This window comes from Lepisma saccharinum, chromosome 3 (assembly GCF_977018435.1).
Source record: "Lepisma saccharinum chromosome 3, izLepSacc3.1, whole genome shotgun sequence".
In the NCBI taxonomy this organism is placed as follows: domain Eukaryota; kingdom Metazoa; phylum Arthropoda; class Insecta; order Zygentoma; family Lepismatidae; genus Lepisma; species Lepisma saccharinum.
Genome location: NC_139231.1, coordinates 86,963,240 through 87,024,581, shown reverse-complemented (window position 1 = coordinate 87,024,581; position 61,342 = coordinate 86,963,240). Strand labels below are relative to the sequence as shown.

Here is a 61,342-nt window from a genome sequence, read left to right as displayed (position 1 = left end):
ATTTCATCTTGTAACAGAAAGAGTGACAAAATCAGGATAACATTAATCTCTCATATCATGACAGCAAGAAGTAACATAGATCTAGACAAATCTCTTCATGTCCTCCCAGTCCCTACCGCCAATGGAAACTGCAGCAAAGCAGAACAACAGGTTTCCAATTAAGATGGAAAGACAACAGGCTAAATAAAAAAAAAACTGTCTTGATATTCCAATGTACTTTACTGCATTACATGATGAATAACAGATGACCTAATAAAAATTCACAGAGAGAAAAATCAAACATTTCCTTGGAAAATAAAAGTTGTGCTTGTGGCCATGTAAATATTGTAAAAGAATAAGTTGAACATCAATTCTTACAGTTACTTCAGGATTCTAAACACGGTATGAGTAGTACTTTTTATTGTAATCCTTATCACTCTCATGAATATGTTGTTTTTATTAAAGCAAAACCTTATATTTAAATAGCTTAAGGCAAACATATAAATTGTGCATGCTTTTACATTTTGTATTTGATCACTTCATTTTTAGACATTTTCATTTATATATTATTTTCAAACTTATGGGAATAAATTGAGGAAATTTATATAAAAAATGGGAATGTTCCATGGAGATTTATGCTGCACTACTTAACATATTTACTCCTCATACAAATAGCTTTTTATGTATGCTGTGTTCCTGCTCTCTGACAGTTAAGTCAAACATATTTACTCCTTTAATGGAATATAAGAAACTTGAAATACATTTTTATTGATATCTTATGTAACATAAACAATTACACTTGGATAGTTAAATCTTACATTAAGCATTTTATACAAAACATTTATAAAATACATTAATCTATTTTTCAATCAATCTTATAGTCTAGAATGTTTCTCATTACATCATTTTTCGCTTAAAATCTGAAATTTATATATTTCATGATAAATGACAATATATAATACAGTTTTTTTAAAAAAATGAGTTGCACAACAATACATTTCATAATCCACAAACCTTGCATATTATGCCATACTGCATTGCAGTTCATTCTTGGAACCTGCATCTTACAATCATACATGAAACATCGTCCTTAGTCTTATCTCAACTGCACAGCATCTCTACAAATATCCTCTTTGGAGAAAAAATGAATGCTCATAATTTAATTACCCTTGTACATAATATAAAAGTTACAATCACAGCTTGATAGAAGAGATTATATATTTTTTTCGTTGATATCACACAGAATGGGGAGCCAGATACTCCTCCTGGTGAGGCTCTCCCTTACCACCTGACCCTTGAGGATCTCTTGGTTCTACATCATTTGCCTTGTCAGGACCACCACCATTCAGTAGCCTTTGTCGCTCTCGGTACATGCTGACGCGGATATTCTCCAGCTGGTGATAACGGCAGAGCTTTAAGATGGCAAAGACTGAGAGGCCAACCCAGCAGGCCCATGAAGACCATGCTCCAAACTTTGAAAAAATAAATAAATAAAATCAACAGTTTTCAGGGGAAAAAAGCAAGTACAGAACTATTTGCATTTTGGTACCTTTTTGAGGAAATAAATTCCAGCAAAACTATAAAATGTACTGTAATGTCATAAACTTAACAAGTCGCAACACATACCTTAATATATGTAGAAACATGCAACAATACTTGGTATCATCCTTGAAGAAGGATGTATGTAGATCCAGAAATTTGGACAACTGAGGTATGTGTTGTGACTTATGTCACAGTTCAAGCCTACGATGTTGATGACATGTGTGAAATATCAAGTTCTGCATCTAAGTTGATTTGGCACTTCAATCCAAATAATTATTTGTTAACTTTTTCTGAGAAGAGTTTTATATATATATATATATATATACATAAAAACTTTTCCATTACTGACTTTAGGACACTGGCTACAGTCCATTCTTGGTGGTCAGAATCAGATCTGCTTCAAACCTAAGTTTATGTTGCAGGAAATGCTTTACCTTCAAAATTACTGGATGATTCAATATGCTATTTATATATTTGCACCAATTTCGAAAGCCAGTGAGCATGCTGTATGGAACCACTAATACATTTCCTATGTCCTCATACTGCTCTTACAAGATGTGTAAAACTATGTAACTTACCATGCAGTTAATGTTTATCTTCCATAGTTTATTATTTAGTATAACATATTTTCAGTTTAATGTATGTTACTACTTGTATAATAAGGCTTTAATTTTACTCTATGATCAGTCTGTCTGTCTGTAAATGTGAATGTTGTTTTTCTTTAGTCATTCAGTGAAGGAGTTTTAACATTGGCATCTCTTGAGCACAAACCATGATCTGAAAAAACATGCTTATCTTTTGGTCAATTTTTTAAAATATTGATAATTAAATAGTATAATGCCCCTTGTTAGACCCCTATCTTAGGGGTAAAACATTTTGTGTCTCAATGTTATTAAGACAAATTATGACATGCAATCTTAATTGGACATTATTTACTGGCTTATAGCTAGAACAGCTCATGATGCTTCATCTGGGTAATATATCTTCTCCATTTGCATAGGAGTGAGTCAACTTTCAAATTATCCGAACGGTATTTGCTGATAGAGCATATCTTGCACACATGCCAACATTTTCCCATAAGTAGCATTCACTTTTGGTATGGTGTGCATGTATTTTCACCTCCAGCTTTCACATCATGTGGCTTCATCCAGAGGATGGACAATTTTCAAAAATTAAATTGAAGGTAAAAAAGCTAAAATAGGTAGTCAAGACGTTCACTCCATGCCTGGTTGGTGCAAGTGCTAATGCTAGTTTTCTAATCTGGCACTGAAAGCTAAACTGACTTTCTTGTTGACAGAGATATTAGAACCTTGCTACTAACCTGGCCAAAAAGACTTGACTTCTGATGCTCTGATGAGTGGATGGGAGTATAGTCATAATTAAGACCATTCCCATACAAGTAAAATAGCCCAAATGAAAACTCAGATGAAGCCAGGGCTAGTTCAGTTAGTAAAACAATGACAGAATGCTGTGAGCCTGCACATTTCAACTTTTATTCCTACATAGTATGTAAGGCCCTTGAGCATTACCCTTCAGTTTACTGTTTTATATTCTTAATTTGTTAAATAATTTCACCATCTTCTACTAAGAAAAAATATTAATCACGTCAAAGGCCTTTTTTAGAATGAAAATATGTTATTTTAACAATTTTGACCTTATTCTTCATATGTGTCATACTTGTAACTTGCTATACAGAGTGTCCACAAAGTCCTGTCCCTTGAACTTTGAATAGCTGTAAGTTGGTAACAAAATGTTGGAGATGAATACGACTTTAACACAAGAGAGTATGGTCCTTTGGCATGTTTTTGCGGTTGAAAGAAATACACCATGTACCTGAAGAAATGTAGGAGGGGGAGGGGTATCCTGCAGGGTGGAGAAAAAAATATGAACAAAATCATATTTTTGCCCCAAAACTTCTCTCTATTCCTGGTTTATGACAACTTTCTCTGAATTTTTAGTCTTTACATACACAGAAATGTCGAAAGAGGCAAATTGTTTTGGTTGCAATGTGTAGGGTGACAGAAAAATGAAATTTTATGACGTCAGCAGGAAAACTACTTTTTGCACATTTTCATGGCAGTTTGCAACGGTCGACAAATTGGTCCTGTGTATCTTTTTACGACATTATTGGGAAAAAAAAGTAGTGAAAGCTGCGAGAGAAATTTGTGTTTTGGAAGGTGAGGGCACAGTGAACATTAGGACAGCACAGAAAGGGTTCAAGTGGTTCTCGTCCTGGGACATGAGTGTGGAAGACATGCCCCAATGTGGGAGACCAGGTGCCATGGATGCAGATGCTCTGCTACAGCACATGACAGCCGATGCAAGCATCAGTACACGGCAATTGGCATGACAGGTTGGATCATCCCAAAGCACCATGGTTCACTCTCTTCACCAAATGGGTTTTGTCTCTCGACATCCTCGACTTATTCCCCACGAGTTGACACCACAACAGGCTGAACGACTAGTCTCTATCTGTCAACAATTGCTTCAAAATCCATGGGACGACAGGTTTTCGTGTTGAATTGTCACAGGTGACGAAAAGTGGTTCTTTCTAGGATATTCTGGCAGTGGTAAGCAGTGTTGTGGCCACAGCAAAAAGCAATGCCACTTGTCCAAAGGGGACAATTTGAAAATTGATTGATTGATTTGGTGTTTTAAGTCCACTTTGTGCACAGTAAGGCTAATCAGGACTGGACCTACAGTTTAAACTGGGATCTAAACCACTATGCACCTCCACCAGGGGACGGTATGAAAAGAAGGTCATGTTGTGCATATGGGAACTCGTACTAGACGGTTGCGCTGTCGATGGGAACCTTTACACCAGTGGTTGTCAAACTGTAGTATGCATACCCCCAGGGGTACATGAATGACTTGAAAGGGGTACGTGAAATGAAGAGAAATGTAGAGAATACCCACATGACAATATGTTTGCTGCAGGTGTGTAGAGCAGACTTTGTTGTTTTAGACTTCATAGCTTTAATACTCAACAGGAAAATAAGGCTGATTTTGCCACTGACACTCTCATCTTTGCTTCATATGTTTTGAAATTAAATACTCTTTTGAAATCTCTACCCATTTCATTCTTCAACTCAAAACCCACAAACATTAGTTAAAGTGTAAAAACGTCACGAGTACGACTGGTAACAGTACCAAAGTAGATTCAATTTTGGGAACTTTGAAGTGCACAACCAGACTTCAAGAAACTGTGTCAGGCTATGCAGGCACACCCTTCTCACTAGAAAGTCTGAGGTTTACAATAAAAACTCCAAAATCGTACTTAACAGTTTCTTTACAAACTTATTTTTGTTGTTCTGTTCAATAACTCTGTGTAAAAAAATATATGAAAATTAAATTTTTTGTACGATGGTTAGCATACATGTGGTTTAAAATTTTAATGTTGTAACTAATTGTTAAGATTGTAAAGGTAGGAACACCCAATAAAATAATAAACTTAGTATTCTAATGTTTATTTGTTTACTATCTTTCCACATATAGCCCGAATGCGATTTTGCTCTATTGCAAATACATGCCTCGAACATATCAAAATGCCCCACCAATCAGGCAGCGAAAAAAAATCCCCAAAACCCACTATTCGGAGAAACCAGTAGAGGGAGGGTGGTACATTACATTTTTACTTACAACTAAAGGGTACAATGAGAAAGCAGTTTGAGAACTTCTGCTTTACAATATACAATTGCAGCGGATTTATGATGCTATGCTCCAGAAGTACCCAACATTGATGCATCGGAAGAGAGCCTTGTTGCAGGTCGATAATGCCCCATGTCAGAGGTCACGAATTGCTACCGAGAAACTGCAGGACTTGGAGGGAATTGAACTGTTGCCTCATCCCCGTACAGCCCTGATCTCTTGCCATTCGATTAACCATTTGTTTCGCTCTCTCGTGCATTTCCTGCAAGGACGACAATTCAACACATTGGATGCTGTGGAAACAGGGGTGTGCAAGTTTTTGGCCTTGAAACCAGCCGAATGGTATCATCAAGGGATCATGGCTCTCACGGAACGTTGATAGAAGACCATACAACAGAATGGCCTATACTTTGCTGAACAAGTCCAATGTCACACCTTGTGTCTCCAGTCTCAATTTCAATGTGCAAAAACGAACAAACTTTTGACTCATCCTGATATATTGTAGCCTCATGACACAGTACAAAATAATCAAAATGGCAACAATACTACGATCTCTCAGACAATAAATCAACATGTGTCATCAGTTGGAAAATAGTAATAACAACCCATATACAGAAATAGGGCTTTTTCATGTTTTCCTACCTTTAAGTGCCTTAACAAAAGGAAACAAAGAAACCTGCATGACACTTGTAAGCCTATATAGTAAAAATAAATCCATAGTAGGGGTTTATATAAGCATTCTAATCATTACCAGACTTAAGAAAACTTCGGGTATCTTATTCCAGTGCTCTTGCTTTCTGTAGGACCAAAGAGTGACATAGATGCATCACAAGAACATTCCCTGTCTATGCCAGGGACCAGAAGGTAAGATGATACAAACATAAAAATCCATGGCTTACCTAGGGCTCCTAGTTTTGTAGCATGCTATGCAAACCACTCTGCCAGAGAGGTTGGTAAATGAGACGATCATGAAATGTCACCAGTTTAAGTGTGTTGTTTACAAATTATTATTATTCACAACTCAAGATTCGAGCCTCTGTAACCGGCCCCCATGGAGGAGTGGTTAGCACATTGTGCTACGACATCAGGGGTCCCAGGTTTGAAAACTCGGCTTGGGCATGGATGTTTGTGAGTGTCCATTCATCAATTTCATCACTGATCCCCATCTTCGCAAATTAGCCAAAAGTGGCACAAAAATCGAAGTAAAATAAAGCAAATCAATCAATCGAGCCACTATGGTGGAGTGGTCAGCATAACATGCTATGTAGCCAGAGGTCCCAGATTTGTACCCTGGTCAAGCATAACATTGTGTTTGTCCCATTACCCATTTTGTCAGTTCATCACTCTCCCTCATTGTTGCAATTAATTCAAGAGGTAGGAAAGTGATGTATAGTTTAATCACAATAGAACCAACACAAGACATATGATATTATCCTGTCTGTAATATAAAATTCAATTTACACACAATCATTAATAATTAATATTATTTTATTAATTAACTTTTTCCTTACCTGAGCTGTTCCCATTTGAATATAAAACCCAGTTGTATCAATTCCATCCTTCTTATCTATTGGATTTCCTGCTGCATCTTCACAGCTGCAAGTAGAACAACACGATAGTTTTAAAATGCACTTGAACCAATATTTGAAAGCTATCTATTTATACATTAAATAAACTCTATGGCTGAGCAGGTATTGATTGATATCATCATCCTTCGCCGTTTCCTGCCTCTTGCTGGGTTGGCATAGAAGTCAAGCCTCGCCATTTTTTCCTGGTCTTCCACCATTCCTCTCTTTCCATGGTGTTCCAATCCTGTCCTCTTCTAACACTCTCCACTTTCTGCTCTTTCAACCGACATCTTAGTCTCCCCTTGACTTATTCCCACTCCTTGTGCATTGTAAGCTCTTACTGGTATGGTAGTCTTTCAGAATCCATCCTCTTCATGTGCCCAAACCATCTCATCTGTGCCTGATCTATCCTGTCCTGAATCTCCACCACCCGACTGTCTGTTGGATCTTCTCATTCCTTATTCTATCCCTTCTAGTCTTACCCATTATACTCCTTAAAAATTTCATCTCCACTGTCTGCATCTTTCTTTTGTCTCTCTCTGTCATTGTCCAAGTCTGTGCTCCGTACATAATTATTGGCACATAGTATGTGCTATGTATTACCTTCTTGCATTTCTTAGGTACATCCCTGTTCCATATTAATCTTCGAATGCTTTGATATAGTCTACATACCCATCTATCTATCTATCCATTTACCCCCTTCTGTTTACCTCCTCATCTATTCTTCCATTTCTCTCAATTATGCTTCCTAGATATTTGAAGCTATCCACTACCCTCAACTCTTCTGTGTCCATCTTTATTCTTGGTTCATTTCTGGCTCTATTTCTTGTTGTTATTAGCACCTCACTCTTTTCTGCATTGAATTTCATTCCAGCTCTTCTGATTTCCTCATTCCAACTATCAAGCTGTCTCTGTACTACTTCTTCTCTGTTTCCCCATATTACTAATTTATTAGCGAACAACAGGGCCTTCATCTCTTCCTCTCCTATCTTCTTCCCCACCTCTTCGTTAATTGCATCCATTGTAATTATGAAGAGCAGTAGGGAAAGAGCACTTCCCTGTTTTAGTCCATTACTTATGCTGAACCACTCTGTTCTTCCCACACTGGTGTCTTCACACAGCTGTGGTTGGCCTTGTATGTGCTCTGCACTCTACACACTACCTCTTCCTCGACTCCTTTGTACTCTTAGAGCCTTCCAAATCTTTGTTCTGTCCATGCTATCTCTATCTAGGAATGCCATAATCAAATCATTTCCATACTCATAGTGCCTTTCCTGTAATTGCCTTATGGTGAATATCAGATCCACTGGTGATCTGCTTCTTCTAAATCCATACTGTTCCTCTCTCATGTTCAGCTCTGTTACATCCCTTATTCTATTTCTCTTAATATTTTCTCATACACCTTTGCTGAGTGCCACATTAGTGTTATTCCTCTGTAGTTTTTAGATTCCTTTCTGTTACCCTTCTTGAATATGGGAACCAGTAATCCCTTTGTCCAATCTCTTGGTACTTCTCTCTCTTGCCACACTGTTTTCAACACACTGTACAGCCACTGCACACCACTAATCCACACAATACTTTCTTGTTCCCATCTACATCTTCTAGCACTTTGACCCATTCTTCCATCTTGTATTCATATATATACGATAAGCTACAATAATTGAACTGAGCGAAAGGGTCAATCTCAGAGGTTTCATCCTATAGGCTTCTCTGTCAGAATGATTCTCTTTCCAGGGTTTTATCCAGAATTTTCCATCAGGGAAGAGGTCAAATTGAGCCATTGTGAATAATTTTAGTGGGGTGCAAGAGAAGGGTGATGGGTGTGTGTGGATAAATCACCGGCCCTTCGATAGAGAACTAATGTCTTTAGTATGTTATCTGACAAAAAAAATGTCAGTGGCAATGATAAATCTTTAGTGCATGGCTAAAAACATACACAGCATAAAATGTGCTTTCATGGTCTGATAGAACCAAAATATGGCCTAAAGTAACAAAAAATTAATAAGAAATTTTTTTGGCTTGATGTCCTCTATGGTGACTTGTATGGCCGAGTTGCTAACACAGCATGCTTTGCTATATGCTCGGGGCCTCACGTCCAGGAGTAGACAAAACTAAAAATAATTCAGGTGCCAGCCTCTTTTTCTCAGGATCCAGTACATTTATTTATTTAATTTTGTAATTAGAGGCTAAGAAAGCCATGAATCCAACTAAGACAATCTATGAAATGTGATCTTAAAACACTTAATTTACTAATTAATACAAGAGTGAATTGATATTATTTAATTCTTGCACTGGTGTGGCTTTCCTGAAGAAGGCTCAACTGGTAACATCATAAATAACTATGCAATACATTATAATATATGCCCGATGGTACCATATCACTTCAGATTTTAAAATTGAGCTAGCAAGAATGCAAAAATTTATAATGGCATGCTAATTATTCTCATTTAATGATGCACGTGATACAGAAAACACACAAACAAACATTAAAAAACACATACTATACTCGTTATTTTTAAATAAAAGGTAATGGAAATTTCCGTAACCAAACTTGAAATACTAAAAAAAGTAATTAAACTTCAGGTGTCGGGCCAGGCAAGACTTTTCAGGCATCATGGCGACCGGGCACCTTCAATTTTAATACCCCTGCTCACGTCTATAGTTTACACATTTCCTAACAACAGCCCTGGAGTGGAGCATCTAATTCAATAAATAAATTTTGAGATCCATTTAAAAGGTCTGAAAACCAGAGATTTTCTGTTTATAAGTGTGACCTAAATAGTCACAATATGGTTGCACTAATACCATGTTATAGCATGACCTACACTGAACACAATGAGGTGGTGTGGGCCGTCACTAACATTGCTTTTACATTTAGTGGACAGGATCCTCACATGCTTCTCAAGGATGTGCTTTTGAGATGTGAAACTTTAGAACCTCATTCCCAACTGTCACAGTTAGAAGATGAAATGTTGACATTTTCACAAATATACCTATCCGGAGAATCCCTTTGGCCCCAACAATGGCCTGAAGTGGTTAAAAAGTTCCAAAACTTGGTAGAGTTATGATTCTATATTGGGTCATTCCATGACAAATCAACACAGTCCTCAACCTTACATTCTTTTATGCTTTTGAAATTTGACATACCGGAAGGGCCACATGAGGTAGGAAAATATGCAAAGTTGCAGATCCATATCTTTTATATTTGTGTTAGTCTGCTCATCCTTCGCGTACAATATATATTCAGTGTGAAGTATCGTTGCAAGTCTAACAGAAACGAAATACAATATTGCTTGAATTAACGTACATGAAGCTGATGTTTACATTCGGAGTTATTCTAAATACAGGGTGATTCAGAAGTCCAGTCCCATAGGTAACTTCATTATTAGTGCACATATCAAAAAATGGAAAGTTGTTGAAATAGGTGAGTTTCAATCCAAAGTGCTTCAATTTTCAATGCAGCATGTGCCATTCAGGCTGTGCACTGGCACGAGCCTTGTTGGTAGCCGAAAATGCCACACCATACAGTACTGGGTAATTTAAGAATTGATGATGATAATTACAGGCAAAGTAAACAAGTAAGAAATGTGAATATGTGACATATGCAGCAGCACAGTGTGATGCATGTATTGTAGCCCGATTCTCATTCGTACGTTTTTAGCCTTTTGTAGTGGTCAGGGGAAGAGAAGAGTGTGTGCGTAACTTTCATTTTCGGATACCTATGCTTCCTCCATTTCTTTCCATGTGAGATTCATTTTTCCTTCCTTTTTTCACGTTCAGCAATTTCTCGAAATATCATCTCCACATTCTCCTTATTTCTTCATCCTCTTCTACAGCATTTCCCCTTTCATCCCTTAGCTTACAGCTGTCTCCTCTTTCTCTTCTCCTTTCTCTCACTAATCCACACAATACTTTCTTCTTCCCATCTACATCTTCTAGCACTTTGACCCATTCTTCCATCTTGTATTCATATATATACGATAAGCTACAATAATTGAACTGAGCGAAAGGGTCAATCTCAGAGGTTTCATCCTATAGGCTTCTCTGTCAAAAAGATATATGCCAGCGGTTCTTCAACTGTGGCCCGGGTCCACGAAACTCTCCCAGTGTTCCACAAAGGTTCGGAAAAATACTAAGACGAGCATTTACTCTTTAATGTAAAGAATGAATTATGAGAGAACGAAAATTATACAAATTTACAGTGTCTATTTACTGAGAAAAGAAATGGAAGTAGATAAGCCGAAAACGTAGACATGACTAAGCATCGCCAGTTCCCACAGCAACAGGATGCATGTTTTGGCTGAGAACTGCCTGGGCTGGTGCTTGGGGGGGGGGGGGGGCAGGGGGGATGCTTCATTGTTTGCCTCGGATTGCTTCGTGTGTGACTTTGTTCCATAGTGCGAACAAACAAAAGCTGCCTTTGCAGCTGTTCAGAATCTTGTGATGTTTGCATCCTCGGAAAGTCTTGTATTACTTCTAAGGATTTCTCTAGTCTTTTGGAGTATGTTCTCGAAGAAAGCCACGTATAAAAGGATTGCGGCGTTCGCATCTGAGTCTGTCTACGGGCCTTTGCATATTGTCAGGTAACGGTAAAGTTACTTATCGATATTTCTGCAGTGAATTTTATGCTTGTGACTTCTGACCTAAGATGGACCGCTGGCTGAATTTGAAACAAAAAAGTTCAGATTCCGATGATGAGGGTGTGTCAAGTTCAAAGTACTGTGAACCTACCAGTCTTCTTAGAAAGCACTGTGAACCTACCAGTCTTCTTAGAAAGTGCTGCCATTATAGCAAGGATTTCACGCGTTCAGGCCCAGAAGACAAGCAACTTCCACAGTATGTGTTATGTTATGATGTATTGTCCAATGAAGCCATAAAACCATCGAAACTGCGAAGGCATCTTGAAACTAATCACAAAGAGCATTGACTTTTTTAGAAGTAAGGGGCAGGAGCTTCGCGAAAGCAAGAAAATTGTGAAAAGGTCTATAAGTGGGTGAAATAACAAGAATGCCGTGAGGGAAGTTCTTTCACCTGATAGCAAAAACTGGAAAACCTCACACAATTGCGTCAAAAATCATGGTATCTGCATTGATCAGTGAAAACGCTGCCAAAGATCTCTCCTTGATACCGTTAAGAAGCGAATCGTCAGTTTGTCCGAAAATATTAAGGAGCAGTTATTAGAAAGAGTTTGAATGTCACCCTATTTTGCTTTGCAACTGGATGGAAGCACAGACATTACAAACAAAGCAACACTGATGTGCTACATTAGGTATGAACATCTCAAAAGTGTTTACGAGGACTTACTCTTCATCTCCTATTTGACCCACACTACAACTGAAGAAGTATTTGCCAGCTTAAACGCGTTTATATCATTTCATAATATGGACTGGTTGAAATGCGTTGGAGTTAGCACATGGAGTACGAGCAATGTCGGGAAGGCTTATTGGACTTGCAGCACAAATAAAAGAAATTGCCCCGTCGGCAACATGGTTCCATTGCTGCTTACACAGGGATGCACTAGTGGCCAAGAAGATACCAGAAGAGCTTCAACAGAACTTAAATGAATCAGTGAAAATTGTCAATTTCATACAAAGCAAGTCACTGAATTCAAGACTTTTTGATCAGCTCTGCAAAGAAATGGACAGTGAATATCATCAACTTTTGCTTCACTGCGGAGTTCGCTGGCTGTCACGAGGTAAAGTTTTGTCTCGATTCTGGGAGTTGAGAGACGAAATAAGAATACTTCTCTTGGATGAGCAATTTCACCTCAGCGATCCTTTGAATGATTTTTCCTGGTTAGTCAAGTTAGCATACTTATCAGATATCATCATCTATTTACATAATCTGAACTTAAGTCTTCAAGGAGAATAAGTAACTGTCTTTTTAGTTGAAAACAAGATCGAAGCAATGATCAAAAAGTTCAAGTTGTGGCGTCAGCATATACTGAATGGAAAATATGAGCAGACTTTCTTCGCACAACATTTGAAACACTTGCAGCAGTCATTCAGAGAATATTTTCCTGTGCCTGATGCAAGCAAAAATTGGATCAGGGATCAATTTTAAGTTAGCGTGCATGAAGTAGAAGGGCTTACAGAAGCAGAAGAAGACCAACTTATGGAGGTAACAACGGACGGTGCTCTGAAATGCAGTTCAAAGAAAAGACACTTGCAAACTTTTGGGCTTACTTACAGGATGATTTTCCTGGACTATCAAAGAAGGCCATGAAAGTATTAATGCCTTTTGTAACAACCTACTTATGTGAAAAATCATTCTCTGCTAATCTATCTTACAAACAAGTACAGAGATTATTTGGAAAATGTAGAATCAGAACTTAGGATTAAAGTTTCTACCATTAAGACCAATATATCACGACTTGTCAGTGAAATGCATCATCATCCCTCTCACAGGAAATAAGATTAACAAGTAGGGTTGTGTCATCTCTTGTTAGTATTCATTATTAATACAAAAATAGTATTTTATATACTTTTGATTAATTGAATGTGATTGCTACAATTAATATTACAATAAAATGCAAATAAAAATAAAATGTGTACGTTCATTTAATTCTTCCTTCCTTAACTGGTGAAAATCAGTGATGAAACACTAGAAATAAATATGTATGATGCAAATTCCGGGCTTTAAACTTTGAGTTACTTCCTGAGGGTCCGCGAGGGCGTGTGTTCTCTGAAGGGGGTCCACGGTCTAGGATAGGAAGTTCAAGAACTGCTGATATATGCTGTTTGGCACCTTGAAGTGCAGGGTCTTGGGTGAAGAAAGACTGTTATACCTCCTTACAGCTAGGTCTGCTAGATTGCACTTCATGTCTTCAAAATTGAGATTTGGAAATCGACACTGTTTGTTACTGGAAATATATGTGACTGACATAAATGGAATACTTACGACTGAAATCTTTTTGTAATATCCTTGCACCAAACAATAAATCCTAATGTAATCATCAGAGCTGCAACAACGGTCATCATGCACAAAATGATACTTCCAACTACATCAACAAATGCTGAAAGAAAAGAGCTGCGGAAAAAGAAATTATTAAAAATTAGTTTACTTATTCTGCTTTACCCCATAGGTTGATAATAGCTACAAACATATATTAATTCTACAGCAAGAATCACACTAAGTCGGCCGGTTTAACAAAAGTCCGGAGTAAATGAAATAACCTAAAAGAACAGTACAAAGTGCATTAAAACTCAGTTTATAGCAACAAAACACTTTTATTATGGTGTATTTAAAGGGCAGTACAAAGTGAATATGACTTTTGTGAATATGCCATATTTAAGCCCATAAATTGTCTGTAATGCATAAAATGCATAAGGGAGATTTCACACCAAAGCGACAAGCTGGAAACAACACTTGTTTCTTTCCTCAGTTCCCATGATGATACCGATATAATTGAACTAATCAATTTATTAGTCACCCGTAAAAACATAAGAAGAGACATTCATGTCGTAAAATTTGTGCCAGTTATTTAAACTTAGGGGAGGCATGTTGTGCATGAGAAGACGGAGAAATCATATGCACTGATCTCAAACTGCATACACTACTTTTTCCAGCCTGGATAAAGTGAAGACCTAAACATTAGAGATATGGTTCTCAACCATCGTGATACCATGGCTTGGTAAATTCTATATTCAAAAGTCAATGCCTGGATCCCAAGAATTTTCCTCTTTTATACATGAATTAACATATACCCATGAAATTAATTCTGGTATAATCATAAAGAGTAATAATAGTTTGATTACATGGAGGCATGTTGACAAATATAAAAATATGGATGACGAAGCAGTTGCACATAGTGGTGCGGAAAAAATGTAGGTCCAGTCTTGATTGTGTATAAAATGGAATTAAAAGAGAAAAACCTCACAACTCAAATATGACATTAGGATTACGTTATTTGTCAAGCACTTTAAGCAGAACCTGTTGCAGTACAGTTGATACGAGGGCCTAGTACCAGGCTGCGGCCCGGAAGTTGAGAAACAATACACTAGAGTACCTTACCACGTTGATGGATCAATTTTGGACTAATGTGCCTCCATGCGCTGGCTGTACCAAACAAAAGCAGTCACTTACTAAATGAACAAAACAAGACTTTTTACATGATGTTGAAGGCAAATTACAGCCAATAACTGTACCAAGAAACTTGATAATGCCAAAAGAACTTTGTGTTTAAATCTTAAACATTGTACATGTCCATTCTTTATTATATCAACAAATTAGAGGTCCAAACATATTGCAAGGCTTCCGGTTGGACTCTCTTCTAGACTTTAAATATGGCTCGTTGGGGTGAAGCCTTCACTGCGCATATGCGAACAAACTAAGGCAACACGGTGGATGGTATTGAGAAAATTTGCTAAATCCGATTGACACATGAGCGACGAGCGACATATGCAGCTTGTCATGTCGCTTCAGTTTGAAAGGTTCACTTGATTACTAATAGTTTGCTTCACATTCGCTTACACGTGTCACTTACAGCTTGTCACTTCGGTGTGAAATCTCCCTAAAAGTTTATCGTTCTTTCATCAATTCGATAAATACCCACATAGACCATCGATACACATAAAAAAAATTGGCAAGCAACTCAACAGCTGTCTCCTATCTATGCTTGTTTTTACTTTGTACAAAAACTTTTTTACACCTTAGTAACTTTTTCTGCATGCTGAACATTCATGTAGAGCATGGTTTTATTGTTTGATCATTGAAAAATATCCACATAAACCAAATACCCAGTGTAAGTTTCATGTCTCTATCGCTTTTTGTACAAAAGTTACGTACGTTCAAATTCTTGGTTGGGTGACTTTTTGGACACCCTGTAGAAGATATGGCAAATATGTGTCTTCTGGCTGCTACACCATGTAAAATTATTTAGATAATTCCAAAGTATGACATTACAAACCTCTAAACTGTTAACGGAGACTGCAAGTGTAGAGTGCGCGTCATATCTCCTGCATATGGCGATAGCCAATAGCAGTGCACTGCAGCGGTGCCATGTCGAAATCTCACACGGAAAAGAGACAGCGTGGTTGAGCGAAATGCCTTGTCACGGAACTAGGCAACGCCGCAAGTCTGTGATTCACTGGTGCTGTTCAGCCGTTCAAGGCCATATGAAGGAGATTTGACGCGCACTCTAATAGGTTAGCTGCAATTGGAAAAAAGCCAAAATTCCCATTTTTTAATCGAAAAAAAGAACTCCATTCAAAAAAGCCAGCATTTTTGCAACTCTAGGAACAACTAAGCACTTCTATGAGTATTTTTATTATTTTACAGTGCTTTATTATCATGATTATATTTTATTTTTAAGTGCTGGACACTGAATAAAATCATAAATCAACCAAACACAAACACATTAGTATACCAAACACACACTAAAACATTAGAAATGGAATAGGCATAAGCTCTGTAAAGGGTGGATGATAATGAAAGCACAAAATGGTGAAGCAGACCAGGACTCAAACCTAAAACCTTCCTGGAGGGATCATACATGAGTGGATCACTCGACGTGTTCTGCCACAGAGGTGACCATGACTAAAACATCGGCTTATCAAATTCCATTGCCAATTCCATAGGGTTTTCTAGAACATACCGACTCGTTACGTTTCAAAGTACCTTCATCTGCTACATGTGAAATGGAGAATGTATTATTTAATTAGGTAGGAATTTGAAAACACTAACACAGCAGTGTCTGATTACTGGCTACACTACATCTTATTTGTGAATGCTATAACTGACATTAATTGCTACTCAATCACATATTTTACGTACAACCACAAAACAATTGGTAAATAAATCGTATATTTTTAATCATCTACTATCCAAGATTATCACCTTCTGTAAATGGAGAAATTAAGAGAAACAATTCACTTACACACAAGCATTGCAACAATATCCTACATACCTGTCAGTCCCTTTGTAAAGAAACACAGACATCCGATATATCTGCACTACACATGTGATGAAAAGAATAACCCCAACAAATATAGTGTAGTTGCAATATGCCTGGGAGGCCCAACTAACAACAAACTGACCATCGCTTTCTCGCCACATGCCAGTTGAAAAAAGTAGACAATGTCCTCTGAAAAAATCAAATGCATGTTGTAAATCAAAAGGGAATAAATATAGGAAAAATCTACATAATAAACAAGCATTTCAAGAATGTGTAAATATATATGCAAACCCATTAAGAAGTAAACAAACACACTGCATAGTATTGAGAGCTTGGCATGGTAGAGAACCACATTATCATATCGTAATTTTCTTAATGTTCTTGAAATAGACTTTTAACAGAAATAATACGAACATATATTCAAGAAACAAAAAATCAAAATATATTCAAGAAATAAAAAATCGAAAGGGTCTGAAATACTTAGATAAAACATTGAACGAACAAAGCTTATAATTTTGAAATGTGGTAGCACTTTAGATATCAGTCACTTCTGTACATGGGTAAGCCACATAGTTTCGTGACGATCAACTTTTACAACAAATTTTTTCATGTATAAAACATTGCAAAGGACAATTGAGTACCTTTTATTGAAATGTCGTGAAAGTAGAATAAAGTTAACTGTGGTACAATTAAATTAAACACTTTTCAAATGATTAATTTCATTTCTTAAAATTTAGTAAGTGTGCAAATGTTGTTTTCTTCCCAATGCCTTACACTGAGGATCCCTCCCTCCCTCCATGTCAGTGCATTCATTGAACGTAATAGGTTGCTTGCCCATGTAGGATAAATGCTATTTGTGATTAGGAGCTCTATACCCAAGAAGTCAGGCACTCTCATAATCTACCACAATATCATTTTTTCTTAAAAATAGGGGGTGTGGGGTACTCAAGTAAATACAATGCATACGTATACTTTCATATTCTGACCATTTTTGACATTTTCAAACCTTTTTAGAGACTACAATTTCGAGCTTTGTACATAAAACTTTCACGAGTTTTGTGACATTATTTGCACTGTAAATTCACAAATAAAATTATCAAAACATAATGCACGACTTAGGAGTATGGGTACTTAATACCCATCTTTGGATGGGCAAAGAAAGACAAGTCACCTATTTAGTGACCATGATAACTTGTTTCTGCAGCTAGAAAACTTGACAGACTGCAATGGTATTACATGTGAGTGAAATTGAACAATGTGTTTCAAGATGGTGAATGAAAAACTGATTTTCCTCATGTTGCACACACGCTCTATACCATGCTCTCTTTTTCCGCAAAACTATCTACAATGCATTTTCGGAGTTCACATAGCAATACTTGCTCCTATTTTTTGCAGCATCTTCAACAGGTCTCTATCAAGTGGTACATACCCTAAAATGTGGAAAGAAGTAACAATTATTCCTATCCCAAAATCGAGAGGAACCAAACATTGAGGTATCTAATTTTAGACCTATTTCAATTATTAATATTTTTAGTAAGTTGTTTGAACAATTTGTTTTCAAATCTTTCTATTTTAATTTTAAGAATAAGATTAGTATCAACCAACATGAATTTATGGCTGGGAGATCAATAAGTACAAATCATTCAGTATTCTTAACTGACATCTCTCAAGCTTTTAGAAACAGACACCAATTAGATGATATTTACCTAGATCTGTCTATGGCTTGGTTGCTAAACTTAGCAACTATGGTTGTACACCAATTTATTGTAACTGGTTTAGTAATTATCTTAGGCACAGATTATTTAAAGTCAGGTTTCAAAATGCTCTTTCGAAACCTGGTTTTATCAACAAAGGTGTACCTCAAGGGTCTCCCCTGGGTCCCCTTTTGTTTATTTTATTTCTAAATGATATAGAAGATGTTGTAAAGTATTCAAAATGTCTTTTTTATGCAGAGGATTAATGATGTAAATGACCATTATAAACTACAAACGGATATTAATGCAATTAAGAAGTGGTTAGATGGTAATCAACTCTCGATCAACTTGTCTAAGTCAGTTGCAATGACCTTCTCACGCAAGAGACAGCACTCCTACTACAATTATAACATAGACAATGTGAATCTTAGTCTTGTAGAAGATGATAAGGCTCTTGGAGTTTTTCTTGACAGGAAATTTAGCTTTAAGATGCATCTTAATCATATGGTGTCAACAAGTAGAAAACTGACAGGTTGGGTCATAAACAAATGGCAAGTTCTGAACAACCTCCACCTTCTCTTAGTTATGTACATGGCATTTGTCAGACCCATTCTGGAATTCAGTTCTGTGACATGGAATTTTTCCAGTGGTGTTGAAAAATGTGACATCATTGAGAATATACAAAATAAATGTCTTTCCTATTTATATTTTAGATTTAAACTGTTTAAATTATTTTATAGTTATGACAACCTATTGAACAAGATAAAAGTTGAATACCTTTCAGCTAGAAGAAACAGAAATAAAATAAAAATTTGTTGAGAAAATTTTAGAAGGTTACCACTCTGTCCCTACGCTTTTATCGAGGATATCTATACGAGCTACGCCGTATCGAGTACGCACTAAAGGGTCGTTATTGACATCACCTACAGATTATAAATATAATAAGTTTCTTAACTCCATAGTCAGTAGTTTTAATGATGTCCAACGTGCCTAAACATCAATTGTATTTTAATCATTCACCAGGTCTATTTTAATGAGTTATCATGTATACTTTAATATATATATAACATTCATATTTTATTGTACCTCTTATTGTATTTCTTTTGTACAGTCACATTTTTATCATTCAATCTTGTATTATAAATTTATGACTTTTTTGTATTTACATGTATACGTACTGCTGTACTAAGGCCAGCCAGCTGTTATTCAGTAGGATAATATTAGAATAAATAATTAAATACGGAACTACACTCAGTCATTGTAGATAATCCGTCCGTCCAAATTTTGCAGTAAAACTTTTAAAATTATATTTCATAGTTTAGGAGAGGGGTGGTGGTAAAATCGCAAACATACATTTTGCCATAAATGTAAAGGTCTTGAGTTACAGTTTTTAGAGTTACAAGATAACTTAAAGGATTGGTGTCACATTGTATTTGAGAAAAATTTGTCACCATGTTTAAAGATGATGGATGATTTAACATGCCTTGCGAGAGCTTTAAGTTATGCAAATATTTGAGGTTAGATTTTTGTAGATTAAGAAAACCAAGTTTCAGATATGTTAGGACATTACTTGAGCTTGAAGTTTTTAATAAAAACTCTGTAATATAGTGTGTGGTTTAGGAAGGGTAGGGGTTAAGACACCAATTTTGAGACCACGATATCTGTAGCAAATTTAGAGTTTTTAAGCTGAAATTCATGTCACACATAGATACACCCAGGGAATGATTTTATTTTGCATTTGCATTTATTAAAAGCATTTCAAGATGGTGGATGAAACATTGATTTTTCATATTCTGAGGTAGCTCCAAATTCTGATGCCACTTTATCTGCCTAAACTATATTTTTGGACATTAAGAAAAAGAGACAAATAATTTTTCTAACATTATGTATGTTGAAATCCAAATGGGGCCACTAATGTTTTGTTCATGGGAACTGTTAGTTTCATAGCAACCAGATATTTTGGAGGATGGATACGGTATTTCATTTGCATGAAATCAGTCAAGACAATTAAATATGTCAGCCTTATAAATTTGGCATGGTTAATACACAGAGGAGATATTTAAACTTGAAACATCCACAAAAATAATGGGGAAAAAACAACTGTGAACGAACTGTATTGAAGCAGATTTTAAAGTGTGTGTGTGTGTGTGCAGCTACCATATGTTGTATAGCAGGTAAAGGTAAAGTTTCCCATGCATATAGCACTGTGCCATGAAGGCACATTCAGGGGATATAGGGATAGGGCCCAACATATTCTTGATCTCAGCCATTTTGGAGGTGACGTAATCACAAACAAACTCAGGCTGCCTTTACCCCCAGGACCCATTGATTTCGAGCTGGGTGAGTTCCAGAGGTGATTTATGCAGGGACAAGACTGGAAAAATTCCGACCTTAGATCACCCACCCCAAGATTTGAACCAAAATCTTTTGCATGGCAGTCAGCCAGCCTGTCTATGTCTTTTTACATTTGTAATAAAAGTAATACCCCTAAGGAGTAGTATCCCCTTTTTTCTCAATTTTCACACACATCATTTTTTTCTGTATTATCATTGGGACAAACACAAACATCCACGTCCGAAACAGGATTCAAACCCGGGACCCCTGGCATTGCAGCAAACTGTGCTAACCATTCTGCCACGGAGGTTGACTAAACCACCACAGCTATCAAGTGTTAGTATAGCATTGTATAGCATTTGCAAATGCACAACACTGGGAACTGATCATAGATCTAGTAACTGTTACGGCATCCAGCAAGAGTTGAGACTGTCCTATTCTCAAATTGTCATGTTCAAAGTTAATATTATTTATGTTATTGATGTTGTTTTAACTTATGCATGTTTGTTTTATATATATATTGTTATAATCATCTTATCACGCTGTATAAAATACAAGAAATCAAATTGCTGTAACCATAGCAACGAGGAATAATAAGTACTAAAAATGGTGATGGAAGTTGTGAGATTTTCTGCACCTGTATTGTATTTATTTTAAATATAACGGTTATCGTTAATTACGCAATTTTATTTGCATTGATAATCCTTCTGCAAGTTAAAGCACAGCGACGGTTATCAAGAGTGGCGACCCAGCCAGGATTGTTCAAAAAGTGTGCAATCTTCTGACAGTGGTAAGAATGTCTGTTGTAATGGAACAGAATTTTTGTCATATGCTGAAGTAAGACTTACGTCACAATCTTCAGTGTGCTTGTATAACGTAACTTCTTAAGTGAATCGTCATATGTGTAAAGATCACAATGGCTGATAAGTTAAAACAAAGTAAATCTAAATCGTCGCGTAAAGAAACAAACATTCAGGCTAATACAATGACTACTTACTTTGATGATGGTAATCCCGTAGTCGCTTCCAGTAATGGGAATACTACAGAACATGATGTTTGCTCTACAAAACCTGACAAATTATCTTGTAATAATCCTGACAATGATTTGAGGTATGTTCAGTGTACACAGTGTTCGTCATGGCATCATATATCTTGTCTCAAACTTACAGTCACTCACTGGACAATTTATTCGACTACACTAGAAAATTATTATTGTAAAGGTTGCAAACCAGATTATGATCCTTTTAGTTTGCCAGCTTATCTAGAAACTCTTAACCCGAATTTTGGTGATTTGTTAAGTACTGTTAAGAGTATTCAATTGCTTATGGTCACTTCTAATGAAGACCTCAAGACGAAACTAGAACAGTCTAATGCTGAAATGAAATCTCAGTTAGAACAGTCTAATGCTGAAATGAAATCTCAGTTAGAAAATTCTATGAAGACACAGTTAGAACAGTCTAATGCTGAAATGAAATCTCAGTTAGAAATTTCTATGAAATCACAGTTAGAACAGTCTAATGAAGAAATAAAAACACGAATGGATCTTGCTAACCAAGATATGAAATTACAGTTACAGCAATGTAATCAAGAATTTGCAGAGCTTAAAGAGAATATTAAGTCTCAGTTTGAACAATTGGAATTGGATATTTATAGTAACCTAACTTCAAAATTTGAATTGGTTCATCAAGAAATTAATACTGTTAATCAAAGATTAGACAACTTGACTTCCGATGTTAAAACACAACTTGATTCAGTAGCTTCTGAATGTGTCAAGAAAAATGAACATTTGGGAAGTATTTTAAATAGCAATATTTCTCAAATCCGAACAGAACAAGACGTTCAAGGACAGCAAATTTTAATAAATAAAGATTTGATTAGTGAATACGATAAATCTATTACAGTATGTTCATCCAAAATAACTGATATTAATAATATATTATCATCGTTGGAAGTTGCTGGTAAGGAAAATGTACATTTTGGAACATATCTTATTGATTGTATTAACAGGTTTCAACATATAGAATCTCGTATTGATGTTTTGCAAACTAATTATGCAAATTCTCAACGCAACACAAAAGGAAATTTGAAACCTCCCCTTGCACAAAATTGTTCTCAAACTAAGACATCACGTGAAAGGGCTGTTGCAGTTGACTCTGGGGTGACTAATTCATCTACTTATTCATCTGATGAATCTTTAACAACCCATGTGAAAACAACGTTCGATGAACCGCATGTTCGAAATCGTGTTCGCTGGAAGCGAAACAAAAGATTTATTCCAACCTGCAATGAGGAACATTATCGAAATAATATGTCACCTAATAGTGTACAGTTTAAGGATACAAGTAATTATGCGATTAACAATATGCAGACAACTTCTAGATTGAATTCTACAGTTACAAATATTGATAAACATTCCAATGTTCAACAATGTTGTTCTGCTGATGGTGAAAATAGTTACATAAATCAAATGTTTACATACTCGCAAGAACCTAACCTCCCTGTCGTTCATCATAGTAATGTCCCTGGTGAAACATGTGGGTTTCGTCATATTTCTTCCTTGCAGAATGAAGCTTGCAGACCATGGTTTCAAGGTGAAAGGCGTAATGCAAATTTAATGACTGGCACAAGTTGTCCAAATGCTGAAGTTGGTGTTAATGAGTCAAATACAAATAACAATTACTGTGATAATCCACAAAGTCAGTTTGATCGTTGTTTTTCTCCAACGTCTTTACCTGTAATTACTGTTGGGGATAGAGGAAACAGATATGTAAAGATAAATGAACTGTCTCATTTACCCAAATTTTCTGGAAAAATAGAAGACCAATCGGCTCGAGAATATCTAGAACATCTTAATTCTATGCTTGATCTTATGGGCATTCCAATTAACAAAAGGCTACAGAGTATTCAGCAGTGTTTCACCAACAGAGCTGTGTACTGGTATAGAACTCACAAACGTATGTTTTCTTCATATGATCATTTTCAAAGAGAATTCATGAAGCAATTTGCAAGTCCGGAAATAATGCAGTCTCAGTTATCAGTATTAAGGAACAGGAAGTATGATCCTACAGTACATGGTGATTTAGAAAGCTCTGCGTTGAAAACATATTCAAATTATTGCAATTTAGTTGAGAACCCAAACGAATTGGATGTTATTCAATTAGTTATTAGCCAGTTACCAAATAATATAGCTAATAACATAACTTGTCATGAGATACGTTCTATGGACCAGTTAACAACTATGTTAAGAAAATTAGATGTTGTCCGAACTAGTAGAAGAGGACTTATTTTCCTACCGGAAGAAACCGATAATAGTAGTAAGGTTAAACCCAACAAGAATCCTGACAGTATGAAATCAAAATTTAGTGTCAAGCAAATTAATGTTAAACACACCAAAAACACTTGCTCATCTTCTACTCAGGCTTCGTCGATGGATGCTCAAGTACCTTTTACTAATGAATTTGGCAATGCTAATTCAAGATATGGACAGTTTAGAGGTAGCAATGGTAGTTTTAGAGGACGTAGAAATAATCGAGGCTATTCAGGATTTACATATAATAACAGAAATAATTTCAGATTCCAAAGAAATAATGCATACTCTGGTATTTCCGGTGACATTACAAATAGGAATTATAATCAGGATGCTATAACTTCTCAGTTACCTAACAGTAGTCAGAATGGAAGAATTTTCTACAATAGGCAAGCGCAGTATTCAAGTGAGCCTGCTCTCGCTCCTACTTACAATCAACCTGTTAATGTGACTTCATTACAACCACAAAATGCATCTACAACTTCTGGAACATCAAATTCAACTTCTGGAAATGTATCAAGGTCCTTTACACAACAATCTGGTATTGGAACATCTTACCAATCAACAACAAATTTAAATTAAAGGAGCGGATGGAAGTGCCTCGTTCACTCTGCTTTCTTTCAGAGAGGCCAAATTTGAACAAACAAAATTCATTTCAAACACTGGAAATTATGAATGTACGTGATGATAAAGACTTAATATCTGAACCACTACAAGTGAATTTTTTATTGGAATGGTTTGAAGAAGAACCTGAATGGACTGTTAGTGATTATGATATTCCGGTTCCATTAACTGAAGTTCCAGTTATTCATGGAATTATTTGTCAAATACCTGTAGTTTGTATTATAGATTCTGGAAGTCAGGCAAATGTTCTAAATTTTGACGTTTGGTGTAAACTATCGTTTTTGATTGGCAACATTAAACTGGATAACGTGGAAGATGTAAAACTCACCGGTTTTGCTGGATCCAAGAAGTGTAAAGTTGTTGGCAGTAAAATTATTAATCTGCAGATAAAGAACGAATACTTTTCTATGGAATTTTTTGTTCTTAAAGAGTTGAATGCCGATGTCATTTTAGGAGTTCCATTTTTGAGGAAATATAAAGCTGTAATTGATTTTAAAGAAGGGAATGTAAGTTTGCTAAATGATAAAGGAAAGGAAATTTCCTCTGTTTTAACTCGGCAATATTTTTCTACAGAAGATTCGAAATATTGTACAAAGTCTAACTTTTGTTCCGAAGTTATATTAAATGATAATGAAAGTTATCCATGTAGATTGTTACGTGATGCGTCAACTTTGAATGATGATGTAGAATATATGCCAGCTAAGAAGTCCATTTATGAGTCTGTTTTTAGAAATGATAATTTAGACAATTTGCAGAAAGCTGATTTATTCAAACTTCTGTCGTATTATCACGTACAATTTTCAGATAAACCTAGAAAAGCAACTGTTGAACCTTACAAGATTCAATTAGATACCGTAACACCTATTACAAGCACACCTTATCCCATACCAATATCAAGGAGACAATCTTTAGAAGAAGAGCTTTCAAAGGATTCTTCACCATATCTTAACCCTCTATATATAGTGCCAAAGCAAGGAGGTCTTTGGAGACCTGTGATCGATTTTAGGAAACTTAATCAACATGTTATCTCTCCACAAGTGAGGGTAGAAGCAATTAACGAAATGTTACAGAGGTTCCTAGGATGTGTTTACTTTTCTTCAATTGATTTATCATGCGGTTATTTTCAAATACCGTTGACTGAAGATTCATATCCTTACACAGCTTTTTCTTATAGAGGCAGACAATATCTTTTCCGCTATCTTCCGTTTGGGATTCGATCAGCAGTCTCAGTGTTCCAGGACAGGATGAATAAAATATTCTCCACCGATTGCAGAAATTTTGTTGTTTGTTATTTGGATGATATTCTAATTTTCAGCAAAGATTGGTCTCAACATATGCAACATGTAGAACTAGTTTTACAAAAGATAAAGGGTGTCAATATGTCTATTAAATTTTCCAAATCTAAGTTCGCTTACAAAGAAATCTGCTTCCTTGGACACATAGTGTCCGGTGATAAAATTATGGTTGATCCTGCAAAGAATTCAGCAATTATTAATTTTCCAATTCCAACAAACAAACGCTCCTTGAGAAGGTTCTTAGGATTGGCTAATTGGAGGCGAAAGTTTATTGAAGGATTTGCTGAAGTGGCACAGCCTTTGTATGATCTGTTGAAAAAGGAATCAAAATGGCAATGGAATGATGTTCATGCTTCAGTTTTTGAAAACCTCCGCAAGTTACTGATATCTCCAAAGGCTTTGTATCAACCAGATTTCACGAAGCCTTTCAATGTCAACACAGAAGGTTCGAAGAAAGGAATAGGAGCTGTTCTATGGCAAGACTCAACTGAAAATTCTGAAGAAGGACCACATATAATTCAATACGTTAGCAGATCTCTTAAAGGCAATGAGTTATCATACAATACTCACGAGATTGAATGCTTAGCAATATTATTTGCTTTTGAAAAATTGTACATTTACATAGCTGGAACTAAAGTGAAATTGTTTACCGATCACCAATCTTTGTCTTGGCTAGAATCTACTAAAACTTTGAATCCACGATTAAATCGTTGGAGTTTGAAATTACAAATATTTGATTATAATGTATATCACGTGCCGGGAAAATCTAATGAAGCTGCAGATGCTTTAAGCAGATATCCTGATTTAAGTACAGGTTTTCCAACTCTATCGGAACTATATGTAAATAACATAAGTCTTGATTTTCTTGACGAAGATAGTGTAACATTTTGGCAAGAAAGTCAAAATTCGGATTCTTATTGCAGCGCCATTCTACAAAAGTTACGAAATGGGAATTTGTCACAGAATATAAAAAGGCAATATTCGATTCAAGATAATATATTATTCCTGACACATTTGAAAGAAGACAAGTGGAAACTTGTAGTACCTATTATTGTTGTACCCAAAATTCTTCATAAATTACATGACTTACAAGGTCATTTTGGATACTATAAACTATTTAATAAGTGCAGAAGTTTATATTATTGGCCTAAAATGAAAGTTAGTATCAAGCAGTATTTGAACGACTGTCTAACATGCGCAAAAACTAAACAAGCTCACACAAAAATTAGTAAGGATGAATTGCATGTATATTCTACTACTCCACATGATATGTTATCAATAGATCTTGTTGGACCGTTACCCAAATCACAAGGATATAGTTACATATTAACAATAGTTGACACGATGTCCAAATTTCTAATGGCTTATCCGTTAAGGAAGGCAACGTCACGTGAAATAATTAACAAATTCAAGCTCCAGTATTTTTACCACTATCCAGCATGTAAGGTAATATTATCAGATAACGGTTCCCAATTTAAATCACAAGAGTGGAAGTTATATATGGATGACTGTAACATAAAACATATCACCACGTCAGTTTATTCGCCTTTCGCAAATCCTGTGGAAAGGTACAACAAAGAGTTAATACGATTGTTACGATTATATACTTCGCAAAATCATCAGGACTGGGTAAAATATTTGAATCACGTAACAGGACTTCTAAATAATTCAGTTTCGGAAATAACAGGTTTCACACCTAGTGAACTTTTCCTTCATCACGAATTAAAAGATTCAATTCTTAATCAAATTAACTGGCCAGATGATTTAAAGTTTGTGCCCTGGAAACACAAGTGTTTTATCGCCAAAGCACGTATTAAGGAAAGGTATAAGTCCAAACCTATTGAGTGTGATGCAAATAAATTGAAGATAGTCCCAGGTGATATTGTTTTAGTGAAAAATCATGAACATAGTAGTGCAATTAACAAGAAAATTCATAAGTTTATGGAATTATGGCTTGGACCCTATGTAGTTGATGCTGTGAAAAACAATTATACAATTTTGATGTCTATGGACGGAAAGAAGATAACAACAAGTCAGAACTTGTCAAATATCAAGAAATTTAATTGTTCTGATGAAAAAAAGGAAGAATTGCTTAAACTAATGTAATTGTCATGAAGTGATGCATAAGTAGCTGTAAATCCGAAAACTAAGATGACATTTTCAGAACTTTAGTAAAAAGAGTATTGTAAATTTGTGAATTGGTTCATTATGTCAAGTGAACTCTTTCATTATCCTGACGAGTGTATATTAAAAGCAGGACTCAAATGTAAAAAAATAAAAAAAATGTTATGTTCATTTTTTTTTTCCAGGAGAAGGGGAGAGATTGAGACTGTCCTATTCTCAAATTGTCATGTTCAAAGTTAATATTATTTATGTTATTGATGTTGTTTTAACTTATGCATGTTTGTTTTATATATATATTGTTATAATCATCTTATCACGCTGTATAAAATACAAGAAATCAAATTGCTGTAACCATAGCAATGAGGAATAATAAGTACTAAAAATGGTGATGGAAGTTGTGAGATTTTCTGCGCCTGTATTGTATTTATTTTAAATATAACGGTTATCGTTAATTACGCAATTTTATTTGCATTGATAATCGTTCTGCAAGTTAAAGCGCAGCGACGGTTATCAGAGTAGAATCTAACTGTTGGTTAAACTTTTCAGAACATAGTATTTTAGATAATTTGTCCTGCACTGTGGCTGTGCAGTCATGCTTTGGGCTTTAGCTATGAGATGTGTTCAGGTTCGAGTCTCCTGAGATTTCGGCCTGTGTATGAGACTGGTGAACACTCAACATCATGATTAAATTAGGGAGCTACGAATAAGTAGCGTAACCCGGTCATGAAAACCTACGGCGACGACTGGGGGTTTGTCGTGCTGACAACATGTCACCCCGTAACTGGTTGGATTATCTCCCACCTCAGAGTAGGATCAGGTGGGGTGCGGCCAGCAGTTGGTAGGTAGGCCTGGGCGCTCAATGGTTTGTTGCGGCACAGGTTACGTATCTTTTTAGTTTAATCATTTCAAGGTGTGAGACCTTGATTGTTAATTCTTAACTATGTTAACAAAAAATATAAAAGAGTTTTTGATTCCGTGAACTAAAACAATACAAATTGAATGTTCCAGTATATTACTATCAGGGAAAATGTATTGCATTTTTAAAATATATAAATATTTATAAACATAACCTGAAAAAACTGTTTTGCATGGGTTTTATCTTTTAAAAAAATGAAAGTCCCAGGAAAAATGCCAACCTTGCGTCACACACGTAGCATCTTTTGTTACGTTTGTGACAGGACATTTTATGTATTTTTGTTTAATCTAGAAAACTATAACACTTCTAATTTATGTATTTGGTAGAACTATTAACCCTAATTTATTTCTGCACAGGAACACAAAAAGATACTAAAATGGTTACATGTATGACATATTTTTTATATTAGCATCGTTTAACTCCCCTAAATGCGATTACAAAAAATATAAAACAAACGTCTGTTATTCATAGCAAGTACTACTATGGCAAAAATAACTATTATGATAAATTATCACATATTATTGATTCAGTATTTCTGAGGGTTCTTTATTTGTAGAGCGGTTAGTCTCTGGAAAAATCGTATATCTCAGACTACTTGTAAAAACCTTAAAAAATAACTATTAATTAGAATAACTTCATGTAAAAAAGCTTCACAGATATTTGACAAGTAATAAGTGGTAACAGACATTCATACTATTTCATGAGCATCAAAATACATATTCCAAAAAGGAAAGAAATTCAGTGTTCAGAATTATCAACATTATACAAACATATTTTTATACAAATTCTCAATGTTTCAGTAAAAAGTGAATTCTAACATAAATTGATAATTGTAAAAATCATTGTGATCATATTCTGAGGATGCAGGAACGTTACAACTGAGTGACTCAATGGCAGTTGGAAGTAGAAAGGACGATGGACAGTTGCAGCATGATGTCCTGCCTATTTATCATGTGCACTATTTAAGTAAATGTTCCCAGTGGGCCCAATCATGTGCCATGAAGTCATCAACCAATCACGTACATTAGTCTGCGCAGTCCTCCTTCAAGTATTACTGTCGTTTCATTGGTCACCTGTACGTGCGCCCTCCGTGTATGTTAAAACGTGTAAAACATTGGATTAAAAGGGAGAGGGACAATTTCTCCAAGGTCCTTCTCGCTGAGGCAGCTGGGAGCACTGTTGCTAACTTAGCTCTTTTGGGGCCAGATCTGGCTCTTTTGTGCACTCGTTTGGCTGTGAACTGTGGCACCCACCCCCTGTCCCACTACGATGCCATCACTAGCCCCAACCCACATAGACCAACTTTTGCCATGCGTATACATTTTGCACGTGACTTGACATTATTATATTGGATGCATCATCCCACCCCCTCTTACCTCCCCAGCTACTTTTATATAGCTCCTTAACTGAGGTGAAAATGACAATATTGTTATCCAGCAATCCTTTATTTTCGATTCATACAACCATCGGTGGATTATTGGGATGGGTGATGCTGTCAGATCTAGTCGGTGAAAACTAAGAATAGATTGTCATCACTTTAAAGTTATCGGTAATAGCAGTGCCCCCCCCCCCTCCCCACCTTCCTGGCAACTAAAATTACCATGGGAGGCACTTTATCCAGCCTTCATAAATCTAGCTCCTTGAAAGTCAACTTTAGCTCAATTTAAGGTGAAATTTAGCTCTTTTATGCGCATCAAGTTTGGAAACACTGCCAAAATGGCCGTAGGAGACAAGGAGAAATTAATTACGCTTATAAAGGATTATTTTATTAGTTTTCTTGGGGATATCAAACTTCCGATAGTGGGGAAAAAATATATGATCGGGTAGATGGTCCATTGAAAATGATATTTGCGCTATAAATAGTCGAAACTCCCATTTGTTTAGCCGTAACTTGAATTTGAAGTTGTCTCTTCATAAGGAATGCATGGGATTCTGGAAATACTTATTCATCACATTTTTCAAACACGGTATCTAGCTCAATAATCAACTTTAAATACCGCTTCCACTTGCAACATGGGGAGAAATTCACACTCTCAAATTATGCATGGACATTCTTTAGTAGAAGTGCCCATTCCAACGAGATTGAAATATATGCATGCCTGGTGCGAAATTGTCACACCTCACCTTTAACCTCTGTCATCCGCATCCTCATTGTAGCACAAATGTCCCATCCGCGGCACTCAGTGCCACCTCATCAAAACCAACGTTACTTACGTGAATTATTGATGCAAATTGATGTTGAATTACACTTGCACTTACTGCAAATTAGGCGAAATAGGCTATACATAAAAACAAACATGTCCATATCGGACATTTTTATTAACTATTAAAAGAAAAATAAACAAAGGATGAAAGAGTCTCATAGAATTACAAGCTTAGACTCTTGAAGCAAATGCATCAAAATATTATTCTAAAAGAAATTAAAACTTTGTCATATAATGAAGGCACTAAATAAGGAACTCACCATTCACAAAATTATTAAAGTATTTTCCAAAAACTTATACGGGCTTAGAAAGGAACTATTTGACCAAAATTATCAGTCAAAATCTTACTGATTCGCAGAAAAAAGCAATGAAATGTAGAACAACTATTGATGCAAATTGATGTTGAATTACACTTGCACTTACTGCAAATTAGGCGAAATAGGCTATACATAAAAACAAACATGTCCATATCGGACATTTTTATTAACTATTAAAAGAAAAATAAACAAAGGATGAAAGAGTCTCATAGAATTACAAGCTTAGACTCTTGAAGCAAATGCATCAAAATATTATTCTAAAAGAAATTAAAACTTTGTCATATAATGAAGGCACTAAATAAGGAACTCACCATTCACAAAATTATTAAAGTATTTTCCAAAAACTTATACGGGCTTAGAAAGGAACTATTTGACCAAAATTATCAGTCAAAATCTTACTGATTCGCAGAAAAAAGCAATGAAATGTAGAACACACCTAGAAGAAACTTACAAAATATTTTTAAAATCTTCAAATCTCAATTTATTTCTCATGCCCTTACGAGGTATACGTAAGAAAAGCCATACTGATTCAAATAAAAGGAACCGAATGTTGTCACTTTTCAATATCGTAATTTTGACAACTCTCACATTTCGTATTGGTAATACAATGGTCTCTGCATACAAATAATTTGCATTCCGGACAACATACCATTGTTTTATTATTCCTATTTCTGCCAAATTCATGGCTAGCGTGCTGTGATTTAAGGTAAGAAACATTCGCACGCACGGTACTGAGTGCTGCTAAAGGGGGACCGGGCACTTCAGAGGCATGTAAGCAACTGAAAAAAGACAGAAAAAAAGGTGCCAACGCCTCTATGTTTTCGGGGGAATATTGAAGATAAGTAAGTTACCTAGTGCTTTCCCGACCATTATTGTGCAGGTAAAGAAAATAATTCAAAATTTTAAAAAGGGCTGCACTCAGTGGGTTACTGTGTTTTACGTCAACTTTTTGCTCACACAGGACCTGAGTTTAAAGTTAGATCCGAACCACTGTGCAATGTGTCTCCACCAACAACTGAACCCCTAGCTTACAAGAAAACAGCATAAGCCACTAAAGTATTGGAGAAGCCCTCGTTGTAATTTATAGTAGCATATTTAGTTTATTTCTTTCCTTGGAATAAAAATTTCAATGCTTAGGAAATATTATGAATTTCTGTTACCACTTTTTACTCTTCAGATATCTGTGAAACTATGCGATGATCTAGAGGCATGCAGAATGTTTTCCACTCTTCCCTTCTTGAGACATGGCAGGCAGAGTGGGATGAGGTAAGGGGGAACAAGCTTCATATCAAGCCCACCACTTTGATCTGAAATGATGATAGATTGATCGAGTTATGTTATTTTACGTCGATTTTCTGACACTTTTATCTAATCGCAACGATGAGGATGAGTGATGATATGATGAAATTGATAAAGGAACACTCACAAAGAAAACCCACGCTGTGCCAACCACTCCATCACAGCGGTCTGCGAAATGCTGTTGGAGTATGGAGTATTAGATGTGACCACCAATGTTATAGTAGTGCTGCAGCTAGTGCTACGTGTACACCCCCCGGCAAAAGTAATATGTCCATTGTATTTTCATTAAGTCTGTTTTCCACAGTGTGATGATAATGGGTTGAAATAAACAGAACTAAGCAAGTGTCAACATCAGCTTCACATCAAAAGAATTCCATCCATTAGAACAACACAAGATGTAGAACAAAAACAGAATGTAAATAGTGATGAACAATTTGCCTACTGTTTGCTATTGGCTGTACAATTGTAAGAGTTGCAATGTTATGGCCAAAATGAACGAGAAAAAAATCAACACACTGATAGCCATCCCCTTCCCCCACCGATCTGAGAATCAGCAACACAGTCACTTACATACAAAGGTTGTCACATGGCATACAACTTGGTGCTTATTGTTTACATTCAATTTTCAGAAGTATTCGAATAGTACTTTATTCTGCAAATTAACAATGTTTTCATTTTTTTTATTTTCTTATACCATCACCATTGAACAGCCATGATAATTCTATGTTTAGAAAATAATATATTTGTAAATTAAATTATACGTAGGTTAGCAGAATATGTCTAAATGTGAGTACGAATAATTCACTGCCCAGACTAAATTAGGATGCCTTGTAGACTTGCACCAGTGGTTTATTACAATTACAAAACTATTCAATGTTGCAGGCTGCAGACTTCTGGAGCCTACCTCTCTTCCCAAACAACTCATTGATATATGCAAGGACGAAATCGAAATTCTTGCACAATCTTAAAAATCGTCAATGATATTTTCGTAGGATCTTATATCCCATACTTCAAAGGGGATCATGGCCCCATGACCCCTTCCTCAGGTACGGGCCTGTCCTAGAGCTTCCAGTTTCAGCTCCCGGAAAACAGAGAAAGACATTTTTATGGTGAGTGAAATTATTAAATATAATTTTCATCAGTAATTTATTATTACTACTGAAATAAGATAAATTGATAAAGTATTCCTGAAGATTTTGTATAGATTCATATTGTGATTTCAAATGTAAAGAATGGATTGGGGCCACGGATTCTAATCTTGTCCAGGGCCTCGCGATATGATGCTACACCATTGCTCACAAAATACAAACAGAACATGATGGTTCAGTTCATAAACAACACCCAGTTTGTTACAACACAGAATCCTAGTTAATATTAAATAACCAACATTTCAAATTAAACAAAATAAACATTGGAGTTGATTTTTAGCCTTGTACTTTAGAACCTAATTAGATGGTGTTTAGTCTTACAAGAGAATACCAATATCATTATTTGAAAGGATGTACCTTAACTTCATTCACCATGATTATATAAGAAATGTTTGCATTATAATTTATTATTCTAATAAGGGAGTGAATGTAGAATATAGAGAATGTCTCTAATTTTATTAATATTTGGCCTTCCAATCATGAATCTCTTGTTAAAATGCTGCAGACACGTCTGGAAATAGTGAAAAAAGCTGATGTAAGTTGATTTTTTTTTTGCATTGTTTTACGAACAAAATTTTAACTATGCTTGCCAAACCTAACTTTGCCGGAAATGGTTTATGGGGATATCCGTGAATGGTTTTTGGGGCTATCCGTCAATAGTTTGTGGGGCTACCCGTGCCTAGTTCGTGGGGCTACCTGTGAATTTTTACACGTGTCTGCAGCATTTTTAACAAGAAATTCGTGATTAGAAAGTGGTAACACTTTACTATAGGGGTGACGGATTTCTTACTTTTTACAGGAGAAAGTACTTACGCAAATCATTTTCTGTAGCATTGTGGAAGTTCATGAATGTAGTTTTGATCCATTTTAATGCGTATGAATGTTGTTTTCTGCGAAAATCTCTGTCCGACACGTTGCTTCTGCTGCCACCATTTGCTTTCTGCACGAGAGCACAATGTTCCGTGTGTTAGATGATGTAAACCCCATAGTCAGTGTTTCAAACTCGCCGTGTTTTACTATAACATGACGTGTCGAGTATTTTTATTTTTTTTTCAAATTTTTTGAACTATGCTTGCCTAACCTAACCTTACGGAAAATGGTTTCTGAGGCTAACGTGAATGGTTTTTGGGGCTAACGTCAATGGTTTGTGAGGCTAACGTCAATGGTTTGCGAGGTATTAGCATAATTTCAAATCCGGGCACAAAAGTAGGTATTTTCCGGTGAACAAGGTTGCAACACTGCATAAATCGACAAAACTCTCTCACAACGCGCGATGAACCAGTACGCTATCGACATAATGTGTGTTACAGAATCGAAATAATGAGTAACAGTAAGTAATCGTAAATGTAAGAAATAGACATTATTTTCGTTAAAATTCATTATTTCACCTAAAGAAATGTTCCGCAATGCAGAATAGTACATTAGCAATGTAAAAAAGTGCGAAATAAATGATTTATAGGTGTCACCCCTATAGTAAAGTAGTACCTAGAAGGCCAAATTCAGTTAGTATACAAAATATTAACGAAATTAGAGACATTCTCTATATTCTACATTCATACCCTAATAAGTAGGGACATTGAATTTTCGCGATGCGCGAAATCGTGAAATGTGAAAAAAAGATGCAATTTTGAACATTCTGCACGTAACTACACCCCCAATGATGAAATATGCATGAGTTTTATTCGCGAAGTAATGCGAAATGTGTGCTTTTCCACGAAATGAACGCCTTTTCGCGAAATAACAGTGAAATATCATCAAATAATGTAGAAAACAAGCAAAAACCGGCAATCGAGGTTGTGCGCGCAAACTGTCGATTTGTAACGAAACGTTTGCCTAACGTTTGCTAACACTTGCAGCTGAAGAACATTTTATCTTCGATCAAATCAGGAAGACGCTGCAAATTGGGATTTCCCATGCACATAATCTCAGTTCGAAATCTTCGGGCCCTGTCAAGCTGCATTCCTTTCTTCCCCCGAATTTCTACTCAACTTCCAGTTTCATTGAACTTGCCAGCTGTAGCAGATAAGATTAGTCTGTTCCCGCACATCAAGGGAAACAATGGTGGCATTTGTGTTCAGTCATGAATGAATTTTGTTTATCATCATGTGATTTTCAACATGTGTTTGTATGTGCAGTAGTGATTATTTTATTTGATGGACAGCAAGGATATCCTTTAAATACATACAATTAATAAATCACTTGAGATATGCAATTTAGAAATGAAGTGATTTTGTGTTGATGTTTTCTTTTTCGTTGGACAGTATATAAAAATTAAGTAGTTTATCAATTTATAGCTTTTGTATGATGTTTCTTCTCATGATGAAAAAGTGTGTGCCATTTTTTTCCACCGCTGGTATATATCGCTGATATAACATTTTATTTACCGCTCCCCTCAGTTTTTGTATACCATAAATTTGTCTCCCTAATAATGACCAACCAGAGATACAATTTAAAACCATGCATACATGTTAAGTGTACACTTTAACTGATAAAAGGTAGGTGCAGACTACTTAACTTTGACTTTTATTTACCGCTTTTTTAACGAAATGATCTTTTTTCACCGCTTTTATATACCGAAATTGTAACTTTTTAAATGCGAAATTCATTAATTTTATTTACCATAAATCAGTGTCCCTACTAATAAGGTATAAGTAGAAAAGAACAGCAGCACAAAAATCTATTTTCGCCTCATTGCTTAATTAAAGCTTAAAAGAAACTAATTAGTCTGTTATATTATCCTGCCTTACAAACATGTACATTAATATACATTTCTCAGTTTCACATATAGCATGGCTTTGTGTATCCTGTGTCAGCAAAAAAGAAAGCACACAAAGCGTGAATGAAGTGTTAAGTAATCTACATTGCAGCTAACGACATTTACTTTACCGGTAATTGTATGTGTATCTATATCTAAAGTAAAAATTCAAACTTACAAAACAAACACAGTGGTTATATGTACTGCTTATAAATTTATCACAATGCATGCGCAACTAACAATGAATAACGCTTGGACCTCTCCTGTCACCATGTAATCACCGACGCCAGGTTCATACCTAAGTGAAGGGGCATTACAGTGTTTCGGATCCTACTTGAAGTGATATACCTGTGTGTTCCAAGTTCTAAATGGCCTCAAAACAACTTCAGTAAGACTTTTTGATATGAATTATTACTTGGTAATAAATGTCTTGCAAAATGAGAAATGAAGGTTTTTTAAAAAAATTCTGACACCAGAAGTGCTGCATTAACAATTTTTGTTGTGAAAAAGACTTCGTTTTAACATTGCGAAGGGCGATAAAGCATTTTCTTATATGTATAAAAAAACAGTACCGACAGTAAACCTTGCACTTGTCACTGTACAACTAAAAATATACAGTAGTATTTTTCTGCGCATTTAACAAAACATGCCATTCTTAACAGCAAACTCTATAGAGCAAATGTATTACATTGTTAAATTAAAGGTAGAAAAGGGTAGGAAAAAAATACTTGCTTGAATTCATCCTGGTGTACACTCATAGGAACCGTTATACACAAGGAAAATATAAGTGCAATTACATATCCAGTTATTTGACTCAACAGTAAGACATTGGATAGTGCCATTGCTTCTGTTACTTTCGGATGAAGTTTTAAAAATTTACACTATCCAAGTTGACATTTATGTCACTTTCTATATGTAATTTTCTTTACTTCAGACTCCATTATTTACAAACACGCACAGACTCAATTACTGATAATAGTTGCCAAATAACCAAGAAATTCCCTACGTAGGAAAATACTTGGAAATATTTCCCATTCAATGGTTGCATCTAGTTAGGCCAACAGGTGTACACTTGTTAGGACCCTATAAATTTGATAACTTGATAGTCAACTGTTGAGAAATAGCACTCTCATGTAAAGCCAGTCTCAGGCTCTGTCCGAAAGGTACAAGGTACAGACTTTAAGTATAGTCTTGGCGAAAGTGACGTCACCTAGTACAATTTGAAAGCGCCAAGAACATAAGCACGCAAGTGCACAGCTCGCAGTGCAGATAGTTGGTGACTAGGTCACGTGGTTTTCGCACTCGTTGTTCATTTGTTTATAATCACGGAGGTAAAAAGCCAACGACACAGGTAGATATACGTTATGGGCCAGCAACTTGTTGGTTATAGTTCTTCTAATGTGTGTGTACGAACATCTGAAAATGGGTGCGTTCCGAAAGTCATAACGAAACGAACGAATCGAACGAAAGTAACTGGGCTCGTGAACCTGGTGAAACCAGTTATTTTACAGACTTATGGGACGCTCTAGACGAAAGCGCAGGCGCAGCGTTTTGTTTATAAAAAATTTCCGCATGGCGTCCAGTGGAAGGCATTTCCTTCTGACAGAAATAAACTCTACTTTGGATACTGTTACTCATTTTAATCACATTGTAAGAACAGTTGATGCACACTCATCTTGTGCATGTTGCTTCATATCGCTCTCTGTTAAAATTATAATACAATTCCCGAACTAGTGCAGTTTGAAGCCATCATGCACCCGCGGTGTCTGCAAGCAGCAGACGATTCTCACTGAACAAACTAGCTTCCTGGCCCGTGCGTTTGGTGAATCTCGTTCTTGCACGAGACGCACGGAATGCGACTTTTGGGACAACATAATGAAACTCACGAAACGCACGGAAGCACTTATGGAACGTCCAGTTGCCATAACTCGTTTAACGCGTTAAACTCGTGCGACTTTCGGAACGTGCCCATTGCTACGTGATTTCTATGGTGAAAAATTAATGTTTAAAACGTGAGGAAAACAACGAGCACTCAGTTTTATCTACTGATCGTATTGACGCTGCAGTCGAAGTGCAATTCGAAAGACGTGTACTTCCAGTCCACGACTTGAAGACTGCACTCCAAGACCATACTCGGAGGATGCTAGCTTCAAGTACGGTCTTGCACCTTTCGGACACGGTCTCAAGGCCGGGTACGTCGTCCTCACTTCGCTATCGACTTCTAGCTTCCTTACTTAACGATCGTGCGAGAGCTTTCTCTTATTCAGTTCCCAACAGCCCGTCTCCCACTATGACGAAAAATAAAATAGTTCCGAACAAAAATATGCATGTGCAGCACATTTTCGTCCTCCTGTGACCAAACTCAACAAGCCTAATCTAACCACCACAGATTTCTGCTACCCCGAGCCAATGAATGGAAATGCTTAAAAGTAAAACAGGTGTAGCAGCTAGGGGTGTGCGGGATCCAGAAAAGTCGGGAAATAACGAATGGTAATTTAAAATTTTGTTAATTCTCGACGTTTTCTGCATTGCAAGTGTCTGGAACTTATCGGAAATTGTTTGTTTTTATTCCAGAAGTGCAAAAACAATCACTTAAGTTGAAAATGACGTGTAGAATTCGAGATTTTCAAAGGGTCGGGAAATTTCATAGACTCCCCGTCCCGAATGTCGGGGTATAAAAAATTTCCCGTCCCGACCAAAAAAAATCTGTCCCGCAAACCCGTAGTAACTTAGCAGCAATCACTACCACTACCATATTCTTTTGGTAGTCAATCCTCGTTTTGTCATCTTCTTATGTTATTTTTTATGAATAATGGGCCAGAGGAAGGGTTATGAACCCCACCCCAACCCCCCTTGGACACGACACTGCCTCCAGACTGGGGGCGGGAGGGAGATAGTCACATGCAAATACATATAAACCGAGTTTTCGCTCAGCACGACACTTCTACCCTAAAGATGTGTGACGTTAGCTCTCGAAACTTCGAAAACTTTTCCAGAATTGATCTGGTTGATAGCCCGAGAGAATTTATTCATCATTCGTCGCCAGGAAAGCTTCAAGACTTACTTTTGTGACGTTTTTCTGCGCGAGTCGTAATAAAAGTATTACGTTTAAAGTACGCGTAGAAAAGCCTCACATTTCCTCCTTCGTCGGTACGCCTTGCGTCTGTCTTGTGGTTATTGGTTGTGCGAGTTACCGCTAGAGGTCTCCACTGTTATTTGTTCAGTGCTGCGATTACGAGCGTGCAAGTCCAGTAGTCCCGATCCAGCTGGCACTCACGAAACCAGCCAGCGAGCCTTGAAGGAAAAGAGAGGGAGAGAGTATGACGCGTGTTTAGAACGGAACAGAAACTCGCGGGACGAGACTTGGGCCGCGTCCGAATCGGCAGCAGATGTCACCTACAGCACCGTTCCATCCGGGGACTCAGCCAACCTCCGTTGTCCGAATTCGCGACAGGCGTAGAGTCGGAGGGGAGAGCAGAGAGGCGCGACAGATGCACGCTTGAACTCGCTGTGGCCCTGCGCTTGGCAGCCATATTCTAACTTTCACTTTGTACAGAAAACATTTACTGATTAGACGATGTAAAACACAGGGATACTTTAACATTTTATCGATAATACTGAATGTAGAAAAATTGTAAATGATGAAATAGCATGTTACATTTTTAATATGAGTAGTAAATAGGTGGAAATCATTGTGATGTTTATTTGGCAACTGCCTTCTGCTTCCGTGCGGTGCGCCTGCGCCCCAGAGCGCGGTGGGTGAAGTTCGGGCTGACACCTGGCGGGAAAAATGACAGCCGTACTACAAGGGGACATGTAGATTCGGACGACTTGGACCAGAGGCCTGCACAAGACCTGGAGCAGACCCGTTCGCGAGACATCGCTCCTGAAATGCCATGCAACCTGCGTAACATCCTCGCTTGAGAAGCTTGTATGTCCACCTGCCCAGATCGTTCCTGGCAGGCATTGTAGACCCGCCGGGTACCCGCAGTCTTACGATACCTAGTAGGTCTCAGTTCGTTCTTTCCATCAACTGCAGACCCCTCCCTCTGCATGACGTAGTTGCTTCGAGTAGAAACGGCGCCGAACCCTCACCGTTCTGCAGTGTTGCCAACTGCACTAGATTTTCACTACTTAAAAAAGGGAACTCAAAGCTTCGTAAGCCACATCACCAATGAAATGAGATTTACGAATGTTGCTACCCCCCCCCCCCCACACACACATTGAAATAGGTTTTCCGTGGCACAGGATCCATAAGTATATGTCGTAAATAACCAATATACGTATATATAGTGATATAGGGCAGGACTGAAACATGTCACGTTCGACGCTGAGGTCGCGAGTCCAACAACACACTGTTCTACTGCGAACACCAGGGCCGTAGCCAGCCAGGGGCATTGCCGTTTCCCTCGTTTGGGGGGGGGGGGCAAGTACTTGGATAAACGTAACAACAACAACAATCACAATAATAGTAATAAAGTAGCATGAAAGGCATTATTATCCTCATAAATCACGCAAAAAGGGGGTAGATGTCGGTTCTCACGCATTTGTGTTGAAACAGAGGATTAGAAATATTTTTTTTCAACACGTCAATTTCACATTAGCTAATAATGGAAAACAAGCACACAAACTATTTTTGAAAGAAAGAAAGTGCATGATAAATGCATTCCGAATGTACATACATATGGCATGTAAAATTTCCATCTACAATATTTTCTTTTCACATGGAGCGACGTATTACATAATTAATTCATCCAACTCGTAACAAACCAACATTAATAGCAAATAATATCACGGGCCGCCATAGCATTCTCTGTTTTAAAACTTTTCTCACTTAGATCGTTCGGCGCTCAGGGCCGACTCCCGCTACCCCTTTGCTACGGCATTGAACTTGATGAGACTTGTACTTCAATGTTTGACTCCCACCCTGACCCCTCCGCTAGACAATTTCCGTCCAAGGTTGTGAGCAATGCACCCTGCCCCCTCTGGTTGCGCCACTGCGTGCCTGGTTAAGGCACCATGCAATGAAAAACAATTAGTTTTCAGTGAGGAGATTTTTGTTTGCTCGATCATTCATTTAGATAAATGAAACTGTAATATTGCGTGCATTTCCTGGCAATAAGATAAAAACTGCTTACGCTGAACTGAAATCGCTAAGTGTATAAATTCTCCTTGGAGAAGAAGCTCCTCCTAGGACTTCGTAGGATTTAGTAGCTACGTAAGTAGGCAACACTGGCTGCAGCCGTCCACGTGGTGATGAAACACCTGGAGCGACACGCTGCCGGAGGGCTGTTTCCTTCCAGCAGGTTTTGCAGGCGCCCGGGTCTTGTTGAATGCCCAGGTACCTTGTAAGCGCAGAGCGCCTTGAAGACCAAGAACCCGGGTAAAGACGCAAGTCGACTCGTTGCCGTGGGCAGGCAAGCAGGTAAACCTGTTATCGCGTACAAGCGGGCAGTGGGTAGGTAAAAGGCAGACTATGCTTGCCTCTAACTTGGACGTGACTTCGACGGCACGCGAGAGCAACGGGAGAGAACGGGACGGAGCCCTTGCCAATCCGGACACGGCCTTGACCATTCACCGTTGATTACACGCTGGGGTATTGGACTCTCTCTATATTCGGGCTACTACGCAAACTACCTCGTTTTTTATTATGTTTCTTGGAGTAACACATGGAAGAACTGTATTTTTTTGTGAAGAAGTGAAAGTGGATGAGCAGAGTTTCGTCTGACCTTAGGACAGCTCGATTGCCGTATTCTTCAAGGTACCATTCGCCGTTAGGACCGTTTAGATACAGATGGAATTTTGACAGATAAGGAAGTTTGAGCGAGGTATCCAGAAACTACGTGAGAGTATGATGACCGAGCGAGAAGGACACCAAAACCCTATTTGATTCCATGGTGCCGGAGTTTGATTGGCCAGCGGGACGAGTTTTATCCTGGTGATTGAGGTATGTACTTTATCAACCCCCTCTTTTTTGACATATTGTGAAAAGTGAAGTGTGCTGGATACACGTATCTTTCTGAAACGAGTCACGAGTTTGAATATTGGGAGGAAGAAGGTACGAACGGCGAAACCTTCGAATTACCAGGCAAATAACGATATATTGTTGGTCAAAAATGAGTCGTCGTCACGCTTCGTAATAAAGGAATGTAAAGGTGGCGTTTAAACTTTAAATGTTGAGCAAGCAAGGCGTACACTAGCGTAATTTAGTAAATTACTTCATGGAAGGGAGAATACAGTTAAATATAATGATTGGTTGGCACATGAAAGGATAAAGTAAACGGGAGCACCAAAGTTAAAAGGGGGAATTGGTTGCAAAGAAAAGAGTGAACATGAATGTACTGTTGAAGAATGACCTTGTTAAATTTTAGATGTTATGAATGCCGACGCGTTTTGATGATTGTCTTTTTTGTTCACTCTCTTACGATTTAATGTATAAATCTCAGAGTAAAAAAGATAATTGTTGAATCTATTTGAATGTTCATTGTGGGAGTTAAATGGGAAGGGTTGTTAATAATTGTTCAGTGTATATGTTGTTTGATTGAAACGTTAATCGAGCTTCGTTGGGTGATTAGCGTAATAAATTCAGACCTAGCGTCTCAAATTGAATATTGATCTATGTTTTGACCCTGTACTCCAAACAAACGTAAAAAAATGCATTATCTGAATTTGTAAACTAATTGATTTGTAGTGTAACAGATTGTTCGGAGACGGACACGTGGATATACATACATACATATACATATACATATATATATATATATATATATATATATATATATATATATATATATATGTTGGCTGGTCAATCTAGTGTGAATTTTTCCAGTAATCTTGAATGTATTTTTGCTTGGTGTCTTTTGATGGATCCCATATTTTTGGGCATGTTCTACATTAAGTTTGGTTCTCGTTAGAGACTGAGGTGACAGTGCTAAACACTTGTCAAAAGCCTAAAAAAAACCGCGACTTTTGTAACTGGTTGGTTCTTTTGTTTTTTAGCGTACGTCTATTAAATTGATCCCGGACCCTTTACGCGCTTTCCAGAAATTTTGATTACTTTTCCTTACGTTCGCAACCAACACGTTACAAAGTTCCCGGTTTTAAATAAACTTTATTCGAAATTTATTATTATTGTTGTTGTTTATTATTATCATCATGCTATTCGATCCACAAGCCGAGTGAATATCCAGCACAGCTATTTTCCATTAATTATTTTACATTTCATAGTTACTTTACTGAAATCCACAGTTATTGTATCTTGTAATTTTTTTTATTACCTTTTGCAAGTGTCCTTAAAGGAAGGATTTTAGAAGTTAGAAAAAATACTCACAAAGTTTATATTGTGTGACCTCATCTAAAACTATAATCTTTCGAATTCTGAAAATTGTGGAACCATTTATTCTTTGTATTAAATAGTAGAATATGAGCAAACTTGGTTCCTGTATTTCTCACTCATTTTTTTTCGATTTAATGCATATTTTACATTGATTACTTTGTTCGAATATTAACCAAGTGAACTTTATTTCTGTTACTTAACAATAAAAACAACAAACTTTCTGCCTTTTTGCAACTTGAAATAAACTATGTCAATTTACAGTGGGGAGTGTCGACTGACTCGTTCAACACCCCCTTCCGAGTTCCGACGCCTATGGAGAGAGCGCTTATGAACAACCAAAAGGCAAATGCGTTATAATATGATTATAAATAGTTCCAAATTTTACATTTTGTCAACACAATTATAATTTTCGAAACACGTAAAATATTTTAATTTGATTTGATGAAGTGCCTACTACAGAGCCTACTCCCTCATGCTTGTGTCCAATCTTTTCGCTTTATTGCCCAAATCCACTGATTTTTTCGTATCTGGTCTGTCTGAGAACAAATATTTGTTCACCATCTCATATTGAAAACAAAAGCCACACAAAGATTGTCGATTGTCGACTTTTCTGAAGGCACTACCAAGTTAAGAAGTTGTTATAGACAGTGTTAAAGGCGGAGCTACTGAGGAGCATGCGCACTCGTCTGGTCCCCCTCGAACATCCGGTTACGCTTACAATGCTATGGACGTTAATATGAAAGGGCAAAATGGATATTCTTTTACAAGGAAAAAGGGTGTTAGCTGTGTAGCATATGGTTGCACTGTTCGATCGGAAACAAATTGATTGAGTCAAGTATCACTTCGTAGGTTTCCGAAGGACGTAGAGAGACGAAACATGATGATACAAGCAAAACGAGAAAGCATTGGTACCCGGAAAGGATATTTACGACTTGCATTTTGTTACAAGCATGTTGATCGTTAATCTGCGTATTGTATTGTGGTGAAAAGCACACCTCTTAGTGAGGTTTCAAACCGAAGCGACCCGCGACAGCAGTGGTTCGTACCGAAGTGACAAGTGACATAGGCTCATTTAGTCTCTAAAGAAGCATTTACCGCTCATGGGAAATCAAGTCTCAGGCGGCACAATATGAGCCATTGGGAATCTGAGCGACACGTGCAGATTGTCGTGTCGCTTCGGTTCGAAAAATTTCATTGATCACTGAGGATTAACTTAATTTAAATGGCACGGAGATTACACACGGAAGCGACAAGCAACAGCCCCTTTACATTAGAGGAAACAATTCACCTTACATACGAGTACAACAGATCGAGAAAACAACAGTCCAGTCCAAGAGACACGTGCATTTTCTCGTGGTGAATTCGTTCGAAAGGAAGCTCTCAGACTGCAGCGATACGTGTCTCTTGGAAACCAACATTAAAAAATAAACAACACCTTCCGAACGACAAATTGCAGGTGTCGCTTGTCACTCAGAATGGGCCTTTTTATCAATACCGTGCATTGTGTTGCCCCGGTCTGTTATTTGCGCAAGCGTGACTGGTGAATGGTTTGCTTTAGATCGAATGCTTCTGTGCGAAATCCCGATATCCCTTGTTGTTTCAGTCTCAAAACTTCCTTGTTGCTTGAAGTAAATTCGTGCATGTGAAAGTGACATGCCATATCATTGGTTTTCGCTAAATCCCTCAGGCGGAAAGGCGACGTTGAAAGCACATATATTTACTAGCATTTTTTATGTGTCATTACTTCTGCAGATTTGTTGGCAAAGATTCACTTCAGCATACTTTATAATAAAATAATATCATATATAATGTAATAACTATCTTTCCCTCACTTTTCCATTTACAAAATAATTGAATATATCTAAACGTTCGTCGTGCGTGTACAGTCGGAGAAAGAATTACCTGGGCCACGGGACCTAGAATTTCGTAACGTCTTAAAGCCTGTTGTTTATGCAACCCAAATAACAAAATATTCGCTTAAGTTTGCCTGGTGGATATGAGTTCTCGGGAAGGATTGAGCATTCATAGCATGAGTCACATGACTCTAGCCCCAGCCACAAGAAACAGCTGTGTGCTACGTGGCCTCAAAAGGAACATTTCAGCAACTGGTTTCTTAACAAAAGCTACTTGTAAGGAAATATTCTTTCGAGTGATACTAGAGTCATTTTCAAGAAGGTTCACTGAAATGATGGTTCTCATCACAGTCCACATGCCACACGTTAATTGCTTAGGACCGGGTTTTCAATGTTCAGTTAAGGTTCATGTTAGCACGTAACTGGAAGTTAGCGAAAATTTCGGTTTTTCAATGTACAGTTAGCTTGTAACTGGAACTCTGGTGGCGATTATCTTTACTGGTACTTCTTCTTGCAGTTACCAGCCTAACTGAAAGTTGCGAAGCAACATGGATGCCTCGTGCAGCTATCGAAGTTCCACACTCGCTACTTCACTGTCAGATTAAACAAGATATGATTCATAAAACTTTTAAATTCGTACAGAAAAAGACTTATTTTGTTTGGCAGAGCTTACCAGCGTCCATGCAAATATGGAAATTTAGCAGCGTAGTTGCTAGAATTCACTTGGCAAGGTTGTGTTAGAGAATTTGTGGCCAGGATATCCTGTCTACCAGGCGAGACCACCTCTAAGGGCCAGTTTTTCAATGTCCTGTTAATCTTTCTGTTAACTAAGTGCCAGTTGCTAGATTTCTAGTTGGAATGCCCTAGTTGGCGATGAACTGACTTTCTGGGTAGTAATCATGGCCGCCTGGCAGACTTCTTGACTGGTTTGGAGGAATAGGACATGTTCTAATTGCTACTAACTTCTTCGACTAGATTCTGTGGAACAGCCAATCAGAGCAAAGTTTGGCCATGTGAAGATATTCTGTGAGTTTGTAAAGTAGCCTTTTTTTGTCTGTGGCTTCCGAGTGCATACAACACGAAAGGCATGTTTACAATTGAAAAAGCTAAAATATTCTTCCATACGTGTATAGTAAACGTTGTAAAGTATGTATTTTATCAGCGCCGTTTTTCTCTACCTAAAACCATTTAATGCGATGCGATATTCCTCTCGGTTGAATAGTTATCGTATTTTAAAAGTGTGAAGTGATACGTTGTTTACATATCGCGCGGCCGCCATTATGGGAACGAAAGACTATCGACAAGTACGGTATAACAAGTACCGTGTGAGGCGAAAACTAGCAAATGGGTAGCCAGTCCAGCGTCAACTAGAGCATTTCAACTAGAAATCCAGTTCCGTGTGATAGGGGTTTAACCAGCACCGAGTTTTTCAATGTGAAAGTAACTGCCAGTTAACTAAACCATGGTTCGTTCTCCGAAACAGTGTGTTAGCAATTCTGAAGCACGGAAATTATAGGAAATCGATCTGCACGACATCTGTTAGTATAGTTTCAAACCGCGTCGACTGGCACACAGCCTGGCGTTTAAATGTAGAACTACAAGCACGGCGCCCTCGAAAGCACGTTATTGCATTGTGAAACGATAGGAACAATGGCTGCGCATCCACTTTGTATGCTAACGAAATAAATTAACGAATGACAGCACTGCAAATTTGGTTTTCTTCTAATAAAGGCCAATTCCACGTGGGGGAAATGATGTTATGAAGCGCAAGGGCAGATACTTTCTTGTAGAAGAAGCGTGAAGAACTCGAAAGTCGAGACATTAATAATAACGGTTTGTTGATATAAACACTATTATTATTATTAATATGTAAATATTGTACATTTGACTGCATGCTTTGTACCTCTCTATGCATGTTGTTGAGCTAAAAAACATGATGTTAATAGTAAGCATGCTTTCTAAACTTCTAAAAATATGAAGCTACGAGTAGAAATAATTTTAAAATTTACTGTAATATTTATTCGAGAAGATCATTCAACAATAAAACGTGAATTAAATGCAACACACGTAATAAATAATTGACAAGAAAAAAAAAAGTACCCTTAACCAGGACTCGAACTGTTATTGCAAAACACAACACGCTCCGAAAGGTGATGCTGCTAACCACTACACCAAATTACCGATTGGAGATTGTCCCGCCTAGTAGATCGGATATCCTGGCCACAAATTCTCTAACACAACCTTACCAAGCGAATTCTAGCAACTACGTTGCTTAATTTCCATATTTGCATGGACGTTGGTAAGCTCTGCCAAACAAAACAAGTCTTTTTCTGTATCAATTTAAAAGTTTTATGAATCATATCTTGTTTAATCTTACATTGAAGTTGCGAGTGTGGAACTTCGATAGCTGCACGAGGCATCCATGTTGCCTCGTAACTTCCAGTTAAGCCCCTAACACACGGAACTGGATTTCTAGTAGAAACGCTCTAGTTGACGCTGGACTGGCTACCCATTTGCTAGTTTTCGACTCACACGGTACTTGTTACACCGTACTTGTCGATAGTCTTTCGTTCCCATAATTGCGGCTGCGCGAGATGTAAACAACGTATCACTTCACACTTTTAAAATACGATAACTTTTCAACCGAGAGGAATATCGCTTCGTATTAAATGGTTTTAGGTAGAGAAGAACGGCGCTGATAAAATACATACTTTACAACGTTTACTATACACGTATGGAAGAATATTTTAGCTTTTTCAATTGTAAACATGCCTTTCGTGCTGAACGCACTCGGAAACCACAGACAAAAAAGGCTACTTTGCAAACTCACAGATTATCTTCACATGGCCAAACTTTGCTCTGATTGGCTGTTCCACAGAATCTAGTTGAAGAAGTTAGTAGCAATTAGAACAAAACCAGTCAAGCAGTCAGCCAGGCGGCCATAATTTCTACCTAGAAAGTCAGTTCATCGCCAACTAGGGCATTCCAACTAGAAATCCAGTTCCGTGTGATAGGGGCTTTAGGCTGGTAACTGCAAGAAGAAGCACCAGTAAAGATAATCGCCAGCAGAGTTCCAGTTACGACCTAACTGTACATTGAAAAACAGAAATTTTCACTAACTTCCAGTTACGTGCTAACATGAACCTTAACGTATTGTGTTTTGTAATACGAGTTCGAGTTCTGGTCACGGATATATTTTTTTCTTGTCAATTATTTATTACGTATGTTGCCTTCAGTTCACGCTTTATTGTTGAATGATCTTCTCGGAGGAATATTACAGTAAATTTTAAATTTTTTTTTATTCGTACCTTCATATTTTTAGAAGTTTAGAAAGCATGCTTACTATTAACATGTTGTTTTTTTCGCTCAACAACATGCATAGAGAGGTACAAAGCATGCAGTCAAATGTACAATATTTACATATTAATAATAATAATAGTGTTTATATCAATAAACAGGTATTATTAATGTCTCGACTTTCGAGTTCTTCACGCTTCTTCTACAAGAAAGTATCTGCCCTTGCGCCTCATAACATCATTTCCCAAGGTAACTTAATATACTATAAGATAGCGCCATCCGAAAATTTGCCGATCATGCACGAGCGCATGACGTCATGTGGGAGGATCGGTTATGCTCGGTGCGCCTTCGGTTATGTTCGTTCGGGGCTTGGCCGAAGCAAACGGCCGCTATCATTTCTATGCGAGTTTCAGAGAGGGAAAGTGTTTCATTACTTTGAGGGGTAAATATTAATTATCATACTTCGGGCTGGTATTGAGGTATTCCTTTAATGATTAGTAACATAATTAAAGCATGCTACTTTTAAAAGAGGGAAAATTGCACATGCAAACGTATTGTAAAAATTCATGTTTCTGAAACCTTATCGATATATTACAAAGAAGGTTGTCCGTGTTCTCATTAGAATTTCAGATTTCATCATTTCGTAAATAGCATTATGATTTTAATAAGAAATGTTGCATGCTAAAGAAGAATTGCATAGTGAAAGAGTTACAAAGAAAGAATTGATTGACAGATTTGGTTTATTTTTGCTTTTCTGTCCTTTTTTAAATATGAAAGTAAAACCCATAAGAGGATCTCTTTCTTTGTTTCCACAAGCCGGCCTCCTTGGCGTAGTGGTTAGCACATCGAACTTCAACGCCAGAGGTTTGGGTTCGAATCCTGGCTTGGACATGAATGTTTGTGAGTGTTCATTCATCATTTCATCACTCATCCCTATCTTCGCAAATTAGCCAAAAGTGACACAAGATGCGAAGTAAATGAAGCAAATCAATCAATCAATATTTGTTTTCACATATACTATCACATTTACTAAATTCTCAATTTTCTCATTAAGGACAAATCAATGTCTTACCCGATTGGATTCGAATCCGGGACCCATGACGTCGAAGCGCGATGTGCTAACCACTACGCCAAGGAGATCGACAGAGGCCTCCGAGGTACTACGGGCCTCACAGAACGTCACAGGAGTACTATCGGATTATAAATTATGGATATTAGAGTTTGGATAATAAATGAATAAATTATATAATATATAATCTATATATATAAAAAAACACCCGTTCTTTATTTTTTAGAATCTCAAAGAGAGCTATAGTTTGCCAAACTAAAAAATAATCCTATTTTGTTCTCACGATGGTAAAAATAGAAGGCATAATCAAAAATAAATTGCTAACTATAGATTGACACAGAATTGAATAAGCTGAATTTTGATGTAACTCGTTTTTATGTGGTTCTACTGGTTAACTTTTAATTGGAGTCCAAACTTGAATATCCGTAATTTTTAATCCGATAGTAGTCCGGTATAATCTATTTACAACATTTAACACAACTCAGGACAAAAGCGTAATATTTAGTTTTCTGACTGAATAGTTCCTTCTTATTCATTCAGAACGTTGCAATCATTTCCAGGAACATTTCAAATTTTACATAACATCAGAAAGTATTAAAATTATACTGATATACTTAAAATCCAATCTTTACCATTCTCCATAATGTAACTTTATTTTTGAAATTATCAAGTGAAAGAGGCAATATACAATCTAGATAAAATTATACTCTGCATTTGAAACTTACTCTAAATTCGAAAGAATTCCAAACCTTCTTCACATATTTATTTATAATTTACGTACGGATCAAAGTTCCACATGCAAAAAAAAATTTTTTGAAAGTTTTATGTGGAGGAAGAATGATGAAATAGTTTGTAAGATAGTAGTTTCAGACTTTGAAAACACAATTCCAGTTTGTAATTTGCAGATATTTTAAATTTCTCTGGTTCAAATTTGGCTGCAAGTTATCGTTGCCATAGTTCTAAAAAGTATTTTTTTCGTATTAAGAACTTTACATACAAACGCATGCAGAAGACGAGACAAAGTGTACAAGTACTAATTTAACTAAGTTAACCTACTCGAAATACTTGATGAGTACTAGGAACATCAAACTTAAATGTCTTAACCTACTAATTCAAGCCTATAGAAATAGATTTATGATCACACGGTAAATGAAACGCTTTGAGAATATCGATCAAAATATCTTAGTTTAATTAAACAATAAAGGAGAAAAGTTACATGAACTCACAATGATTAACCGTGCAACTGTACGAATCATTATTCGTTAAAGGACTTTGTCCGCAGATTTTCCATTTTCATTTCCATGTGTGTCTGAGTTGTATAACCGGAAAATATACTCCAAGGCTGATATACGACACACATTTGTACATTAACGAAGTAACTTGCATTACACTAATCTTAGATCTTGCTCTTTTTGACAGAAATGTACTACAAAGAAATAATGTAACATCCATTGGTTTATATTGAGTACAAGGGTACAAAATTATTCACAATATATTTGTGAAATACCAAAATTGAACGAAGTTGCAAAAATTTCAATGATGGGTGTAATATTCACTCATGCAATATTTACCATCGTGCATACAACGCTATGTAACTCGAATTGAAGATGTACTAAGCGAATTTCATTTCGAATAGAGTGAAAGTTAGTACTCGATCTTCGAAATGCCCATTTCCGACAACGTTCTTCACAATAATGTGAACATACAAATCACAATCAACATCGATCTGTGTTAAATGAAATTGTTAATAATTATAAATCCGACTTACATAAAATGTACATAACAAATCAGTTAGGCTCATTACGTACTTCGCACTAGTTGAACACATTTTCAAGATATTGATGACTTTTCTTGTGGTACTGTCGGTTAGGTTACGTTGTAGATTTTGAACTTCTTTATTCAGTTAAATCAGGTTGATAGAGGTTGTTTGTAATCTTTAATTTAATTGCTTCATTATGCAGACGTGTGTTTCTCCTTTGTAAACGATTGAATATGTTTTCCAACAACAAACCATTGCTTGCAGTTAGTGCATAAACCTTCGTCTATATATTTTTCTCTTTTCTGGCAGCATAGTCTGCAAACCTTATCAACACGTCCTACAAGCGAATCATATTGTGAAGATAAGTGTTTAGGAGAACTACACCATTTCCTCGATTATTTGGTACTAAAGTAATTGGGAGTAATTTTAGCGATGGCACTGCAGTTGGCTTCAGCACGTTCTTTGGTGGAAAATACAGAAATTCTGCTTTTAGATCTCGCACATAGTCTTCTTCACAATAATTGGCACTGCACACTTGCATTTTTTACATTTCGTCTACAAGCATGAATCCACTGTTTACTTACGCAATTATCGACTGGAAATCTATTATATTTTATGTCAGTTCCTTTAGTTTTCTAGTTATAGTTTTCATAGCTTGCTACAGCACAATTAGATATGATTGCAGTCTACAAGTACAAAAATGCAACAAAAATAAATCGAACGCTACAAAATCAACAACCTGCTTGTTCCGATTTTTGCGACGTGTTAGTAGCTAAATGTACCCCGCAACAAACTTACTGCACATAGCAACGAGCACCGTCAAACCCGATCCTCCCAGATGACGTAATGCATAAGTACTTCACATAGCAACGAGCACCCCCTGATCATTTCCCCCCACGTGGAATTGACCTTTATTAGGTGTTGTCTTTCGTTAATTTATTTCGTAAGCATACAAGATGGATACGCAGCGCTATTTTTCGCTAATTACGGTAAGAAGAATCAAGTTCTAGTGTTATCCGGATATTTTCTAGTGTTTCGGAAGTTGTCAGATGCCCGATGTAAGTAACTCGGTTCCGTGGTTGTGAATAATTGTACAAAAATCGCTAAAAACAGTGCTTAGCGAAGTACACAGACGGTGCTTTGTTTTGATTCAAAGAACAGTTCTTTTGAATCAGTGGACTCAGATCGAATTATATACACCGTTAGCCACATTTGTGGTTCGTCAGCCTTACATTGGTGATCGAAGTGCCTAAAACCTAATTAAAATCTCACATCGGACTGTACTTTGGGGAACTGAGAACTAGTATATTCGTGTAATCGTGTAATTCGGCAAAAATCACTGGTTCGCGAGTGGAGGGTAATCGTGCTGTATAAAAGACAACGTACTGCACATTTGCTTCATTCCTTCCGGACACAACAGGAAGATACAAATCGTGGTGTACAGTAGTGGTATTTACGGTAGGGACAGTGCCGGAAAGGAAGAGCCCCCCTCAAGCAGATTTGCTTACACTTAAAACTAGCTCAACATGCCCATATGAGCTTTTTGCTCAAGTGTGGTACCCCGTCTAATCCAAGATTTTTGTAAAAATGCCCTCAAGAATTTTTCGGAAAGGAAGAGCTTTTTTCGGAAAAGGAAGAGCCTCCTCAGATTGATTTGTCTATACTTACAAAAGGCACTTCTGTGAGATTGTTGTCCATAAACTTGTCAAAAATATGCCCCTCTTGATATTTTTTTTGACCACACTTAAAATTAAGCCAAGATGCTTATAAAACCCACACCCACACACACCCACACCCACCCACCCACACATATTTACTTCCGGTCCACTTCCGGTCCACTTCCGGTCTACTTCCGGTTTACTTCCGGTCTACTTCCGGTCTACTTCCGGTCCACTTCCGGTTTGCCTACTTCCGGTCTACTTGTGGCCAAGTTGTGGCATATTTCTGCTTTTTTTATCCAGCATAGAGTTTTGATTTGAATCCCAAGAAATTGTATATAAATACCAAAGCCAAAAATATCAACACACATACACACATACACACACACATACACATACACACACACACACACACACACATACATACATATACACATACACATACATACATACACACGTACACACACACACACAAAGCACAGTGTTGAACCCAACTGATATTTTTATCCAGCATAAAGTTTTGAATTGAATCCCAAGAAATTGTATATAAATACCAAAGCCAAAAATATTAAGTGTATACACACATACACACGTACACACACACACAAAGCACAGTGTTGAACCCAATTGATATTTTTATCCAGTATAAAGTTTTGAATTGAATCCCAAGAAATTGTATATAATAAACAACAACAAAAATGCCGAATCAAAAACATTGTAATCAATGCAATAAAAATATATTTAGCTCTAATTGGGCCAGACACCAAAAGATTTGTAACCCAGACAAATGCAGAACTCCCACAAAAATTTGCCCCAAATGCCATAGAAAATACAGCATGCAATACTTCACATATACACATAAAAATACTTGCTCTGCACAGTCATCAACACAACCATCTACATCTGGTCTGAAAAGGAAGCATGAAGCACCTGTTAATGCTGGACCTGCAAAGCAGCCACGCTATGCACCCATCCGTAGCAGTTTTAACGGCCAATTAAGGGATCACCGGTTTGAATCAGAGCCAAGATGTGGAATTGAGAATTTTTTGAATAGTAGAAATTCTGATCTGCAGGCAATTCTTAATGCACAAAATGGCTCTTATAAGCTGTCTCTTAAATTGTTTGTACAATATAAGAAGCCAAATGGCACAAAATTTACACAGCCCCACATAACAGAAACTGTACCTGTATATTCAAATTCAAATGCAGACACAATAATAAGCAGGTTGATGGATCAACTGAATATCAAACACTCTGAATTTGCAGCAAAAGAGTCTGGATGGAGCCTATGTGGCTCTCCACACAAGTTATATGTTAATATTTCTGAATTCAGCCCATTGCGAGGATCTACATATTTGCCATTACCTGCCAATATCAAAAACAAAAGAGCCGTGGTTAATATAAAAAATAATGACCAGAAATGCTTTTTGTGGTGTATTTTAGCTGCTCTGTATCCAGTTTCAAGAAATCCTGAGAGAATAACTTATTACAAACAGCATGAACATGATTTTGACGATGCAATGGAGGGTTTAGAATATCCAATGTCTGTTCAGAATATTGATAAATTTGAAAAAAGAGCCAAGCACATCAATGGCAAACAATTATCTATTAATGTATTTATTTGTTCCACTGGCAATTGCCCGATAGCACCTCTCAGAATCAGTATACTTGATGATGAATCTGCTATTCCAATTGATTTGCTCTTAATTGAAGGGGATGGCACATATCATTACACTCTGATAAAAAATCTTGAAGCTTTAGTCAGAACACAACTAGACAAATCCAATACAATATTCAAGTTGTGCAGAAGATGCTTAACTGTATTTGATGGTCAAAAAATGGTAAATGGGGTTCGGGAAGAAAATGCAGAAATTGCTAAAAACAAGTTAATTGAGCATCTGAAATACTGTGGCAACCATAAACCTGTTTATATGGTGATGCCCAATCCAAGTGAAAATTGCAAATTCAAAAAGTTTGAAGCTTTGTTGGAACACCCAGTATATATTGTCTGTGATTTTGAATCAAACCTCAAACCTCTTGCATTCTGCAATCCAGATCCTGAGGAATCTTCAATTACACCATACCAGCTACATGAACCTTCCAGCTTTTATTATGTGGTTATACGGGATGGTGTTGTTATTAAAGAATATTCATACATGGGACCAAATGCCATCAAAATATTTGCACATAGAATAGAAATTGAGTGCCGTGACATAGCATCTAACATCTTATTAATATCAAAGCCTATGTTGCCTTTAACAGAGAAACAGATTGAAGATTTCAACAATGCAGAAAAATGCCCGGTATGTGATTCTGAATTTTCAGATACAAATATCAAGGTGAAACACCATTCTCATACAGATGGTAAATTCTTAATGGCCCTGTGTAAAAGCTGTAATATTCAGATCAAGAGACCAAAATTTATCCCCGTATTTTGCCATGGAGCATCCAATTATGATTTCCATCATCTGATCAGATACGAGGGGTTTGACAAGGAGAATTTAAATATTTTAGCAGAAAATGATGAGAAATATATATCTATTAGCAAGATAATTAAAGTTAATGGTGTTCCTATTCACATAAGATTTCTTGATTCTTACAGAATTTTACCTGCTAGCCTGGCTACACTGAGCACTCAATTATCTGATGATAAATTCAAAATTACAAGTGCCTCGTTTCCAAATCTGGACCTGAAATTAATTAGGCGGAAGGGTGTATATCCATATGACTATGTTACAGATTTTTCTAAATTTGATGAGTGTTCCCTGCCACCACAAGAAGAGTTTTACAGCAGAATCAGAGGATCTGGAATCACTGATGAAGATTATCACCATGCCAAGTTGATGTGGAACAATTTAAAATGCAAGACATTTGGTGATTATCACATGGCATATTTGAAACTTGATGTCACTCTCTTAGCTGATATATTGCAGGCATTCAGAAAATCTTCCATGCAAAATTATAAGCTGGATCCAATGTATTTTTACAGTGCCCCGGGCCTAGCATGGGCCGCAATGTTTTTGAACACTAACATGCATTTGGATCTGATCCACGATCAAGATAAGTATCTGTTTATGGAACAATGTATAAGAGGGGGGATGGTGCAATGTTCCCAGAGATATGCCAGAGCAAATAACAAATATATGCCTGATTATGATCCAGCACTGCCATCAAATTATATACTGTATGTAGATGCAAACAGCCTCTATGGTTATGCCATGATGCAAAAACTGCCATATGCAGGGCTTGAATGGGTTGAAGATTTCAATATTGAGGATCTTAAGAATTTTGATGACAGTGACTATGGCCTCTTCTTAGAGGCTGATCTGACAATTCCTGATGATTTGCACAACAAATTTTCTGATCTGCCCCCAATTCCCGAGGTTCAGTGCTCACCTGGCTCTAAACAGAAGAAGCTCATGATGACTCTGGAGCCGAAACAGGGTTATGTCACATATTACAAAAATCTTCAGTTCCTGATGAAACATGGTGTCCAAGTGACCAAAGTTGGCAAAGTCTTAAGGTTCAGGCACTCAGAATGGTTGAAACCATACATTGATACAAACACAGAGCTTCGAACATCTGCAAAGAGCCAATTTGATAAGGGCTTGTTTAAATTGATGGTTAATTCTGTATATGGCAAAACAATTGAAAATGTCAGAAAACATACCGATGTTAAAATAATTACTGACCCCAGCCTGAGCAAAAAATTGGTTGCAAAGCCTAATTTCAATTATAGAAGAATTTATGATGAGCATATGGCACTTTTCAACATGAAAAAAACAAAGATTAAGTTTGATAAGCCTATTTATGTAGGGGCTGTGATATTAGAATTGGCCAAATTACATATGTTAACATTGTATTATGATGTGCTGAAACCTTTTTATGGTAATAATATAAAATTGATGTACATGGACACGGATAGTTTTATTCTTGATATTAAAACAGAAGATGTCTATCAAGATATGTTACAGCCTGAATTGTTTCAATACTTTGATACCAGTGAACATACAATAATTCAACCCCACAACAAAAAGGTGCCTGGCAAGTTAAAAGATGAGACACTTGGTGATGTTATTGTGGAATTTGCTGGGTTAAGTGCCAAGGTGTATAGTTTTAAAACATGCAGTGGTGTTGCTGCCAAAAAGGCCAAGGGCATTGGCAAAGTAACTGTGGAAAAAGACCTCCAATTTGAAGATTATAAAAATTGCATCAAATCATGTGGCACAATCAAAACATCAGAATCCAGAATTCAGAGTGTGGATCACTTATTGACTTCAAATGTTGTAAGAAAAGTGGCCCTGGACCCACATGATGATAAGAGATGCATTTTATCATGTGGCATACATACTCTACCATGGGGTCATTGTGATTTGAAAAATGGCAATCAATGCCCAATTCCAGAGCATGATTTGAAATAAATAAACATGCCTATGAACTTATTTGGGTTCAAAAAACAGGCTATTATGGAGCTGCCAACACCACAACCCTCTTCTGATATGCTGTCTAAACTGAGTGGCTTGTTAATTATTCATCTGAACAGCATACTTACAGATAATGATGATGAAACAGGTAAAACATTGTACATATTTAACAATAATTTAAATCATTACCAATTACCTGTAGGTGGGCAATTGCAATTTATTACAACCCCTGAGGGTGATGTTAAAATTTCAGTAGGGAGAAATATTTATAGAATTAAGCACTCAAACATGATTTCTGGCACTGTTTATACTGTTTCTGCTGGTGACTGCTTATATATTGAGGTCCCTGGGTCATATGACAAGCTTATACCTTTTTTTATAGAATTAAGAATCAGATATTCAATAATAAATAACCACTAAAACAAAAATGCCTAATGATATATTTGGCCATACAAGACATGAAGATCACAGTGATGAGATTCTGATGCTTGATGTCAGAGTCAAGAAATTAAGAAGTGATTTACAAGCTTTACAAACCACACTCAATGCCAGTCTTCAATTAGAAATTACAAATTTGCAATCACAATGCATGGACCCTCTTCTTAAAATTGATTCTGAACTCAAATTGTTGCTTCAGAAATATACTGATTTGGCAACATTGGATAATTTTCAAAGTTTAGAAGAAGCTGTAGCAGCTCTTCAAGCCAAATTTAAGACCCAGGCTAACAACTCTGAGCAATTGAAACAGCAATTGGAAGAGCAGATAAATAATGTCCAGGCACAGCTCCAAACAATTGTCAAAAGCATAAAATCACAAGAAGATTTTGATCTAGTGATTTCCACTCTAAAGGAACAGATTCAGTCACTCCAGATACCTAACCTGGACCCTCTGAACAATGCCATAGCCGAGGTTAAAGAAAAAATTGAGACACTTGAAAATTTTATGAACAACTTGCCATCTTCTGATGCTTTGAATGCAATAACTCGGAGTGTTGCAAACATCAAGCTGCAACTTGAAACATATGAAGATTTTGGAAAAATTCAAAGTTCCATAACCCATCTTGAAGGTACAATAGCAGCAGTGCAAAATGATTTGGCAAATGTACTAGAATCCAGATTGCCTGGGATTGTAGATACCCTTGTTAGTGTCCAACAACAGATCACAAAGCTTGAAAACCTCAACACTGAATCTGAGCTATCTCATTTTCATCACTTGATAGATGATATCCAAACAAAGCTTGAAATTTTACAGCAATCAACACCCTCTCAGGCAGATATAGCCCTGCTCCAAAATGCTATGCAAAATGTGGCTGATGCTTCTGAATTAAACAATGTAAAATTGGCACTTGAATCTTTGCAGAATACTGTGTCAAATCTTCCTACATCACAGGAACTTAAAAATATTAAGAGGGCAGTGAATAGGATATTGAAATCAGAAGATATCAAGAATATCCAGGCAGAGATCAAACAACTTACTCAGACAGTTGCCACTCTACCAACCAATCAACATATTAATGAACTGCATGCCTTGTTTGAGGATATCAGAAGACAGGTCCATGATCTTACTGCTCAAAATTCAAAATTGGCAGTTGTTGAAAATTTGCAACAAATTGTAGCTAATATCAAGCAACAGCTAGGGACCATGGAATCCAATCAAGCAAATGCTCTGTCTGTTTTTGCCACCCAGCTTCAAGAGATTGTGCAACAATACAAGAAACTTGTTGTGGACGTAAAGATCAAGCCAGGCCATGATGATGTTGTTAGGACCATCAATGAGCACCTTGAATCTGTAACAAGCAGATTGCTTACAGCAGAAAAAGAAATAACAGGCATAATCGAGAATCCAAAACATACAGTAATTCTTGAATTGTACAGCATCCCCAACAAAGAATATGATTCACCATTTACACCAGGTGGCAAAATATATATGCTGTCCCCTGCACAATTTTATTACCAGTTTTTTGTTGGGGGCACATTGAGACCAATCAAGATCAAATATTGGCTTCAACCACAGGCACACCACTACCCCACCTTATCAATAACAAATGCTGACAACAAAGTGAAAATCACCAGTGTAGAGTTAGAGGATTTTACAGATCCCAATACATTAGAAACAGCCTATACTGAAGATGATGGCACTCTGGAATTTAAAATACAAATAGGGGACAAATTATATTTAGAAAATCCTGCAGTCTCAGCTGCTGAACACCCCATAGTTGCAATATTCTTGTTTTCATATTATGTCTAGACAAATTATTGTTGATGAATTACACAGACAAGCCAGACATAATTTTAAGAGACTCCCAGTAGTCACAAAGGGCATAGATGATTTATGGCAGAGCGACTTGATTGAGATGGCAAGTGGGCAGTTGAAAAACTTAGACAAAATCAACAAGGGCTACAAGTATCTACTCACTGTCATAGACACATTTTCAAAATTTGCCTGGGCTGTGCCACTCAAATCCAAGACTGGAAAATGTGTTACAGAAGCCTTCAGGACAATTATGAATCAGAGTGGAAGATCACCGCGCTATTTGCAAACAGATAATGGCAAGGAATTTTATAATTCAGTGTTCCAACAATTTATTAAAAGCCAGGCAATAAAACATTATTCGAGTTACAGTGACCTCAAGGCCTCAATTGTAGAGAGATTCAACAGAACCCTAAAAAATCTTATGTATAAACAATTTACACTTCAAGGTAATTATAAATGGATTAATATTCTTCCAGAACTTCTACATAAATATAACAACTCGGTCCATTCCACAATCAACATGAAACCCTCTGAAGTAACTTCATCTGATGAGCAAAAATTGATCAGGACTGTTTATTATCCTAGATACCAGCCAACAACAAGAAAGACCAAATACAGGGTGGGCGATCAAGTAAGAATCAGCAAATATAAGCACTTATTCAAGAGAGGCTTTACAAGAAACTGGAGCACTGAATTATTTACAGTGGTTCAAGTTAAACCCGGGACCCTTAACACATATATAATAAAAGATCACCGAGGAGAAATTCTCAAAGGCAGGTTCTATGAACAAGAGCTCAGCAAAACTAAGCAGCCTGACACATATCTCATAGAAAAAATCATCCGCAGAAAAGGCAGCAAGTTATTTGTCAAATGGCTAGGACTCCCAGAACACAGCTGGATCGATGCAAACAAAGTGATAATATGAGCACCTGGGATGTTATAAAAAGGCTGCCAGAACCTGAACATCAGAATAAGAGAAATGGAAAATTGCTACCTGATAATATTAGGTGTCTTATTGTTGGGCCATCTGCTTGTGGTAAAAC

The 61,342-nt window shown here is 36.9% G+C and overlaps 1 protein-coding gene across 1 annotated transcript; it reads right to left on the bottom strand.

The window, feature by feature from the left end:
* Positions 1–1,026: 1,026 nt before the first annotated feature.
* LOC145985219 (transmembrane protein 179) lies at positions 1,027–37,690 on the bottom strand. The gene is made up of 5 exons (XM_083118969.1): positions 37,382–37,690; positions 16,645–16,821; positions 13,638–13,766; positions 6,681–6,765; positions 1,027–1,451 (listed from the first exon to the last, which is right to left on the bottom strand). Exons 1-5 carry the CDS (start codon positions 37,489–37,491, stop codon positions 1,215–1,217), a joined length of 738 nt encoding a protein of 245 aa, XP_082975095.1. The 5' UTR covers positions 37,492–37,690; the 3' UTR covers positions 1,027–1,214.
* Positions 37,691–61,342: the final 23,652 nt, after the last annotated feature.

Excerpts from the sequence above, each read along its gene's own strand:
- LOC145985219 (XM_083118969.1), bottom strand. The coding sequence starts at position 37,491 with ATGGCACTATCCAATGTCTTACTGTTGAGTCAAATAACTGGATATGTA. Across the intron at positions 16,822-37,381 it reads GTACACCAGGATGAATTCAA|AGGACATTGTCTACTTTTTT; the intron begins GCAAGTATTTTT and ends TGATTTTTTCAG. Across the intron at positions 1,452-6,680 it reads TTCAAATGGGAACAGCTCAG|TTTGGAGCATGGTCTTCATG; the intron begins GTAAGGAAAAAG and ends ATTTTTTCAAAG.